Source organism: Oncorhynchus masou, chromosome 20 (genome assembly GCF_036934945.1).
Source record: "Oncorhynchus masou masou isolate Uvic2021 chromosome 20, UVic_Omas_1.1, whole genome shotgun sequence".
In the NCBI taxonomy this organism is placed as follows: Eukaryota; Metazoa; Chordata; class Actinopteri; order Salmoniformes; family Salmonidae; genus Oncorhynchus; species Oncorhynchus masou.
The window spans coordinates 14,507,259-14,579,347 of record NC_088231.1 but is presented as its reverse complement, the minus strand read 5'-3'; the positions used below and the strand labels follow the sequence as shown (position 1 = coordinate 14,579,347).

Genomic DNA, 72,089 nt, shown 5'->3' with positions numbered 1-72,089 from the left:
GTTTTTACATAATTTCAAAAGCACGCCTTCCATTTCTCGATAGATTCCTCATAAGCAGCCCTCCTAAAAAGCAGTTAACCAGAGCCATTTATCAGTGATTAAGTTTCTCATAAACATTTACCTAATTGTAATTTAATTACACCCACTCCAACAAATACATTTTTTGTTGGATACATTTCTCCATTTGTTTTTCAATTAGTGTAAGAAAAAAGCCAAAATACATATTTGCATAAGTACAAGAGGCATTCATTATTAATTGTAATCAAACCATAGCCTTGCATTGCACTCTTGACCACCTGTTGGGCCCCACGCTAAATATTTCACAGCTTTCTGGGTTTTTTTCCTTTTTCCTCCCTGTTATTCTACGCCTCACTTTGATGTTTTTGTTCCACATTCTTCCCCTTTTCCATCCTCTGTGGAATAGCCTCTGAATAATCCTACAGTTTCTGCCTTTCATGCTCTGAAATTTAGCATTTTAACAGTTGTCTGGAGATCCTTTTTTCCTTCTGTGTGAAATATCAGATTTAATAAAAGTGGAAGGCAGAGAGAAGCAGTAAGTCTGTGCTAACCACACAGCAGCGAGGTCTCTGGGAGACTGATTAGCATCCCACAGTCGGTCGGCGCTAGGCACTGCTTCTCAATAATTAGAGGATGTGCTGGTTTGCAGCCGTGACTGCAACGGTCTTGATGCCGTTTCCCAGGACAGACGGCAATTATTACAGACTATACACTTCTTTATACGTTCTCTTAGCCCTCTCAAAACCCTCCAGTCACTCAAGATCTTTTCATTTTCAAAGGTCCGTTAATTTCCTGCAATCGTGTCACACAGGAGAGTGGCCAAGGCAGCTAAGATATGGCCCGTCGTGGGCCTGCATGCCAGTTCAGAGGGTGGCTACTCACTGTGGGGGTGTGTGGCACAATCAGACAGCCACTGAAGAGGACAGTGACCAATCAACCAAAAAGTTATCCCTAAATGGCCACACCTCAGACTCCACTGCAGTTACACAGGGTGTCCCCCAGGCCTCTGTGTTGGGCCCCTTACTCTTAATCATCTAAATCCCCCACGTATTATTACGTTTCAAATTCTGAAACAGATAAATGATTGGTAATTCAACTATGCAATCATGAGAGAAAAGGAAACAGTCCATATTTGTCCATATTTTCTCTGAAATCAATTGACAGACATATGATTCAACACATACTATAGTTGAATGCGGAAAAAGACTCAACTGCCGGGTCCCAATTGACCATAAAATCGAATCCACAGGATTTAAGTTCAATGTAAGAAGGATTGTTAGGTCACACATTTAAATGTGTATCTACTGCCACCTTGCAGTGAAAGGCTAAGTTGGGATAGATCCTTGTGTTACGGATGTCACATTGCTTGCTTAGCGAGTACCACTTCCCTCCAATTCGGCTCATATCTGGCAGGAACTTGGGGACCTCTGCTTTGCGAACAAAGGTGACGCCCTCCATGACAACATTTCAACCGTTTGAACCCCCCAAAAGGTACCAATTGGATGCCGTCCACGACATTTCAGGCTGGCTTCGGAGTGAGCTTTACAGTGCATTGTTTACTCTGTTACTCTTGCATCCTACAACCTTGGAAAGCCAAGGAACTGAGATGTAAAAGATGGGTACTCACTTTCTCACTGTTCAGTAAGGGTTCGATAACGTAGAGCGGTATGTAGGGCTGTAGGCTAATAGCTACTAAGAGAGATGAGCAGCATAACCAGAACTACATCCAGCAGCATTCACACCTACAAAGTGGAGTGTCAAGCTTAGGTTTCATAATGCGTGTACATTAGATATGGCTAAGTGTTTTTCGCTTAACTCTGAATGTGCCAAACATCATTCTATGGCTTGGTCTCAAATTAACCCTGTCGTTTCCATGATCATGACTGTGTTTGATACAAAATGACATCATATTTAATCAACATTAAGGCAATTAAGGCAGTAATAATTAATTACAGCTTCTTATTACCCAAAGGCATTGATCACGTGGAATCTTTTTTTTTTTTACTCATTACTCGTGCTCCTCAGGCATTCATTTAGTCACGATTATCGTACACAAATTAGGATGATTCCGATGCTAAGCTAATCATTACGACGGACCACTCAAGACTTATAGATGTTTCCTTACTGGACCTGAGTCCATTAGGTCTTCTTCATGGTGCACAGAATTGATATTTCATATCAAGGTCCCTCTTTTTCCTAGCAGGTATAAATAGAAGCCTATATCGATCTCTCTCTAGATGATAGCTTTGATTCTTATTAGTGAGTGTTCTTTCACCTTCAGGCCTGGGAATCAGCTGTGAAATGTCACGGTGACAGTTTCAATTTGCCTCAGGAGCTCACCGTGGCAACTGTGGCAATAGCCAGGCCCCAAGGTCAGCTGGTGAGGTGGTCTGTGACTTCTCTGTGTCGACCAGGTCCTGTCTGACGCCTCTAATGGGGCATCACAGGTAAACGAGGTGGCTGTGTCAGTGCCAGACAGCTACGGTACTGCCTGTCCTATTCTCAGGTAATTTCAAATAAAAATATACACGGCACAATCACACCGGCAGACAGTCAGACAAAGAAAGAGCACTGTTAGTTGTAGAGACCTTTTGTTATCTTAACACGGCTATACCTGAATAGTATTCTCACATCTTAGAAACAAAATATGATCACAGAATATTCACATTGAGATATAACTTAATCTTTTGCAGTTAGAGATGGTTTTAGTCTAGAAAGCCATATAAGAGATTACACATATATAACCTGCGGTAATCTGCACCAGGGCTTCATGTAGGCCTACATTCTATTGTATTTGTTTAACCAGCCTACGCTCCTCGTCAATAGACAGGTTTCCACTGTCCCAGGTTTATTCAACAAAAACAATGTCGCAAATTATGCGACATGTGGAATGACAACGGCAGATACAGGAGAAATTATCTAAAGATCGACAACATTTTTATCTGTTCGACAGGGGTGGATTTTTCTTTTATCAAAATGTCTTTATTGTAACAGCTGATGGTGGAAACTGTGTTTTTCAAATAAATGATGATTGCCGAATACTTTTGAAGGTATGCAGGGCACGTGATGCAATCATGGAACTATAAGCTCCACTCCACATTTAATAGAAAATGCCTACTGCTTGCAACCATCGTTTTTCTTTTCTTTGCAGGAGAAGGATTGTCCTGACTTTCAAGAATGCCTGAATTCCTTCACCTTGCTTCTCTGATTGGCTGGCAAGTTTCATCATCCAATTATTACAGATCTACAGGAGTGTAAGTTTCCCCATGGCACAGACTGTGGCGATACGTTGACACATGATAATTATTCGAATATGGCAAATATTAGTAAATTACTGCGTTCTATCCTTGCTGGCTTTGGGCAACCTGAGACATGAAACAGATAAGTGGGAGGGCATACAGGCTGTCGCCAATTTATTAATGTGCAATTTGCCTAAATGGTTCATGGACAAACTTCAACCACTACATTATTTTTTTTTGGGGGGGGTTGATGTCATTACGTCCAGCTGTTTTCATCGACACAAGATTGTTCAATGGAAACTCTCCCTCGCAGACAATTGTTGAATCTATGTCCTATTCTAACTTTCTAAATGTCGACAGAAAATCAATGGACAAGTTAATGCCACATAGCTACTGTCTCCTCAGCCAAGCTACATCATACTGGAGACCATTATTAATCATTACAATCATCAATGATGTAGTTAATATTCACTTAATCCTCCATGAACGCCCCACTGAGGTGTCATTGATTGAACAAAATGGCCGCCACCGACTGACTCTGATCAGTCACGGCTTCCAGTCGAAACTCTCCCTCCCTCTCAGCCAATTAGAGTTAGAGACTATGGAGAATTAGTAGAGAATCTGTCAGTCTATCAGATACCCCAAAGCCCCCAAGGGCGAAAAGGAAAAATAAATGTGAATATGTCTCTCATTCCAAATAAGACGCATAGATAAGAAGTCTCTGTGTGCGTCCCAAATGGCGCCCTATCCCCCATATATTATAGGGCTCTGGTCAAAAGGTGTTCACTAAAAAGGGAATAGGCTGCCATTTAGGAGCCAGACTCTGACTGCGATTAGTTTGGCCCTGTAGCTGATGTTGATCAATCTCAGGGCCGAGGACGGTTTGGAGGTGAGGTCCGTAACGGATGGCTGAATTCCCCTCTGTGTTGGTGGATGATCAGGAAGCGTATCAGTGGACTAATGAGGCACACGGCTGTGATGATGGGATGCTCGATAGGGCCTTGGCCCCTCTGTACCTGTTCCATGACACCACAGACCCACTGAGACCTGGCTGATAGTAATATGAACTGGGCAGTGCAACTCCAAAGGTGGAAGATAGAGGAATGGCTGGAATATCTACAGTATGGTAATAATTGTGGTGAAGTGTTGTTTAGTATGGGCAGCATGTTGGAAGCCATCTTGTTACTTTTTTGTACTCTGGCTATGTTTGTGTGTTTGTTTCCCCTCTTCCATAGAGGGCCTATAGTACTATATACTGTACTGTAGTACATATGACCATAAGGCTTAGCTATATATATAATAACTCTATAAATAAAATAAGTTATTCTGCCAATGTTTTAATTCTTCCACATCTCTTTTTTTGTTCAAATCACTTTAAATAATTTTTTTGTTCAAACGGTACTGAAAAATAATGTTTTTTTGGCCGAAGCTTCTTATCCACACTGTGTTAAAAAACAACATCTTAGAGCAGGGGTCACAGCACTATTACAACCTCTGAATGTTAATTACACCAGTACACCCGATTAACAACACAGACATGGTGTTGAGAAGCCATATGTCTTGTGGCTGTCAAACCCGTTGGCCCTGGTGTCAGGTCAGGTGCCTTTATGCCCCATTTTCTCCTTTTGTCATATTCCCAGAACCCCCCCCCCCCCCTAAAAAAAGATCTGAACCTTTTCTTTTCGCCCGGATTTACATCTTTCCCTCATTTCCCTGCTTTCTTATCAAGAGAATTGTAATGAAGGGCAGAGCAGGGGAATCTGCAGGGATGGAAGGAAACTTGGGAGTCAGGAGGAAATGCACTTCATTCATTGATGGAAGGACATTTCCATAAAAGTACAATCAGGTTTGAATTTTAAAAGTGAAATTTTAAGTAGCCTAAGAGATAGCGGTTTGGTTTGCAGTGTGATCAAGCCCAAGACATCTCATTCGGAGAATAATTATTTTTGCTCCCTTAATTTCAACCGTATTTCTTTCTCATCTCTGAGCTTACAGGTAGTGGCAAAGCCCAGTGGTATTGTTTTCCCCAAGTACTTCAGCAGCCAGGCAGCGCAGTCTTTCTTCTGTGCTAGATTAGAAACACGGCAAAAAGAATGGCAAATGCAGATATGTGGTCTGTGGAGTCAGTCATTATAGGAATTGTAGGATTTTCGGAACGGGGCCCCGAAAACCAGCAAAATAAATGAATAAATGATGTACTTTAGCAAAACAAAATAAAACACTGCATGTAAATAAATATGTATATTTCAGAATTGAAGAGTGTAAAGGATTATTTTTATGCATATTTACTGTTGAGTCATTGCATATTAAATGCAGACCTAAGCAATATAGGGCATACTGTAGGATATTCCTATTGATGATATGACACATGGAGCAAGAGAGATGGACAGTAATTAAGTTTGAATGTGAGGCGTGCCGCAGCAGACGAAGACTTCAAACTAAGAAATTCTATGATACATTCTACTATAAAAACAGAGCTTCTTCATTGATATTTTCAGAAGCAGATTTTTTTCCTATGAATATGGTAGATTAAAATAGGCAGTTGAACCACATTCTCTAAAATGACCAACATATGCAGATAGAATGACCAAGCAAATCAAACACAGCAAATTGCTAAGAACAATATCAGTTATATTATTCTCATTTTCTTTTGCTTTAGGTGCTAAAAACAACAGTTACACCCAAGGAATTTAAGGATTTTAGTTACTGTGTCAACCGAGCAAGTAGACTGCCATTTTTATGAGCCCAGGTCCAAAATCTGTGCCATGCGATATTTGAAAATAAAACCTTCCACTAGCTGGTGAGCTAGTTGGGCACATTGTCTACTAGTCTGTATTGAAATGTAGCTAGTTTAGCTTAATTTGGCTTGCTTAATTTCCATCCCTGGTTACACCTCTTCCAGTAGAACACCACGGCAAACTTCTGGAAAGTTACCTTAGTGTTAGTACAACACATATACATTTTCTGTATCAAATGTGATCTGTCAGACCTGTGCATTTTGCCTGGAAGCTATTAATCTAACATGACCCCTTTTCTGTGAGAGAAGGTGCCTGACCAATTATTTTCAGGCAGATGCAGGGATGCAGAATGACTCCAAGCATCAGTTTTTTTCTTCTTCAGATGATGCCTAAGGTAAGGGGAGAATGGCCAGAGGCTACGGCAGGCCCCCAGGGACAAACAGAGCTCATAAACTGTGAAACTGACATCTCTCATCTATTGCCTTTGCTAACTAGGCCTTTAAAAACCTTGATAGGGCTCTACGTGCCAAGCTCATCCGTATGTTTTCCGAACATTATGAATTTGAAGTAATTTCAACGTATTGACCCGTGTATAAAGATGCACATAATCATCACGTATCAAGGATGAGTAAAAGTGATTTAGCTTGATATATCTACACCTCTACTTACTTTCATATATCTTTCACCACTTCGTACAACTAGGAAGTGTTAAAAAATACATACAACTTCTATACAACTTTCCCCAATCAATACACCACTACCCTTGAGGGATGTTTTCTCATATCAAGATACGTTTCCTTCGCAAGCGTAGGTAGTTTTCTACTACATTCATCGAAGCTGGCTCAGTGTGCATGTGTGTATGTGCATGGTTGTGCGTGTGTGTCAGAGTGGATGTGGGCTGCCACTGAGGGGTCACACTAAGTTTGTTTTTGGAATGCCAGTGGGTGGCGGCAAACACACACAGACACGCACAATGGTTGCCACGGTAGCGGTTCCCCTGGCGACGGGTCCTCGGAATCAGACAAGCCTTGCAGGGTGCCTCCAGGAATGTTCCTTCAGTCACAGGTTGGCTCGTCAGTCCTGTCACTGTGTGTGTGTGTGTGTGTGTGTGTGTGTGTGTGTGTGTGTGTGTGTGTGTGTGTGTGTGTGTGTGCGTGTGCGTGTGCGTGTGCGTGTGTGTGTGTGTGTGTGTGTGTGTGTGTGTGTGGTGTGTGTGTGTGTGTGTGTCACCTCTTGTCACCTCCACAACAGCCGTACTCCACAATGAAGCCACGACGGACAATCTGACAATACAGGTCTGGTCTACTCCATATGCATTTTATGTGGGAGGTGCAGAGTGGTATTATAAATATAACACTCATTTCTGTGGTGGCTTTGTATATTCCCTCTGCCTTTTAGGGAGAACATGCTAATAGGCTCCAAAAGGGCCCAAACGATCACTTGATATGCATAGATAGCATAAAGACCCGGCTTGGAAATGGTACCAAACTGCAACCCTATTTGTCTGTCGGAGCTCTTGTTGTCCGTATTGATAAAACGCCTCTTGACACAAATGCATTTCGTTGTACAGCTGCCTTTCTATGGAGTAGATATCTTTGGGGTTGAGACTTGACCTACAGTACAACAGGTTACACCTGACTGAATGCTGCGGCTACACTCATTGTTTCACTTGGTGAGTGCAGTGTTCAGTCTGGATAACCAGACTACACAGGTGTGCTCTCTTAATTTGATCACTCTGTTGGCACAGAGAATTTTCCTGCACCGCAGGAGGAAATTAAAACTTGTAGTGTATTCAAACTTGATTTGCCCCAATGAAAAATGTACCAACCCAACAAAAATATCCATTAATTATAATCCACATAATAATTCACATTTCCTGTTGCAGCAGGATAATGTAATTTTCCTGCTGTGAGAAACTGGTCAAATTTAGATCCTACATCTGTAGAACAGTGTTGTTGGTATAGGAAGTGGCTCACATTGAGACCGGCTCAAGCCTGAGAAAAGCCCTGGTCCTACCTGTGAGGTATTGCAATGAACTGTAACACAACAATAGTCATTGAGGTAAATAGCATACATTCATGATCCTCAAACCACTGGCATGAAATCAATCCATCCGAGTCAAATAATGAAAAACAAAACAGAATAATTGGCTTGCGGTCGATAGCCGTTTGAATATAAGCCTTGCTTTAGCCGTATCAAGAGGCGTCCAAATGAGTTTATTGGGCCGTCTACAGAGATCAATGTCTACAGGGTCACAGTTTTATCTGGAACTTGTGCTGTCATTAAAAGAGCTTCAATAATTCATAGCACCCAGAGGTATACAGCACAGCCAACTGTTCCAACCAAGTATGAAAACACAAAAGCAGGAAAACACCCATTTCCCCGGATGGATCAACGTTCTAATAAACAGGAACAAAAACACACTCGTTTCTCTTACTTTGGATAACGAACTATCGTCAGAGAGCGAAATGGGCCAACATACCATAGGTTTCCTTGCTTATCAGGTTTTCCTATTGCTGTTTCAGATGTGGCTTGTGTTCTGTTCCTACCCTCGGAGGTATTAAACGTGTTCATTGTAATCTGAGCAGAGATAGACTACCGATCCTTTCAATTGGCCTCCAGTACACAGGAGAGGCCAACCGTGACTCTGTCTAACTAATCAATAGACCAACAGCCGAACGCCCTGAGGTTGTTATATAGAGGCATTATTATCATTATTAGAACAGATTAAACAGCACCACTCTGGGACAACAACACATGCAACATGTTAGAATTTCAGAAATATTGTGACAATTACTTTGGTTTTGCTATGAAAAAGGGGTTAGATCCTTCCGCACACAAAAAAAAACTATTATAATGTGTATTGAAGACAAGGGAAATTATACATTATACAACATTCATCCTTCAATATGTGATCAAACAAATTCTGCATTTTTAATTAAGAACGTTCTGGAGGAAAAATGACAATGACAGCAAACGCTGTGATGAGAGGAGAAAGTTGATCAATGAGCCATTCTACTACTTCTATTGGCCTGTATAGAAAGAGTATAATCATGTACTGAGACAGGAGTGGAAAGATAGCTGTTTCGAAAGGATCCACATTACAAGGAGAGAGATCATGATATGACTTATAAATAAAGAAATAGGTTATGATTGAACGTAAGGATTTAATTATACAGCAACAGCGAGGTTTATTGATAAAAGAGTGAATTATTTAATAAGAAGGGTAATTTTTACCAAGACAGCGCCAGTGACAAGTGTACCCGATATGGAAAAAGAGAAGGGCTCACATTCGATATTTATTATCACTCCGACGACGTTAACGTTCACTATATGAGAATACTGGATGAAAACATGTAGAGACCATACGCTAACCGGGGTAGAGACAGACACATTCATCACTTTATAGTTAAAATAGCACACTATCCGTCAGAATATTTGACTTGCAATGACACTCTCCTGTTATTGGAGGCAAATTAGACAGCTGTAGCCTTAGACGCTGAGTTTCAAGTTGTGGAAATGTTCAGTGTATTTTGCTAAATTAGATATTTTACAATGGCAGTGGGATCTAGGCCTATAAATAAGTTCTACCCAATGCATAGCGTAGTAAGCTAGCCAACAGAGCTAATTGTGGTAATACAGTGCCCTCCGTAATTACTGGGACAGTGATACATTTTTGGTTGTTTTGGCTCTGTACTCCAGCACTTTGGATTTGGAATGATACAATGACTATGAGGTTAAAGTGCAGACTGTCAGCTTTAATTTGAGGGTATTTTCCAGGGGCGCTACTTTGGTTTTAGAAGTGGGGGGGACATCGTATATATATTATTTGACCGCTAGGAGGCGTCCTCATGGTCCACACTGTTGCCTCGTTTTGTACCATATTCCAATGATAAAACCGGGGGGGACAAAAATGCAATTTCAGAATGTGGGGGCCCCTGGTTTGCTCCCCTGCTTTGCGCCCCTGGTATTTCAACCATGTCAGGTGAACCATTTAGAAATTACAGCACTTTTTGTCCAAAGTACCCCCATTTTAGGGGACCAAAAGTACTGGGACAAATTCACATATATGTGTATAAAAGTAGTTAAAGGTTAAGTGTTTGGTCCCAAATTCCTAGCACGCAATGATTACATCAAACTTGTGACTACAAACCAGTTGAATGCAATTTGCTGTTTTATAGTTGTGTTTCAGATTATTTTGTGCCCAAAATAAATGAATGGTAAATTATGTATTGTGTAATTTTGGAGTAACTTTTACTGTAAATAAGAATTTACTATGTTTCGAAACACTTCGACATTAATGTGGATGCGACCATGATTACAGATAGTCCTGAATCAAATCATGATTACAATAACAGGGGAGGTTAGCAATTCTTTTTTTGGGGGGGGGGGGGGGTGATATTTGTGCGTCTGTAACTTTCTCACTCATCATTATTCACAATTAATTCAGGCCTATCTGTAATCCTGGTAGCATCCACATGAATGTAGAAGTGTAGTCATTGTATCATTTCAAATCCAAAGTGCTGGAGTACAGAGGCAAAATAAGAAAAAATGCTTCACTGTCCCAATAATTACAAAGAGAACTGTATAACCACATAACATATACATTTAGCAGACACTCTTATCCAGAGAAACTTACAGGAGCAGTAAGGGTTAAGTATTTTTCATCTAGTCGGCTCAGGGATTCAAAACAGTGAACTTTTGGTTCCTGGCCCGACCCTCTTCACCGCTAGGCTACCTGCAGTCCTATTTAACTCATGTAGCTCTGTTGGCTAGCGTACTACGCTATGCATTGCGAAGAACCTGTGAAGTGGCCTAGATCACACCGCCATTGTACAATATTCAATGTCGAAAAATACACTTAAGCATCTCCGCAACTTGAAACTCAGCGTCTAAGGCTACAGCTGTCTCATTTGCCTCCAATAACAGGAGAGTGTCATTGCAAGTCAAATATTTGGACGGATAGTGTGCTATGTTAACTAATTAGCTAGCTTGTTCTTCAGTCTCACTGGCACTAGAACCCATTAGTACCCTAATGTGTGTGTACAGTACAGTGATTACAATCTTTTGGGGGAAAGAGAGGAGGAGAGGATAGAGAGAGAGGGGATGGAGAGAGAGAGAGAGAGAGAGAGAGAGAGAGAGAGAGAGAGGATGGAGAGAGAGAGAGAGAGAGGATGGATAGAGAGAGAGAGAGAGAGAGAGAGAGAGAGAGAGAGAGAGAGATAGAGGATTACACTGGAGACACTTCAACAGATCCCTGGAGAGATGGCTACGGTTTATACCGGGACTAAAACACTGTGTATAACGCACTGTAATTAGGCCCATGTAAACAGGGTGATATGTGGGAATCTGTTTGTCTCCTGAGATAGCAACGTAATTAAGATTGGGGATCATCGTGAGACATTGAGAGATCCACTTTGATAAGTAGCAGATTGTGCTTTTAGATGGCAATTCAAACTGCTGATACTGCATATCACCATCAATTACTGTGGACTCAATCTCTACACCAAACTGAAACAATCTAATGGCCTTTGTATTTTAATCATTGGCCTGAACACTACAGGACGCAACCACAGGCAAACACAGCATTGGCGCTATCTTCCCTAGTTCTTTGACTTCAGTAAATTCTGCATTCCATTCCGATGTGTCTGCCCCGTCCATTCGGATCAACCGTACACCAACAAAACAATAACCCGACCAGTAACCAGCGCTACAAAGCTGGCTCTGTGTTTGAGCTTCACAGAGGCACGGGCAACTACATCAAATATTTAGCTCTCCACCTTCCCCACATATAAAAAGTGTGTTGGGAAGAGTGGGGTAGTGTGGAGCGGCAGAACAAGTACACAAGTAGATGCCACTTCCTGTGTTGCTAATTATCCCTGCTGGCTTTGTGGGCCCAGCTGCTACTTTTCATCCAGCTGTTTTGATTGGTTTACTTGACCAAATAAATAAGTGAAGTTTATAAAAGAGTAATGGCCGCCCTTCCTCCTGACCTTTCCTTCATGCTTGTGCTAGAGCAGAGGTTTGGTGGACCATCCTTTAGTTCTGCCTGATCCCTTGGAGAAATAGTTTGTGTGTGTGTTTTTTATCATTCCGGGTTCTCCAGCTATATCGCTCTCTCCATGCATACTTGCATGAAGGGAGTTACTCTTTGTCTGTAACGATGGTAGAGCGCTTTGGAAATAGCAATGAAGAACTTTCACCTGCTCTGTTACAGAGTTAAAGAGGACGCATCCTTCAACAAGATTTCAGTAGAAGCTCAGCCCTTTTCTTTTCTTTGGCTTGTGGTGTGAAACAGGTGCCGCAGACTGTATCGGAAACCATCCTCTACATTTCCTCCTCTACCTCTGCAGGTAAGAGCATTGGGCCAGTAACCGAAAGGTCGCTGGTCCGAATCCCTTAGTCGACCAGGTAAAACATCTGCCGATGTGCCCTTTGAGCAATGTACTTAACCCTAATTACTCCTGTAAGTCGCTCTGGATAAGAGTGTCTGCTAGATGAGTGAACTGTACCGCTCCTCTACTGATGGTCAGGTCAGTATCTCTACTTTCCTCCACTCAGAAGGCCTCAGGTGGTAGCGTCAACGCTGTGTGGTTCTTCCATCCGTCTAAAATCCTGGAGGAAGCTTGGAGCTGCCACACTGTTAGGGAGTAAGGGGCTGCCTAACCCTCCAGACTCCCCCCTAGAAGAAGTCTAGCTGTCACACACACACACACACACACACACACACTTCCAGGCTCCCTTTATTGTCCCTGTCAGTTGTGAGGAGCCGGCGGTTAGCCCCAGCTCACCGTCACCCTCTGTCAGTAGCCTGACCGCTAAAGCTAACGCGCCGCGTCAATCTCTCCCTCTCCTCCTTCCCTCTTTCTGTTCTGGACTCCGTTCCAACGCTAATTAGCTCACAAGAGACTTCTCCTTGTGGAAGAGGGGAGGAGGGGAATAGGAGAGAGGGATAGAGGGAGGTGGGGGTAGGGGTAGGGGTAGGGGTGTTGGGGGTTATGCTGGTTGGTTCAGTAGACTAGTGGTAGTTGTGGTACTGGTACTGTAGAAGACCTGGACTGCTGATGATGAAAAGTTAGAGGGGTTTGGGATTTATTAGAAGGGGGCAGCCTGGCTCTGTTTCTAACAAGATGGGGGTTTAATATTGGATCATCAGATTGGGCAATGTTGGATATGAGAGAGGGTCGATTTGATCAACTCTCCGTCTCTCTCTTTCTCTCTCTCTCTCTCTCTCTCTCCCTCCCTCCCTCTCGCTCGCTCGCTCTCTTTCTCTCTCCCTCCCACCCTTTCTCTCACTCTCTCCCGCCCGCCCGCCCGCCCACCCGCCCTCTCTCTCTCTCTCTCTCATGATAGGAGGCCTTGACCAACTAATTTCTTCTCGTCAATCCCTCCATCTCTCTGTCCATCCCTCCCTCTCTCCAACATGACCAGGTGATCAGAGGGTCTTCCAGGAGATTAACCAGAGCTCTTCGTCCAGGTCTGAGCCCTCGCATGAAAGATTCACCCTGTCGGTCTTCTGGTGTGTAAATATTGTGCTAGCGGAATATGAAAGTAGTGCAACTATAAGGTACAAAAACATAGGGAGAAAAAGATCAAGAGCGGGTCTTACATCAAGAGGGACCCCGAGGATGTCTTTGTTGTCAACTTCAGAAGAGGAAGAGAGGAGCCGAGGAGGAAACAGACAGAAGGGAAAGATGCCAGAGTCAAGCTCAAAGGATTGGGTCTGGGCAAGGTGATCGGTATTCCTCGGCAGTCTGCCTTCTGGCTCAGATCAGTGGGAATAAGCTGGCAGCCAAGCCAGAGGGCATAGTAGCACAAACACACCTTCAGCACTGCACTGCTAGAGGCTCGCCTCTGCCTCGCAATCTGGTGGGGCGGGGGAAGGGGAGGAGAGAGAGCGCAGGAGACAATAAATACTGCTGTAATTACCTTACCTACCGCCGCCACATTGACATCCAGTGTGTGTGTGTGTGTGTGTGTGTGTGTGTGTGTGTGTGTGTGTGTGTGTGTGTGTGTGTGTGTGTGTGTGTGTGTGTGTGTGTGTGTGTGTGTGAGAGAGAGAGAGAGAGAGAGAGAGAGAGAGAGAGAGAGAGAGAGTGCATGCGTGTGTGTGTGGGTGGGTGGGGTATGTCTGTGTCTCGAAGTGAGAGGCATACTGCACTGGCACTACACACTCAATCCACTCATTGTACCAGAAAGAGTACAGTTTTTTTTAAATGGGACTGAGCCTTGGGCTTGGTTCATGGGGGTGAAAGGGCAGAATGCAGTGGTCAGACTGAATCCTCCTCAGGCCAGCATACGTCAGGTCCACTTACATCAGCCTGAACTCCAAATCACATGGACTGACTGACCCACAGATAGATCCACTATCCTAAAACCCACCATAGATCCACCATCCTAAAATCCACCATAGATCCACCATCCTAAAATCCACCATAGAGCCCCTATCCTAAAATCCAACATAGATCAATCTCTCTAAAATCCACCATAGATCCCCTATCCTAAAATCCACCATAGATCCACCATCCTAAAATCCACCATAGAGCCCCTATCCTAAAATCCACCATAGATCCACCATCCTAAAATCCCCTATCCTAAAATCCCATAGATCCTAAAATCCAACATAGATCTCTCTAAAATCCACCATAGATCCCCTATCCTAAAATCCACCATAGATCCACCATCCTAAAATCCACCATAGAGCCCCTATCCTAAAATCCAACATAGATCAATCTCTCTAAAATCCACCATAGAGCCCCTATCCTAAAATCCACCATAGAGCCCCTATCCTAAAATCCACCATAGAGCCCCTACTCTAAAATCCACCATAGAACCCCTATCCTAAAATCCAACATAGATCAATCTCTCTAAAATCCACCACAGAGCCCCTATCCTAAAATCCACCATATAGCCCCTATCCTAAAATCCACCATATAGCCCCTATCCTAAAATCCACCATATAGCCCCTATCCTAAAATCCCCATATAGCCCCTATCCTAAAATCCACCATATAGCCCCTATCCTAAAATCCCCCATATAGCCCCTATCCTAAAATCCACCATATAGCCCCTATCCTAAAATCCCCCATATAGCCACTATCCTAAAATCCACCATATAGCCCCTGTCCTAAAATCCACCATAGAGCCTCTATCCTAAAATCCACCATATAGCCCCTATCCTAAAATCCACCATATAGCCCCTATCCTAAAATCCACCATAGAGCCCCTATCCTAAAATCCATAGAGCCCCTGTCACTAAAATCCACTCTATATAGCCCATATAGCCCCTGTCCTAAAATCCACCATATAGCCTCTATCCTAAAATCCACCATATAGCCCCTATCCTAAAATCCACCATAGAGCCTCTATCCTAAAATCCACCATAGATCCTACAGTATATTTAGTGCTACTGCATCCACCTTGATACCAGAACAGCGGTTTGATTTACTCCCACTTTGTATGAAACACCAGTTTGGCCCTGTAGCTTGTCGAGTCGCTGTGCAGACCAAAGACATAAGCAGGTATCTGATTAGTGGGCGGTTGTGACAAGCACCAGATGCCCTGGTATAGGCCAGCTGTCTCCACGGTAACAGCCCTACACTTGGCAGATGGCCATTTGCATGTATGATATTTACACTGGACCTCTGGCGCACCTGTGGTCACTATCACACTCTATCAGAATATCTGGTACTGCAATAGGTGGGGAGGAACACCCACACACTGGTGCCTGTTTCCCACTATAGGGCCTTACCAAACCTAACCACGCCATCAACGTGTAGGAAAGCACTTGTGAAAAGGCCAAACGAGCCAGCACATTTTGGGTCAGCCCAGGGTAGCCTAGTGGTTAGAGTGTTGGACTAGTAACCGGAAGGTTGCGAGTTCAAACCCCCAAGCTGACAAGGTACAAATCTGTCGTTCTGCCCCTGAACAGGCAGTTAACCCATTGTTCCCAGGCCATCATTGAAAATAAGAATGTGTTCTTAACTGACTTGCCTGGTTAAATAAAGGTAAAATAAAAAAAAAAAAAGCTCTGTAATGTGAATCAGACTCATGCATTGTATAATTGAGCTAATGATTTAGTCAGCAGAAGAGAGTCAGAATGGGCTTTTATAGTAGAAAGAGATACAATATGTAAATAATTACACTGTTCCTAATTGATTCCTGCAAATCATTCAGTTAGACATAGAGTCGATAATGGTGTTATCTTATGCTGCTAAGTTAATAGTTTTCCGCAATCCTCATACCTCATGTTTTGAGGAAAGGCAAGGAGTCTAGAATGGATTTTTATCAATTCCCCAAACTTGAAACGTTAACTTGTTTTCCTAGGTAGAAATCATAAGAATACACAGCTAGTTTCTTAGCCTCTTCTTCCTGCAATCACCTCATCTAAAATCATATATTCCTGCCGCAATGACCATGGGTTTATGTTAGGGCCGATACGTTGATTACATAAATTAAAGCTGCATTTGGCTACATATTTGATGCATTTAATTCGATTCCTGATCTGTTTTAATGATAAATAATCTTATTATTATCCATATCATAGATAATGTAGTTGGGTAATTGATCAATACGAGGAAAGCTTGGCATCCTGGTTTCTCCCAATGAGCTCCACAGAGATCCAACTCCGGCAGGAGCCTCGAAGATTTTCAAGGCTGTACAGTCGAAGTTCACCGCAAAATCAAATAAAAATCATTCAATCTTGTCTAATTTGGCCCAAATTGGCATTCTGTTTGTGGTCTCAGAACTCATGAACATAACATAATGACGTTCCTCTCTCTCAGAGTGAGGCGGAAAATCACACAGTAAAAACTAGCTGTTGAATCAGTTTCTTAATGTGTGTTTCACCCCCAGTGTACTGCATCCTCCTTCCTCCTTCCTGGGCTCAAGGTTAACATATTCACATTGGTCTGGAAAGTGAATCAAATAAATCAATCGCTGCAAACAATTAGCGATTCATCAATACTCTCGGACCAATAGCTATGTTGGTAATTATCACTGTTGGGACGAGGGAGATGGCCTTTACCTTGTTGATCACAACATGTTTCCTGCCGCAGGGCTGGAGAAGACAAATCAAAACACATCAAGATAATGAAATATATTTCCAATCCATTATTATAGAGGACAGGAATAGTACATGTTACATTTGACTCATTTAGCAGACACTCTTATCCAGAACGACTTTTACAGGAGCAATGAAGGCCTTGCTCAAGGGCACATCAAAAGATTTTTTCACCTAGTCGGTTCGGGGATTCAAACCAGCAACCTTTCATGTAAGTTGAATGAGTCTAAATAGGTACAGTATAATACTTCGTCAGTTTTAGATTTGCTGTTTCCGTTTGGATCATTTGACTTTGACAAGAGTAAAAGCCGGTACTCCTCAAGATGTAAGTATGCTAATAAGTGCTTGGTTGTGGGTTTGAGTGTGATGACTGCGAGAGCATCTATTCACATTGACATGTGTGGTAGTCACAAAACACTTCTTCTTTAAACCCACAATTTCCTCATTTTAATTGGATTTGGACAGAACGAAAACACTTATTAATCAATCAAATAAACTCCTCTGGGAGGCTGAAAGTAACTGAGGAAAATATTGAGATCCTATTTTTCATATATCATGAGAAAGTTTTCAAGGAAAGTTTGATTATTTTTCATTTGATAGATATTCTTAAGAATTTTTTAAAACTCAAATACACTACAAGTTTGCATTTCCTACTTTACAGTAAAATTCTCAGCAACAAAATAGTGACCAAATTAAGATCCTACATCTGTAGCCGTGTTAGAGGTCTATACAACAGCTTGTAATCGGCAGAAGGATTTGGGAAGATTGACTATAAAACCCCAACCTTATTTCCCTCACACCCTTTTACATGAAAAACAAATATTTTAAAAATCATTCTAAAGTTTGTAATTCCCTCTTTGAAATTTCCAACTTGATTTGCCCTAACAAAAAATGTATTAAACTCCTACAAAAATGACCATGAATTATAATTCACATAATAGTTTCCTGCAACATTTCCTGTTGCTGACAGATTATTTTCCTGCTGCAGCTAACTGGCACAAATTAAAATCCTACATCTGTAATTGAAAAGTAATAGGCGTCATAAGAACAGAAATAGCCATGTTCTCAAATCCCTGAACACTTAAACCATTCACTTATTCTGGGCAGTGGTGGGAAAAGTACCAATTGTCATACTTGAGTAAAAGTAAATATACCTTAAAGGAAAATGACTCAAGTAAAAGTGAAAGTCACCCAGTAAAATACTACTTGAGTAAAATAAAAAATGATTTGTCTTTAAATATACTTAAGTATAAAAAGTAAATGCAATCGTTAAAATATACTTAAATATCAAAAGTAAAAGAAAAGGTATAAATCATTTAAAATTCCTTAAATTAAGCAACCCAGACGGCATGATTTTCTTGTTTTTTTATTTAGAGATAGCCAAGGGCACAGTTCAACAGTTAGACATAATTACAAACTAAGCATTTGTGTTTAGTGAGTCCGCCAGATCAGAGGCAGTAGGATGAGGAATGGCTGAAGAATTGCAACATTTGCCTAGAACTAACGCTGCAGACAGCAATACTGGGTGATTTGAAAAGCCATAGTCAATCAACCAATAATATAATAATTATTTTAGCAAAAATGTTTATTTTTAATTTACAATCTGTAGAAGCTATGAGAATAGAAAGGTTCAAGTCGTTTGTGAAGCATCACAGCACAGTTGAAAAGTATATGGCAAATAGATATCAAAATGGATGATGTTGAGAGATAGATGGGAGAGGTTGAATGGAGCTGAAGGGACTAATAGCAAGATAAAACATGTAAAACATACAGGGTCTGTAAAATGTATATAGGTTCAGAACTGTTGTGAAATAGCACAGTTACAAATAGAAATCAAACTGGATTTCAATCAGAAATAGAGGAAGGACTAAGAACAAACAAAATATAACCATTGTAAAATAGACTGTGTATGTAAATGTGTATAAGATGTATAAATTGAAGGTAAAGCCAAGGTGTTTATTAGTTTACTCCAATTGGGGGATCGGTGGTAGGGTTTGCAGGGAATAATAATACAGGTATATTCTTTTAAAAAGTATGTATGTATATATGTGTATATGTATGCATGTGTGTATGGATATATATATATTTACCCAAAAATATATGGGGGATTGGAAATGATGCAGACAATTACATTGATGGAACCAATATTCTTTCCGCAATATTTACCTGGTCCACCCCTTTCAAAAAGGGGGGAAAAAGAGAAAAAAAGTGGATGACAGTAACGTTGACGCTATTGACGTTATTTTCTTTAGGAATGTAGTGGAGAAAAAGTACAAGTTGTCAAAAATATAAAAAGTACAGTACAGATACCCACAAATACTACTGAAGTAGTATTTTTACTTACAGTAAGTACTTTACACCACTGATTCTGGGCCCTAATTTGCTTCAGCACTGACTGCCACTGAGCAGTTAAATGCACCACTGAAGGGTCCAAAAGAATGAAATGAAATGTATATTTTATCCACTCAGATGCAACACCTGTCATCCATTTTGCAACACACTTCGTATCATTCTGGTAGTTTCCCATCGGGCGAAGAATGGTGGTAATGTCAGAGGAAGAAGAGAAAGTGAGACATTTCATAGGCTCTTTTTTCTCTAGTTCATATACAGTCAATGGGCTAAGTAGACCAGACTCAGCTGCTATAGTATTCGTGCCTATGAGAGAGCAATTTTTCTCAATTTTTCTCTAATGGCTAACTACCAGGAAATTTGAAAAGACATGCTGAGTGGACAGGGAGCTTATATTCATCAGCTCGCCTTGACTGATAGCCCTTTGAAACGCCTATGTCAGGAAACTTGGATGCAGTGAGCAGTGTTTCAGTAAAATAATCTCAAGTTAATTTGGTGATACACAAAGCAACTCAAACAACATAGAAATTGCATCAAAAATGTATTTTTTTTATAGATCTCCAGATTGACATGTCTCTCATGATGCGGTTCACAGCAGCATCAACTGAGGCAGAGTTCTGAATGACCCTCCCCCCTTTTGTTCCGTGCTGGCTGAAGACCTAGCTCACCAGTAACTAGCTAACTGTCTGAGCTTCTGCTGTCACGGATTCCCCTGTACTGCTCCTGGTACTGCTGCTCATTCCGTGCAACAGCTCCGGAGGTCTACGTCACCTAGGCGTCACTGAACTTTCATTACGCACACCTGATTCCCATTCCCCCTGATTAGTAATTGTATATATGTGGCCCCTGTTCACCATTGTCTGGTTGGTTATTGTTACCATGTCCATTGGTCCTGTGATGTTTCGGCTTTCGTGCTGCGTGTTTTGTGCAATTGTTATTACGGGTCTCGTCCCGTGTATTGTTATTACGGGTCTCGTCCCGTGTATTGTTATTATGGGTCTCGTCCCGTGTATTGTTATTACGGGTCTCGTCCCGTGCATTGTTATTACGGGTCTCGTCCCGTGTATTGTTATTACGGGTCTCGTCCCGTGTATTGTTATTACGGGTCTCGTCCAGTGTATTGTTATTACGGGTCTCGCCCAGTGTATTGTTATTATGGGTCTCCCGTGTATTGTTATTAGGGTCTCGTCCCGTGTATTGTTATTATGGGTCTCGTCCCGTGTATTGTTATTACGGGTCTCGTCCCGTGTATTGTTATTACGGGTCTCGTCCCGTGTATTGTTATTACGGGTCTCGTCCCGTGTATTGTTATTACGGGTCTCGTCCAGTGTATTGTTATTACGGGTCTCGTCCAGTGTATTGTTATTACGGGTCTCGTCCAGTGTATTGTTATTACGGGTCTCGTCCAGTGTATTGTTATTACGGGTCTCGTCCAGTGTATTGTTATTCGTCCGGGTATGGGTCGTCCCAGTGTATTGTTATTACGGGTCTCGTCCCAGTGTATTGTTATTACGGGTCTCGTCCAGTGTATTGTTATTACGGGTCTCGCCCCGTGTATTGTTATTACGGGTCTCGTCCCGTGTATTGTTATTACGGGTCTCGCCCCGTGTATTGTTATTACGGGTCTCGTCCGTGTATTGTTATTATGGGTCTCGTCCCGTGTATTGTTATTACGGGTCTCGTCCCGTGTATTGTTATTACGGGTCTCGTCCCATGTATTGTTATTACGGGTCTCGCCCAGTGTATTGTTATTACGGGTCTCGTCCAGTGTATTGTTATTACGGGTCTCGCCCGTGTATTGTTATTACGGGTCTCGTCCAGTGTATTGTTATTACGGGTCTCGCCCAGTGTATTGTTATTACGGGTCTCGTCCAGTGTATTGTTATTACGGGTCCGTGTATTGTTATTAAGGGTAAGTCCCGTGTATTGGATAAGGGTCTGCCAAATGACTTAAATGTAAATGTAAATGTAAATTACGGGTCTCGTCCCGTGTTTTGTTATTACGGGTCTCGTCCAGTGTATTGTTATTACGGGTCTCTTCCCGTGTATTGTTATTACGGGTCTCTTCCCGTGTATTGTTATTACGGGTCTCGTCCAGTGCATTGTTATTACGGGTTCGCCCAGTGTATTGTTATTACGGGTCTCTTCCCGTGTATTGTTATTACGGGTCGCCCAGTGTATTGTTATTACGGGTCGCCCGTGTATTGTTATTATGGGTCTCGTCCAGTGTATTGTTATTACGGGTCTCGCCCAGTGTATTGTTATTACGGGTCTCGTCCAGTGTATTGTTATTACGGGTTTCGTCCAGTGTATTGTTATTACGGGTCTCGTCCCGTGTATTGTTATTACGGGTCTCGTCCCGTGTGTTGTTATTACGGGTCTCGTCCCGTGTATTGTTATTACGGGTCTCGTCCAGTGTATTGTTATTACGGGTCTCGTCCCGTGTATTGTTATTACGGGTCTCGTCCGTGTATTGTTATTACGGGTCTCGTCCAGTGTATTGTTATTACGGGTCTCGTCCAGTGTATTGTTATTACGGGTCTCGTCCCGTGTATTGTTATTACGGGTCTCGTCCCGTGTATTGTTATTACGGGTCTCGTCCAGTGTATTGTTATTACGGGTCTCGTCCCGTGTATTGTTATTACGGGTCTCGTCCCGTGTATTGTTATTACGGGTCTCGTCCCGTGTATTGTTATTACGGGTCTCGTCCCGTGTATTAATTAGAGGTTTAACCTCGCTCTTTGTTTGGGTTACATCCCTGTGTTTTTGTATACATGTTTTATTTGGGCTTCGTCCCCGTGCCGTTCATGGCATTTTGTGTAATTTGGGTGGAGTATTAAAACCCCCTATTACGTATTCCTGCACCTGTCTCCAATCATTTATACAACGTGACACACGCCATCCCCTTTCCTGCAGTCAAATGACCAACTTTCCATCTAGTGGCCTCAGGGGTGGGATGTTATTAATATTTTTGATAATTAATCAACTTTTTTTTTTTAAACACGCTGAAAATCCGGTGTTTCTATGTTAAACGGTTTTATTATATTTCAGTCTTCTGTGATGGATATAAAGTGTAATATTGGGATGAAAACTCCAAATGTAATACATTTACATTTGGCTGTTGTCTATGTGTGCAGAGGGTCCCTGGTTCGAACCCAGGATGGGGCGAGGAGAGGGACGGAAGCAATACTGTTACATTGATGCTGTTGACCCAGATCACTGGTTGCTGCGGAAAAGGAGGAGGGCAAAAGGGGGGTGAGTGTAACTGATGCAAAATGGCTAGCTTGTTAGCAGTGGTGCGCGCTAATAGCGTTTCAATTGGTGACATCACTCGCTCTGAGACCTTGAAGTAGTTGTTCCCCTTACTCTGCAAGGGCCTTGGCTTTTGTGGCGTGATGGGTCTTGGGTGTCAGTCGTCGATGTGTACAGAGGGTCCCTGGTTCAAGGCGAGGAGAGGGACGGAAGCTATACTGTTACATATGTAAACTAATGACTTCAACTGTAAATGGCAAAGGCTATTCTAATATACGATATGAATGATAATCAGAGTAATAGATAAAAAGTCCTTAGTAAAAGATACAGTTTGATCATTGCTGGCCATTATTCCTAACAGATGGATGTGCTCCACCCACAGGATATAGGAAAACCAGCTCCTCACATCCCTTACCTTCTGCTCTCTTCTCACCTTCGAGTTTTCCTCTCTCATATTAATTACCATTCATTCATTCCGTTGTGCCTTGTCTCTGTGACAGTGAACAAATGGGAGGGAGGGTCCATGGCTGTCACCATAAAGAAGTCCTGAAGTGGCCCTCAATTATTAAAGCGTCAATATGTAGTGGCCCTCTCTCTCTCTCTCTGTGTGTGTGTGCGTGTGTGTTTTGAAGCCTGGACCAGCAGTGTCTTGAAGACCAGCTGCTCCCTCTCTGTCTCCCCAGAGGGACATCATGCTACCATTCATTTTCAATTTAAGGCCAGGCATTACTGTTTGTGTTCTGGCCCAAGCTGGCTTGCTATGCTTGGTTGGTTCATACACAGAACCTCGCTCCTCTCCAGAACGTCCCAGACACACAGAGCCACCTAAGCCAGAACACAATTTGAGTCCTCGTTCGACGGGCCTGATTCAGTCCACCTTTCCTCCCAGAACCACTCACTCACTCACTCACTCACTCACTCACTCACTCACTCACTCACTCACTCACTCACTCACTCACTGGCAGGCAGAGAGACATCCCCATCTAAGGAGCCAGAGGGCCCTGGAGGCCCCATCAATAATGCAGCCCTGGACACGCTGATTTGAGGAGACAACTGGTATTTAGTAGGCTGCTCGCTAACCCCAAAAAGCGCTTCTTCCTTCGCACCAGTTAGCCTTGTTTTCTGTCAGCGATCAACGCTGATTTAGATGTACAACCAACCGGTAGAGTGATTCAGGAAATCAGATCACCCCGGTACAATAGAATAGCCGCTGCAGTAGAGCGTCAGCGCACACGGACACTCACAACACACGGCCACACACACACACACACACACATACAAGGGCGCCCAGGTGAGGGCTCCAGGATCGACGCATGCTGGTCATGAAACACGGCCCCCATTGATTTTTGAAAGCTTCACTTTTTCTCTTTGCCGTTTTCTTTGATTATTAATTCACGGAGTCAAAAGAGAACTGCCCAATGCTCTTAAATCATGACTGGTCACTGGCTTTATCATGGGTTGGCGAAATGCTATATCATTCATGTACAGCACACTCCATAACTGTTGCCTATCTTCGCAAACACTGCATACATGCACTGTAGAGGAAGATCCGTTTTAAACTGAATGTCATCAATGATTAACATCATTTCCTCATTGGTTTGAGTGTAATGTTCCGATTCTATAAGTCCAGTATGATGATGAAACTGACTTGTAAGTAAGGCAGATTCTGCTACTGGGCGATGGACAGACTGATGTGTGCTATAGGTCCAATAACAGTGTTCTCTGGCCTCTCAATGTGCTTCGGGCTGCCAAGGAGTTATCTTAGTGACAGTGTATCTACATACTCTACCCTCCTGCGTTCACGGTAATATAGTCACATGTACAATATGTATATCTTGCTAAAATCATCAGTGAAATTAAGTTACTAAGAGTATGTGGCTAATCAGCATTCAGTCGTCAAGTTCCTGGGTTTTTTCCTATCTATCCTTATGGCCCCTTTCATTCCTAATGAAGTGTCCAGCTCTTCCATTCCAAAATAATTCACTAGAGGGAGCTGACGCTAAAGCTCTCGTCTAAACAAAATGTCTTCCTTCCCCTACTTGGACGATGCACACTGAGTGAAAATATAAACGCAACATGCGACAATTTCAAAGATTTACAGTTACAGTTCATATAAGGAAATCAGTCAATTGAAATGAACGAATTAAGCCCTAGTCAATGGATTTCACATGACTGGGAATACAGATATGCATCTATTGGTAACAGATAGCTTTTAAAAAAAAGGTAGGGGCGTGGATCAGAAAACCAGTCAGTATCTGGTGTGACCGCCGTTTGCCTCATGCAGCGCGACACATCTCCTTCGCATCGAGTTGATCAGTCTGTTGATTGTGGCCTGTGGAATGTTGTCCCATGAAAAATGTACTTTCTATGCCTGGGCTATGTGGTTGTCCCTCCTAGCTATCTTAAGATGAATGCACTAACTGTAAATCTCTCTGCATAAGAGCATCTGCTAAATGACTCAAATATAAAACGTCATGACCCCATACATCTGCCCGGTACAGTTGAAACCGGGATTCATCCATGAAGAGCACACTTCTCCAGCGTACCAGTGTCCATTGAAGGTGAGCATTTGCCCACTGAAGTCGGTTACGATGCCAAACTGCAGTCAGGTCAAGACCCCAGTGAGGACAACAAGCACGCAGATGATCTTCCCTGAGATGGTTTCTGACAGTTTGTGCAGAAAATCTTCAATTGTACAAACCCACAGTTTCATCAGTTGTCCAGGTGGCTGGGGTCAGATGATCCCGCAGCTGAAGAAGCTGGATGTGGAGGTCCTTGGCTGGTGTGGTTACATGTGGTCTGCGGTTGTGAGGCCAGTTGGATGTACGGCTAAATTTTCGAAAAACAACGTTAGAGGCGGCATTTGGTAGACAAATGAACTTTCAATTCTATGGCAACAGCTCTCATGGACATTCTTGTAGTCAGCATGCCAATTGCACGCTTCCTCAAAACTTGAGACATCGGGGGCAGTGTGTTGTGTGACAAAACTGCACATTTTAGAGTGGCCTTTTATTGTCCCCAGTGCAAGGTGCACCTGTGCAATGTTCATGCTGTTTAATCAATTTCCAATCTGTCAGATGGATGGATTATATTGGCAAATGTAAAATAAATGCTCACTAACAGCAATGTAAACAAATTTGAGCAAAACAATTTAGAGAAATACGTTTTTTGTGAGTATGGAACATTTCTGGGATCTTTTAATTCAGCTCATGAAACATGGGACCAAAACTTTACATGTTGCATTTATATTTTCGTTCAGTTTATTGTATAGTAGGCCTATGTATTATTTTCAATTTCTCAAATTGTTGTTCATGTAGTGAGTTCGCAACTCTTTGAAAAGTTCTATTTTGGATGAAGAACATATTTTCAAATGACGAGTGAACGAACATACACGTTTTCCTCCCAAAGACCAGTTCAATAAAAATAATTATTCAAAACATCATCATGTCCATCTGTTTTGATCAGTTGACAATGTCATGTATGTTTGTCCCATGTTTTGATGCTGTTGATGAGTTAGGAACCAATAAATGAATCATACAACCTATTAGTGGTATCCTCTCGATGGGACGCCGCCATTCATCTACAGACGTTCACACAAATCCATTTTTCAGTTAAGCATAATTAGCTGTGTTTATTAATATTTACAATTAAGTCTTTCAAACATCTTATCTAACGCCAGCTAAAGACCGGATGAATTCTTGACGATGCTCCCCTCACAAGATCTAAGAAGATCACCCTTTCTCCTCTTTCCCACTCTATGCTTCCCTCCACTTGTTTGATATATATATATATATATATATATATATATATATATATATATATATATATACACATGCCCCCCCTCCCCCCTCCCACCCATCCACCAAATAATAACGCCTTATACAAAATACATGATCCATCTGGTCAAACTGGGTGAACTTAAATATACCTGTCACGTGGAACAACTTGGAAGTTTTTCCCCACTACAACCCCTCTCTCTCTACTGGGGTCTGAGGGAGGCGAATCCACACGGGTTTTAATTAAAGAAGAAGAGGAACCCAGGTTCCAGGACGTACAGTGTTTCTTCTAAATGAGGGGAGCTTGTGCTCGCCGGCAGGCGAGAGCAAAGAGCCGAGACCTTGCTGCAGTGGGACCCGGCTTCTTGTGGCTTTCATCACTTCCACTTCGTATATGCCTCCTCAGAAGTTTCCGGAGAGAGGCATCTGTCTCTCTGACTTGAGTGTTGAATTGGAAAGATGGCAAGTGGGGGTGGAGAGGTAGGTTTGGAGAGGGGGAGGGATAGAGAGAAGGGTTAGGAGAAAGAGAGAAGAAAAGTGGGGGAGAGAGAGGGGAACGTGAGTGATACTCTCCAATTGCTCTGACTGCACAAAAGGGTGACTAAAAATGTAATGGGTTGATTTTGCTATCTTAGTTAATACAGGATATTGGTCGATACACCACTGGAAATGCTTGATGATTGCGACAGCGTCCAGAAAGTACAATTAGAAGCAGAAACATCATATGAACCATTCCGTGGCATGTTTTTAAAAATGTACTTATTTGGACCTCTTTGTTTTCTTTCTTGGATCCAGATTGTTCATTGTTTGTGTGTTTGTAAATATGTTTTTAATAATTGAGCTTATTGAGGTTCTGTTTCCAATATTTTCCTTTCTAGTCTAATAGCGTCATAAAACCATCATCATAAAATATATATGATTATCATCATAACAAATGCAATAATAAAAGACAGATAAACATTTCAATTAACTATCCATATATTATATATATATATTAATATTTAGAAAAAGGGTACGTGCAATGCGTATGTAAAGCAACATATTATAAAAAACATATATCACCAGTTTGACCCAAACAAACAGAGATGTTAAAAGAAACAGAGATGTTAAAATGACTCTTTAGGTCAGGACATTCTCTAGCAGTCATCTTCCCATCTTTCCCTGCCTACTGTTTCCTTCTTTTAACAAGCAGAAATCTGTAACTTTGGTTGATTTCTCCAGATACATATGAAAGTACATTTTTCAAAACCAAGCAACCATGACATCTAGTGGAGATTTGCCCATCATACAGCATCTACAGCCTGAGAATGTGTTGGATGTATGGAAGTGGTGAATGACCATAAGGACCGAAAACATACAAACTGAGATCTAACATCAATATGTTATGTACAATTTCATCTTAAAATGTCAAAACTGTTGAAACAATACAAATGCAATCTCTAGGCTGCCCCAAAAAACTACAATTTTCTTTTGAATCATTGTTTAAAATAATGTGATATAACCAAGCCTTGGAGTATGTCGTAGTAACATTGTATGTGTTTCCTTATCATTTTCAGACTAATAACAGTCCAAGAATTCATTGTGCCCCAAAATGCACTCAGAACGTTGCACATCTAGGCCAGGAGCCAGAGACTAAAGAAACATCTGAGCCTTACAAAAGGTTAAGCTTTTCACATGCTAGTCTCCAGCCACTCTGTCAAGACATCCTTGTAAATCTGAAGAGGAATTTAAGAGGTAGCAACACTCACCGATGGACAATAAAGTAGCTTACTGACAATCCGTACCACAGCAAGACTATAAGGTTCAAGTTTGTGAGAGAGGTAAAGAGAAAGGAAACCACAGAAGGTAGGAATTTATACTACTTTAAAAATGTTCCATGTCTAAAATGTTTTTGACCATTTCCTCAGTGCTTATTCCATTGTAATAGATATGCCAGTAAGGACAACTCATGTTCCCATGTTGCTTTTGTAAACACTGATGTCAACACAAAGACAACTGTGCTGGAATTGTAGTATTCCCTGAAGTGTTCTTATTCTGTACTCTCCATTATGAGGTCATCACATATAGCTGTTCATATTTGATGAAGCTGGAAGAGATGGATAACAACTTAAAATGTGTTCCAACTCAAATCTCAGCTCACCAGTCTTTCATAATAATACATGAATAAATTACAGACAAGTGAAACACATAAAGGAGTGATTCATTGCCATCTTCACAATGGCCGAATTGACAGCCTGTTATATTGAGTAATTACTATATATTGCTATGTTAGCATTTTCCATGTGTTTTGGATGAGACATACAAGCCCGGTGGCCAATGGCTTATGCTAGCCCTCATGGAGTGGGGACCTCATGGCTTACGTACGTACCCCTCTGAGGGGGTCGGGAAGGGAGTCGAGGGGCGAGGGCTTCCACCATCTCGAGATAATGGATTCCAGGTGGTGTCTCCTCCTTCCACCCTTCCCTCACTCCTTTTTAGAGAGGTATGTGCGTGTTGTAATTATACTGTTTGATTATTTGACGGATTTAGGGTTTTAGGATGATGTTTTCATAAGCCTAGAGTTCTGGATTTGTTGAAAACTCCTATACACTGGAATTCGATACACTGGAACCTCCTACTAAGCAAGGTAAACAAGCAACATAAAGCTGAAACTCAATCATCAAGGACAGCAGTTAACACATCCTCTGAATATTTGCATGAATCCACACAAATATGGTTACTCGAAATCCAATGATTTGATTAAGGATTCATAAAAGAACATCAGAGAAAGGTCCAATACTATCTTTATAACTCAGTTCAAACCTTAAATGCTCCCTCAGATCTATATTTATATTCCCTTGCTCCCCATTAAAGCCCTGTTTACTTCCTTGTGCTATTTGATGGTTAGATGTTGTTTCTACGACGGGGAACTCTTCCTTGCCAAGTTCACCCTCCCTGGGAACAGTTTCAACCGTAGTCATCAAGCGTTTTATTCTGTTACCAATTAAGTGTTACCATCTGTAGAACGGTAAGGGCACTTTTGAAGCCGGTCCAGGTCAGATGTTCGTGATCATACACTATTAAATGAAAAAGAAAACAAAAGGCATCAAGGCATTAAGATAAAAAACGATAAGAGTTGAAATTAGTTGTGAAAAACCAAACTAATAATAAACTGCCTTTTCGAGCTATATCAGTTTTGGTTTGTTAACAAGCCCTGGAAAGAAAATCACTCCTAACACTTGGAATCCAAGTAAAACATTTCTGTGACAAAATTACATAAACTACCATCATACTGTTTAAAAAGGATGAATGTGTTCTTAATGTTTGGAAAAGGTCAATTATTGCCACTTCATTCTGTCCATCCAGGACAGCCATTTTTATTATCTTACAGAAAAGCATCATCCAAAACAATTATTCGCATCATTCCATATTTTCACTTCTGTGTTCTAGCCAATAGTCTCAAAGACAGAGTCGCTCACTGCACTTTCCAAAATGTAATTTATATCTGGATGTCAGCATGTTTTGGTTGTAACTTCATTAACGATGATTAATCGCTGAACAATGTTCCAGTTGTTTGTGTTGGATGATACTCAACAATGACGCCAGAACGCTGCTCTTATCCAAATCAGCGCTTTCACTTGAGTCACTTTAGTCAGCCGTACTGCTGTCTAACAGTCTTCTAGGTCATCATCTGTCTTGGTTTGTGACCTCTTTGTATATCATAATTTGGCTGTAAAATGGGCAACTCTTTTTTTAACAACAGCCCCCTGTTGTTTGTTTGCAATTACAAGGGTCACGCCGTGTTTCCTGTTAGAAAGGTTTGGCTTGATGAAAGGAGTAATGGACGTCAAATGAAATTGAGGGAATACATCAAATACTTCGTAAAAGTGCCCTTTCAGATGTTCATAATGCATTTGTATGAACTTCATGAGGGTTTAGGATAATGGAAATGGGGGCTATAGGAGCAGTTATCAGGTGGAGTAGTGAAACAATATAGATTACACACCCATCAAAGACCCATTATTTATGAGTTTATGTCCAAATCTCGTAAACAGAGATGTTAGAGGTTAGCACACAGATAATGCTAAACCACACAGTTTACACACTAACGGCCTCGGTGTAAATTATTCATATAGCTGCCGTAGTTTGTTATCTTGGCTTTAAAGTGGGGATTGACCCTGACTGAGCCCTATATCTCTCTGTACATACCTTTACTATGACCTCTGTGTTGTCTGGCCAGTGTGTGTGTGTGTGTGTGTGTGTGTGTGTGTGTGTGTGTGTGTGTGTGTGTGTGTGTGTGTGTGTGTGTGTGTGTGTGTGTGTGTGTGTGTGTGTGTGTGTGTGTGTGATTGTATTACTATCCTTTAAAAAAAATATCCTACTATCCTTATGGGAACTGGAAATCCCCCAAAGCCCCAACAAGGATAGTAACATAAGGAAAATTGTAATTCGTGGAGACCTTACCTGTAACGAATCTCTTAGGGGAGGGTCTCCCATAGGGGAGGGTCTGGGTGGGCATCTGTCCGCGGTGGTGGCTCTGGCGCGTGACGTGGACCCCACTCCACCTTAGTCTTGGCCCACTTAGGTGGCGCCTTTGGAGTGGCGACCCTCGCTGCCGACCTCGGACTGGGGACCCTTGCAGTGGGTCCCGAATAGACAGGCGGCTCTGGTAGCGCCGGAGTGAAGGGGGACTCTGGCAGCTCCTGACTGACGGGCGGCTCAGCGCCGGAGTGAAGGGGGACTCTGGCAGCTCCTGACTGACGGGCGGCTCTGGTAGCTCCTGACTGACGGGCGGCTCTGGTAGCGCCGGAGTGAAGGGGGACTCTGGCAGCTCCTGACTGACGGGCGGCTCTGGCAGCTCCTGACTGACGGGCGGCTCTGGCAGCTCCTGACTGACTGGCTCTGAAAGCGCTGGACAGGAGGGAGGCTCTGGAAGCGCTGGACAGGAGGGAGGCTCTGGAAGCGCTGGACAGGAGGGAGGCTCCTGGGGGGCTGCCACCGGAGGCCTGGTGCATGGAGGAGGCACCGGATGGACCGGACGGTGGAGGCGCACTGGAGGTCTCGAGCACCGAGCCTGCACAACCTGTCCTGGCTGGATACTCCCCGTAGCCCGGCGGGGTGGAACAGACCGCACTGGGCTGTGCTGGAGAACTGGGGACACCATGCGTAGGGCTGGTGCCATATAACCCGGACCGAGGAGACGCACTGGAGACCAGATGCGCTGAGCTGGCTTTACTACTCCTGGCTCGATGCTCACTCTAACCCGGCCGATACGAGGAACTGCGATGTAGCGCACCGGGCTATGCCTGCGTACTGGGGACACCGTGCGCCTCAAGGCATAACACGGTGCCTGCCCGGTCAACCTCTCGCCACGGTAAGCACAGGGAGTTGGCTCAGGTCTCCTACCTGACTTAGCCACACTCCCCGTGTGCTCCCCCCAATACATTTTTGGGGTTGCCTCTAGTCCCTGTTGCGCTGCCGTGCCTCCAGCTCTTCCCTGGGGTAGCAATATTCCCCAGCCTGTGCCCAGGGTCCCTTACCATCCAGAACCCTCTGCTCCTGGTTACCACGCTGCTTGGTCAGGTTGTGGTTGGTGGTTCTGTAACGAATCTCTTCTTTGTCTGAGGAAGAGTAGTCAAGATCGGACCAATATGCAGCGTGGTAAGTGTCCATGTTAATTTATTAGAACTGAACACACAAAACAAAATAACAAAGTGAATGAAAGAAACGAAACAGTCCTGTCAGGTGAAACAACACACTAAACAGAAAATAACCACCCACAAACAAAAAATGGGAAAACAGGCTACCTAAGTATGGTTCTCAATCAGAGACAACGATTGACAGCTGCCTCTGATTGGGAACCATACCAGGACAAACACATAGGAATATAAACACAAGAACAAAACATAGAATGCCCACCCCAACTCACGCCCTGACCAACCTAAAATAGAGACATACAAAAGGAACTAAGGTCAGGACGTGACATTACCAAGGTCCCCATGAGGACAAAGGCTATTTTAGGCTCAAAGGTTAGGTTTAGGGTTAGGGTTACAGTTAGGTTTAAGGTTAGAATTTAGGGTTAGGAGTTAAGGTTAGGCTTTGAGTTAGGGTTAGGGATAATAGGAATTTTAATTGAAATACATTTTAGGCTTAAGGGTTAGGGCTAGGGTTAAGGTCAGGAGTTAGGATTAGGTTTAGGGTTAAGTTTATGATTTGTTTACGGGACACGAGTTTTCCAAACAGTAAAATGACACTGAGTGCACAAAACCTTAAGAACTCTTTTCATGACAGACTGATCAGGTGAATCCAGGTGAAAGCTATGATCCCTTATTGATGTCACTTGTTAAATCCACTTCAATCAGTGTAGATGAAGGGGAAGAGACGGGTTAAAGAAGAATTTTTAAGCCTTGAGACAATTGAGACATGGATTGTAAATGTGTGCCATTCAGAGGATTAAAATGCAAAGACAAAAGAGTGCCTTAAACAGGATAAAAAAACGTGTTATGGCTTAGCAACCTCTACCATATCGTGGATTCAGAGCTATCTATCTAATAAAAGGGTTTTAATATAAGGGTTTTCCTTAATGGAAGCTTCTCTAATGTCAAATATGACAAGTGTGTTGTAGTGCAGGGCAGCTCTCTAGGCCCTCTACTCTTTTCTATTTTTACCAATGACCTGCCACTGGCATTAAACAAAGCATGTGTGTCCATGTATGCTGATGATTCAACCATATACACATCAGCAAACACTGCTAATGAAGTCACTGAAACCCTTAACAAAGAGTTGCAGTCTGTTTTGGAATGGGTGGCCAATAATAAACTGGTCCCGAACATCTCTAAAACTAAGAGCATTGTATTTGGTACAAATGATTCCCTGAATTCTAGACCTCAGCTGAATCTGGTAATGAATGGTGTGGCTGTTGAACAAGTTGAGGAGACTAAATTACTTGGCGTTACCTTAGAAGATTGTAAACTATCATGATCAAAACATATAGATTCAATGGTTGTAAAGATGGGGAGAGGTCTGTGCGTAATAAAGAGATGCTCTGCTTTTTTGACACCACAAGCCAAAAAGTAGGTCCTGCAAGATCTAGTTTTGTCTTAACTTGATTATTGTCCAGTCATGCAGCTGGCCGAGAACAGAGAAGCACGTTCTGCTCTTCATTGCAATCAAAGGGCTGATATAGAGTGCATTCGGAAAGTATTCAGACCCCTTGACTTCTTCCACATATTGTTACGTTACACCTTATTCTAAAATTGCTTAAATAAATAAAAATCATCATCAATCTGCACACAATAGCCCATAAAGACAAAGCAAAAACAGGTTGTATATCAATTTTTGCCAATGTATTAAATATAAATAACAGAAATACCTTATTTACATAAATATTCAGAACCTTTGCTATGAGACTTGAAAATTGCTCGGGTGCATCCTGTTACCATTGATCATCCTTGAGATGTTTCTACAACTTGATTAGAGACAACCTGTGGTCAAATTAAATTGATTGGACATGATTTGGAAAGGCACACACCTGTTTACATAAGGTCCCACAGTTGGCAGTGAAGGTCATAGAAAAAAAACAAGCCATGAGGTAGAAGGAATTGTCCATCGAGCTCCGAGACAGGATTGTGCCGTGGCACAGATCTCGGGAAGAGTACCAAACATTTCTGCACCATTGAAGGTCCCAAGAACACAGTGGCCTCCATCATTCTTAAATGGAAGAAGTTTGGAACCACCAAGACTCTTCCTAGAGCTGGCCACCTGGCCAAACTGAGCAATAGGGGAGAAGGGCCTTGGTCAGGGAGGTGACCAAGAACACGATGGTCACTCTGACAGAGCTCCAGAGTTCCTCTGTGGAGATGGGAAAAACTTCCAGAAGGACAACCGTCTCTGCAGCACTCCGCCAATCAGGCCTTTATGGTAGAGTGGCCAGATGGAAGCCAGACCTCAGTAAAAGGCACATGACAGCCTGCTTGGAGTTTGCCAAAAGGCATCTAAAGGACTCTCAGACTATGAGAAACAAGATTTTTTTGGTCTGATGACACCAAGATTGAACTCTTTGGCTTGAATGCCAAGTGTCACGTCTGGAGGAAACCTGGCACCATCCCTACGGTGAGCATGGTGGTGGCAGCATCATGCTGTGGGGATGTTTTTCAGCGACAGGGACTGGGAGACTAGTCAGGATCGAGGGAAAGATTAATGGAGCAAAGTATGGAGAGATCCTTGACAAAAACCTGCTCAAGAGTGCTCAGGACCTCAAACTGGGGCAAAGGTTCACCTTCTAACCACACAACGACCCTTAGCACAGAGCCTAAGCAATGCAGGAGTGGCTTCAGGACAAGTCTCTGAATGTCCTTGAGTGGCCCAGCCAGAGTCCGGACTTGAACCTGATCGAACATCTCTGGAGATGCCTGAAAATAGCTGTGCAGCGACGCTTCCCATCCAACCTGACAGAGCTTTAGAGAATCCGCAGAGAAGAATGAGAGAAACTCCCCAAATACAGGTGTACCAAACTTGTGGCGTCATACCCAAGAAGACTTGAGGCTGTAATTGCTGGCGAATGTGTTTCAACAAAGTACTGAGTAAAGTGGAACTCCACTCCATCTCATATTTTTCAAATAAACAGCAAGCCTGGTTTCAGAAAACAGATAAAGCAACACCTCACAGCACAACGCCTTTCCCTTATTTGACCTAGACAGTTTGTGTGTGTGATTTGGTATTGATATGTAGGCTACGTGTGCCTCTTTTCATTTATTTTTTATTGATGTAGTTCTGTCCTTGGGCTGTTCTTGTCTATTAATGTTCTGTATTATGTCATGTTTCATGTTTTGTGAGGACTCCAGGAAGAGTAGCTGCTGCTTTCGCAACAGCTAATGGGGATCCAAACAAAATACCAAATGCCAAATGGTAGGATCACCGGTTTGTGTCAAGAACGTCAACGCTGCTGTGGTTTTCACACTCTACAGTTTCACATGTGCATCAAGAATGGTCCACCACAATATTAGGAAGGTGTTCTTAATGTTTTGTACAATCGGTGTATGTTAAGTTCCCATAAGCTCCTACTTGGGTAATACTTTTGGTTTCTGAACCAGAATATTGCTCAACATTGGAATAAGACAAGATAAAATGCATGAGGGTTAAATATGTGATGTCATAGCTAAAGGATTACATTTGAAACATATCCCATTCAGCCGACAAAGGCTCTTACTCATAAGATGAAGGGTGAGCCTGTTGGTTGATCTCAGACACATTGTCATCGACTCTTCACATGCACAGGAACTGAAGCCACATTTGCCTCTGAGCTATGGGGACTCAGAGCTGAAGGAACACCGGCCTTGTGAAGAGAGGAGCTTTTATCCAGATCAAAACCAGCTCTGATCTCATCTGGACCATTCTGTTCCTGAAAAACAACACAGTGTCCTGTAAACACACACCAGTGGGATGGGAAGACGTCCAAACGAGACACACACACACACACAAAGGCATGGACACACACAAAAGCACACACTCTCTCTTTGTCCAAGTCCATTCCTCCTGCAATTCCCGTCTTTCCCTCCCCTGGTGCAGCACACCCCTTCAGTACTGTAATTAGGAGACAGATGAAAGCAATACCGTCTTGTGTGTCAATGTAGCTGGTTACATCGAGCCAATCAACCCAGGCCATGGGGCCAGGTAAGCAAAATATGGGTACATCAGCTGTGAACATCCACCCCCTCTCCTCTGGCCCTCTAGCCCCATAAAGGTGACTGCCCGTAACCCCTGGTGACACGTGATGTTGTCTTTGTGTAATTAAATCATCCTGGCTCTCGGGTCCATCCCATGAGAAACCTAGCTTGTTCAATCCCCACAGGTCAGGGTCTGCTGTTTTTCTTGGATGTGTTTCATGGGACCGCATGTTCTCACTGGGACCTCGGAAAAATCGGCCCCTTGGAAAAACAAAGCAGAGAAATTGGGATTTGGGCCTCGGTCGGACATTGGGTACACAGTAATTTAGGTCCTGTGTCTCGCCCCAGAGGCCCGAGTAGCCAAGGCTATGCATGGAAAGGTTCCTCCGGGCTCCTCCATAGGTGGTCTCCCATTTCAAAGAGGCTGGAGGTCTAGAGGCTTGTTTCCTGAATAACAGGCCCTTTATTTAGTATTTAAGGACACACTGACTGGCTGAAGTTCCTATGCTTTGCATCAGACCTGTAACAGGATTTGGTCTGAGAGGTCTTTGTGATGACAGAACGTCTTGTTGTTGTCTACTCCTCATTGTACCATTGTTATGGGGACGGAGGAATACAGTCGTACCGGGCGCACTACTCCAAAGAGAACGTGACAAGACGCCTCTGAAGAGACCCTCTCCGTCAATGAATTGGGTCGACAAAGAAAGGGGGCCGTCTGAAACACCGTAAGGGGTGTGGAGAATAAGCGCAAAATAGAGACGAGAGACAAGTCCTCTTGTACTCTTCCATTTTAAAAGACTGAGGTGCAGGCGACTCTTCCTTACCTAAACACTACAGGCCACCTCCTACTCTGGCTACCATGGTGATCATGCACCTTGGAAGTAGATGGAACATATTATCAGAGTATCAAGTTGCAGTAAGTGGCCCTTCTCTGTCTGGTCCTAAAACAACACTTTGTCATTATCATCGTTTCAGACTATGTTACAGTGCAGCTTGACAACGTAGGGCTTCTTAGGAAATGTCATCCGCCAGGAGAAGTACATTTCTCAGAGAGCTCCCTTCTGTATTGAATTCCCTGAGCTAATATTGAGTTCCGAGGTTCCCAGCAGAACCACATTTCTCGGGGTGAAAGATGACCGTGGAGCCCCTTTCAACAACACACAGGAAGTAGAATAGGCCTGATCGTTCCACAGTAAAACGTCACTCTAAAATCAGATCACATTTTATTTGTCTCATGCTTCGTCAACAACAGGTGTGGACTAACAGTGAAGTGTTTACTTACGGGCCCTTCCCAACAATGTAGAGAGAAAGAAAATAGAGAAATAATAGATGTGCAGGGGTAGGAGGTAATTGAGGTAGACATGTACATATAACTGGAATAAAGTGCAAAAAGTGTTAAGGCAGATTCTTAAATAGTTAACCAATAGCTACGCAGACTAACTATTTAGCAGGCTTGTGGCTTGGGGATAGAAGCTGTTCAGGGTCCTGTTGGTTCCAAACTTGGTGCATCGGTACCGCTTGCAATGTGGTAGCAGAGAGAACAGTCTATGACTTGTCAAATCACACACCAGCAGCCGTCCACTCGTCCAGACAGACTGCCCAAGACAAGGGTGGGTCCAAAATAGCACTGTAGTGCATTACTTTTGACCAGAGCCCTATGGTTCCTCATCAAAAGTAGTGCACAATATTGGGAAATAGGTACCAGACTAAATCACACACCAGCAGCCGCCCACACAGACTGCCCAAGACAAGGCAATTGCATAATTCTGTCATAGAGCCATTTCTCATTGGTTGTTCAGATCAGTGCCCTCTGAAACGCTCTATATAAATACAAGGTATATGCATCCAGTTGACCTCTATGTCTAGCTGTTGATCACTTTATGTAGAACGTTATACTGCCTCGCAGACAGATCAACAGTTTCATGTTGAATCAAAACTACCATAGGGACCAGTAGATGTCTACAGAACAGCATATTTTCCTCTTACATGCATATTTGTCGATATTTAGGGTGGTTTTGCGGTTTGTTGACATGTCTGTTCAGTTCAGCCACTGGTAAAGCCAGGAGACTTGTACTGGACTGGACAGTGTCCAACCTAAACACTATCCTCTATGCAGCAGTGGGCTGGTATGTAGGCTACTCTGATGCTAATCTGAGTGTAGGCACGTAACTCTTAACACATGGTGGAGTTGACACTAGCATTGAAAAAAACTTGAATAATTATAAGCACGCTGTACAGAAGGCTACGTTGTTATAAAGGTGTTGTTTGGCATCAATCAGATTGTTACATAGGGATTTGTGACATCACCCATCACTGGAAGCAAAAAGGTAGATGAGCAAATTGAACCGCACGTACCAAGGTTTTTTTTCTACACCGTTGTATTAACTGTTAGAAGAAATGCGTGGACAAGATTTGACAAACAAGAGCCTTAGGCACTAACAACAACCTGGTGTCATGGTGGTTGAGGACTATCCCCCAGGTTATTAGCACTTTTAATGACTCCCCATTTGACCATGGAGCCAGCAAGGGGCTGGATCATTAGCAAGGCTACTGGGGCTATGCTTCCAGGTGGAGGTATGGCTGTGGGGTGATCCTCTATACTGGTGCATGTAATCTACTCTCCTCAGAGCGTCGCTAACAGCAGGACATCCCCTCTCTCTTGCTGTTCCATGGATGATGACCTCAGTGAACCCGCACAGCATGTTGGGTGGTAATGAAGGACACTACATTTTCCGTAGCAGCTGAGGAGCGTTGGTAGCAAAAAAAAAGAGCAGTACATATTGTGCTGTTCTATCGCACATGCAGTGATGTCTGCTGGGAGAAAAAACATGATGTTTGTTGTTTGCAGTAACTTCTTTGTTGTTGTAATATCCCAAATGGACACGGCTGTTCCACCATTAAAGATTCCAGCTTTAAACCACGGGTTCATATTCAACATCTACGGGTTCATATGACATATAGTTTTTAATTTTATTTCATGACGTTGATTTGACAGGGACCGTGCACAATTAAAACATACATCTCCCAGACAATGTTATGCATTGTATCGAATAACTCTGTTATATGAAAGCTTGGAGTTAGTCAATAGATTTGTTGATATTGTTAACTCATTATGAATATAATGTAATTATGTTTAATATTTCTATGTAATAGAAGAGGCTGCCCAGGTTATATAAATACATCACTTAACCGATGTTACCTGAATCCTGGCTGGAGATGCTTATCTCAAACTGGTGCACAAATCTCCCACCAAAATCATTGATTCACATTAAAAAGTGTGTTATCCAGAAATATTTCACAGTCACAATCATATTTTTTCTTCCCTTTACACAATAGCATGTTCTCAGCAACTCCCTTGTGCTTTAATACTAAACCTTAGAAGCCACCTACCAATCCACCTTAAAACATAAGAGTTCTTTTCTGTTATGCATCTCATGATGTATTTATTTTCAGATGACCCCAGTGGGGAATGTTATAATGTGAGGAACAGTGGTTCAATGGCTAAATAGACACGTTTTATAACATGCATATTTTGATTTCCAGCAACATATACATTTTAATCTCTCATCTAAACTGTGTTGCATATCTTCACAAGTTCCCGCACAGTTTTCCTCTTCATCTAGCATGTCGTGCTTAGAAAGCTGACACAACTGCTGGGGCTAGTATGCTCTGTGGTTAAAGAAGCAATCCTGGATTCAACAAAAACAACACAGCTATGGATGCAAAGACTGACCCAAAGACTGACCCAAGGACTGACCATCCATCCAAAAATGGATGACTTCCGCTGTAAAGGGAGTGTCATTTAGGCTTCTTTAGACTCTAGTATATTCTGTATATTTCACTTTCCCAAGCCACAGTTCGTTCACTAGTTCCCTAGGGGACCATTCACTCAGTCACGTAGCCCTGTAGAAAGAGTTGGTGTGAATCTCAAATGGAACCCTATTCCCTATATAGTGTACTAGGTTTTGAACATGGCCCTTTTTCCTTAGTCACGTAGACTGTAGAAGTAGTGTACAACATATGGAATAGGGTGCCATTTGGGATGCTGAAACCTTAGTCGATCCATCACAACTTCACTAAAGTAAGCCTCTATCTTCTTTTCACAATGTCATGTGATCAAAACACGTTTCGATAGCTAAAACATAATATTTGTCCTCGCTTGCATAGCAGATGTGCTCTGTTCCGTCAGGACATGTCAGTGTAAACAACCACAGGAAACGATGAGGACTCCCTCAACACATGGTTCTGTGAGGAAGACAGTTTCTGTGCTCTCTCTCTCTCTTTCTCTGCCTTTCTCTGCCTTTCTCTCCCTAGCTCTGTCTCTCGGTCTCCGTCTCAGTCTCTCTCACTCTCTTTCTATCTCTCGCTCTCTGTATGTCTGGAGTTTGTTCAATGTGAACGAACCATCGTCAGATGACCTAAACCATCCGCCAGGAGACATCTGGTTGTCTGAGCCATTACTGCCTGAACCTGACTGTATATTATTGCGTCATGACACTGTGTGGATATACATAAACGCTATTTACACAATTAAAAAGCTCAATCGTCAAGCCTGCTCTTGCTATATCCCATTGTAAACTAGGAGAGGAGCATCGCCTCCATGATCGTGTGTGTGTGTGATGGATCGCCTCCAGGGTTGAACAGGTTGAATGTCAGATGTACATATCTTTGTGAGATTTACACGAGCATGAGTCATGACATGATGCGGCATGCTACAAAATGGCAACTAACCCCGTTATCACAGCCCAGAACTCCCCCATATGTAATTGTGGTCACAAAGCCGTTTAAGTTCATGTGAACTAGGTTTCCTCGTACCAGTTTGAGCTTGATATGTGAGTACAGTGGTGAGACTGCAGCTCTGTTTTGTTCTCATAAATCCAGGAAATGGTAGTCTGATGATCTTATAATATCTGTTCTTCATCTCTTTGCTTTTGCTTTTGTCTTGCTGAATGGCACTGTCCTTAACTTCCTCTCAGGATGTGGGGAAAACTAAGGTTTTTCTTTGTGTTTAAATGGGCCTGTTTCCCCAGTTCTCTCTCTTCCCCCACATGACATGCTGTGTTTTCCTCCACGGTGTCCCACAAATTCCCATAAACAACAAAAACTGGCCTCAACATTTCAACATTCTTCAAATCTTGAATTGTCTTGAAATACTAGCGTAGGACAGGTCAAGTTCAATGCACTTCTCCATCAATCTGAAACAACCTGGCGACCCCAACAGACCTAATGTCAGGCTTCTGGAAGGAAACACCCAACAATAAGAACACAATGATTAAAACAGCAGCACGAAATCTATGGTCAACAACCCACATCTGCATGACTGTGGTACTGTGTAGCAGACCTGGGTTCAAATACTATTTTGAATCTTTCAAATAGTTTCAGCATTTGTTTTAGCCTGCCTGGAGTGCCAGGTGAGCAGGGTGTGCATGCACTTTTGGGGCTTTTCAATAGGTTCCATTGCAACAGGTAAGCTCAATCAGGTTTAGCTAAAGTATTTGAAAGATTTCAAATAATATTTGAACCAGGTCAGCTGTGTAGCTCTGCCCGTTGTAGCCTTGGCTGTGCACGCCATGCCCATTTCCTACCCTTTGATCCCTTAACACAGGAAACCACTGGATATAACAGGGTTTAGTCTGCATTACTCCCTCCAACCCAGAGACCGATGGACTCCGATGATAAGACTGGGTATTGGCACAGTCTATACGGCAGATTACTCATATCCTAAAGGCAACCACCAAACTGTTGAGAAGATACTGGCATCCGACCAGCAAATGGGCAGTACTGTTCTGTCACAACACTTAACTGTAACTCCCCAATCCCTCACAAAGTTAAACAATGGAGAATGCAATTCTTTGTGGGTTAGAATAGATTAATCTGCCAGGGTTTATACAATGGGTGGGTCTAATCCTGGATGCTGATTGGTTAAAACCGCATTCCAGCCGGTGTCTATTCCACAAGTTACCACCGGCTAAAGCGATGATTTCTTTTGGACTAGAAATTGGTTTAAAAGAATCCTCAGATTTGTATAAACCTTGCTGTCTATCTAATATTGTTTCAATATTGAAATTTGATCTCCGGCTGTCCCATAGTAATGAACGTGTAGGAGTCGGGTGTCGGAACGAGACAGGCAGGCAGCTATTCTTAGCCAGTCGAAACCATGAATTAGCATCATTTTTATGGAATAATAAACTAAATAAAAAAATAAATGTCCCTTTTTCAGGACCCTGTCTTTCAAAGATAATTAGTAAAATTCCAAATAACTACACATATCTTCACTGTAAAGGGTTTAAACACTGTTTCCCATGCCGTAAGGCTCCCAACCCTAAGGCTCTCCAGAGGGTAGTGAGGTCTGCACAACGTATCACCGGGGGCAAACTACCTGCCCTCTAGGACACCTACACCACCCGAAGTCACAGGAAGGCCAAAATAATCATCAAGGACAACAACCACCCGAGCCACTGCCTGTTCACCCCTCTATCATCCAGAAGGCGAGGTCAGTACAGGTGCATCAAAGCGGGGACCGAGAGACTGAAAAACAGCTTCTATCTCAAGGCCATCACAACAATACTAAACAGCCATCACTAACATTGAGTGGATGCTATCAACATACTGACTCGTTTCTAGCCACTTTAATAATGAAAAGTTGATATAATAAATGTATCACTAGCCACTTTAAACAATGCTACTTTATATAACATTTACACATCCTACATTAATCATCTCAAATGTATATACTGTACTCTAAACCATCTACTGCATCTTGCCTATGCCATTCGGCCATCGCTCATCCATATATTTACATGTACATATTCTTATTCATTCCTTTACACGTGTGTGTATAAGGTAGTTGTTGTGAAATTGTTAGGTTAGATTACTTGTTAGATATTACTGCATGGTCGGAACTAGAAGCACAAGCATTTCGCTACACTGACATTAACATCTGCTAACCATGTGTATGTGACAAATAAAATTTGATTTGTTCAATGAACCCTAAACAATTAATGAATATGCACCTGTGGAACGGTCGTTAAGACACTAACAGCTTATGGACGGTAGTGTAACGGCGCTCTTCGTTTGTCGAAAGAGAGTCGGACCGAAATGCAGCGTGGTGGTTACTCATGTCTTTAATGAAACAAATGACGATACATGAAATAACTTATAAATACAAAAACAACAAACGGAACGTGAAAAACCTATACAGCCTGTCTGGTGAATACTAACACAGAGACAGAAACAATCACCCACAAACACACAGTGAAACCCAGGCTACCTAAATAGGGTTCCCAATCAGAGACAACGATAATCACCTGACTCTGATTGAGAACCGCCTCAGGCAGCCATGGACTAATCTATACACCCCACACAACCCCAAGACGAAACACACCACAAATAAACCCATGTCACACCCTGGCCTGACTCAACAAATGAAGATAACATAATAAATATAGACCAGGGCGTGACAGGTAGGCAATTAAGGTCACAGTTATGAAAACTTAGGACACTAAAGAGGCCTTTCTACTGACTTTGAAAAACACCAAAAGAAAGATGCCCAGGGTCCCTGCTCATCTGCATGAACATGCTTTAGGCATGCTGCAAGGAGGCATGAGGACTGCAGATGTGGCCAGGGCAATAAATTGCAATGTCCGTCCTATGAGACGCCTAAGACAGCGCTACAGGGAGACAGGACGGACAGCTGATCGTCCTCGCAGTGACAGACCACATGTCACAACACCTGCACAGGATCGGTACATCTGAACATCACACCTGCGGGACAGGTTCAGGATGGCAACAACAACTGCCCGAGTTACACCAGGAACGTACAATCCCGCCATCAGTGCTCAGACTGTCCGCAATAGGCTGAGAGAGGCTGGACTGAGGGCTTGTAGGCCTGTTGTAAGGCAGGCCCTCACCAGACATTACCAGCAACAACGTCACCTATGGGCACAAACCCACCATCGCTGGACCAGACAGGATTGGCAAAAAGTGCTCTTCACTGACAAGTCGTGCTTTGTCTCACCAGGGGTGATGGTCGGACTTGCATTTATCGTCAAAGGAATGAGCGTTACACCGAGGACTGAGCTTGTTGTCATTGCAGGCAATCTCACCGTTGTGCGTTACAGGGAAAACATCCTCCTCCCTCATGTGGTACCCTTCCTGCAGGCTCATCCACCCTGGGGCGGCAGGGTAGCCTAGTGGTTAGAGCGTTGGACTAGTAACCGGAAGGTTGCAAGTTCAAATCCCTGAGCTGACAAGGTACAAATCTGCCTTGCCTAGTTAAATAAAGGTAAAATTAAAAATTAAAATCCTGACATGACCCTCCAGCATGACAATGTCACCAGCCATACTGCTCGTTCTGTGCATGATTTCCTGCAAGACAGGAATGTCAGTGTTCTACCATGGGCAGCGAAGAGCCCGGATCTCAATCCCATTGAGCACGTCTGGGACCTGTTGGATCGAAGGGTGCAGGCTAGGACCATTCCCCCCATAAATGTCCGGGAACCTGCACATGCCTTGGTGGAAGAGTGGGGTGACATCTCACAGCAAGAACTGGCAAATCTGGTGCAGTCCATGAGGAGGAGATGCACTGCAGTACTTAATGCAGCTGGTGGCCACACCAGATACTGACTGTTACTTTTGATTTTGACCCTTTGTTCAGGGACACATTATAAAATATCTGTTAGTCACATGTCTGTGGAACTTATTCAGTTTATGTCTCAGTTGTTTAATCTTATTATGTTCATACAAATATTTACACATGTTAAGTTTGCTGAAAATAAACGCAGTTGACAGTGAGAGGACGTTTCTTTTTTTTGTTGAGTTTACAAAGAAATGTCAATAGAAAACAGGTAAAACTATATTAAATACAGCTAGTTTGCAGTCTTTCCAGCTTCAGTATGAAGTGACTGTGTTAGCTGTGTTGTTGGATAGCTCCTCTGAACAACAGAGTCCTGATGAGAGAACACATTTTCTATGCCAGGTGAAATTGTGCATTATTAGCTCATTGTTATGGATGTATGCAAATAAAGGTCACTAGAACACAGCTTAAACAAATGCAAATTCAGCTACTTTGTTGTTATTCTGGCTGCACTGTTTGATGTGACTGAAAGTTAGCCGTAGTTGGCTAGCTGGCAAGCAAGGAATAAGAACGTTGCCAGCCAGTGTGGCAATAGAACATTTTGAATGAACGACTGGGTCACGTCCATAGACACAGAACCAAGCCGTACTGATAGAACGATCGACCAGCCGGCTTGGGTAGGAACCCTAGATTTGTCACGACTTCCGCCGAAGTCGGCTCCTCTGCTTGTTCGTCCGGCGATCGACGTCACCGGCTTTCTAGCCATCGCCACTCCATTATTCATATGTCCATTTGTCTTGTCTTGTTTTCATACACACCTGGTTTTCATTTCCCCAATCAATCTACTTGTATGTAACCCTCAGTTTCCCATCATGTTTTGTGTGTAATTGTTTTCATGCTAGAGTATGCTTTACTTTGTTGTTCCGTTTTTTTGAGCGTGTTTGTTTTGTTGTGCTCCCGGTTTGGAACTAGAATAAAGTGCGCTTTATTTAATCATACTCTGCTTCATCTTCATACACAGCCTGATTTTTAAAATGAAAATACAATATGTCAATCATTATTTAAATATTTTGGTAACCCATTGTAAAAAAAAAGTGATGATCCCCTTTGAAGCCGGTGTTTGGAGGATGTACTCTTCTTTGTCTCAGGCCTGAAAACACCCTGACAATATATCCTCCAAACACCGGCTTCTCTGGCATTATCACTTAAATAGACACATAAGTGCATCTTTATGACCACACAAAATTAGGGTCATACATTTTATCATTTTAATTCAGTTTCATATTGTGGGATAATACCAAAACAGTCATTTAGCTAGAGAGCTTGTCAGGAAAATGTTATATTTTGGATTAATGAACTACTTTCAACTGCCATCAACTGCCATTCCTGCTAAAACTTTAAAGCACAGCTGTGTGAGTACCCTGGGTTGCGTGTTGATGTTGTGGCGGTCAGAGTACTGAAGTCTTAAGTGTACAGGCAGTGTTAAGGCAGGTGGGCCCTTAAGCATGCTGTGACCCTCAGGCCTACTCAGGACCACAATTATGAAGGTCAAAAGTCAGTTTAATGCCGGGGGCTAATCGGCCTTAGATATGCATATCCCCTTGAACCACGGCAATCAGTGCTGATCAGCCAGATGTTACGGTATTGGGACAACTGCAAGTGTGTGAGAAAGTAATGAGAATGTACTGGAATATACGATAAATAAATATTTTCCGTGAAGCCAATTTGAATTACAGAAAATTCATAGGCTTTTTTTCAGTTAAATACCCCAATAAAATGTTCTAACATTATTTTAGTTTACTTTGATTTATCTATAAAGTATAGGAAGTGGCATTCCATCCTGGCATCGTGTATAAAATGTCAAATGTGTTGCACTAACCATCTACATGTAAATGATTACATAACTCTGTCTTAATTCACACTTACCTCAGAGCTTTTCTTAATAACATGCTCTAATTCACATTTATGTGGCACTTAAAATGATCTAGTCATCACAGTCCCCATATAATGTTTAAGTGTTACCTCAGAGTACACCTCAGAAAAGTCACAGCTAGTCCACATCACATCCACACACGTCTAGCTGTAACACACACCGTGATCTCTCTCTCAGCCTCTAATCACTGCCAGATAATGTGTGTCCTCTCCCCTCTGACCTCTCACCTCTTGCCTCCCCCTCTCTCTCTCACACTGGCTGTGGCGATTCTGGGAAGGATAACACCCTGGAGGTTACTACCCCACTACCCCAGCACGCTGGAGGATCCAACCCCAGGAAGAGGTCACATGTTGGGGCAGCGGAGGCAGGGGGGGCTGGAGGGGATTCCCTGTGGTCCATTAATCACAGAGCAGGATAAACATAGCTGGAGCAGGAAAGGGTGATAGATCGTAGATAGAGATTCTGTAGGAGACAAGAGGCATGCCGAAATCATACTAGTGCCATAGCACGCCCTCCGTTTCACAACGTGACGTCTCTGTCTCTCTGACAGGTGAATCAAAATGGAGGTGAATGATTATCATAATATAGCTAAATGTAACATTGTTACATTTTGGTGGTCTGGCCTGTATTCAAATGTGTTGGTAATTTCTTGTCTGTTTAGATTAGGATTGGATCATTCCTGGAATTTTCAATAAATTCCCTGGTTTTCCAGTAATCCTGTTTGGATTATGATGTATCCTGTTTTTTCTGGTAAACTTACATGATTTATTCTTGCTATTTTGAACATCTTTATTATCTTCAAAATAATCTTAGTAGACTAAGTTCTAGTCATTCAAATAAAGCAGCCCAACAGTTACTGTGTTCATAAAGCAAGACGTGGAAGTGAGCTGAACCATGGTGTTATCTGGAGCAGGATGACAGGCTTGTTATGCAGCTTCTCCAGTTAATGAATCAGGTCAAGTAGAGTTTCTCTCAGTGTGAAATATAGTCAAGCATTCTTTTGCCTTATAAGTAGACAGTTCAGTACTTTTGGTCCTACATTACATTCTTTTATGGAGCGTTTCAGTACAGAGGAAACGTTGACCCTTCCGGTAACTTTTCAGTGTAGACAAGGGGACTGGAATTGCATCAAATAGCTTGTGGAGCATCTACCATGGAGTAATGTCCACTCTTTAATGATTTTAGTACTGTAGCATTTTTTGAGTCAAGATACTTCATGAGACAAAATAATGATCAATAAGTGCTAGGCCTACCTACGTTTCTTGTTATTTATGTATGTGATAGATGTTTGTTGAACTTTGAACTTTCCCCAATACAGAAACCAGTTGGGATGCACGTATTATGTGTAGACATAGTATTTTGTCGGTACAGACATGTGTTTCCACCTTTGCAGCTTGGGAATGTGTGTTTAGGTGTGTTTAGATCGCACAAACAATCGACTGGATGCGCAGCCATTGAACTTCCTTCGGAAGACAGGAAGTGCTTTAGAATTACAATGTTTTAACTGTATTGGGTTCACACCACTGGTGTCCTCCAAGACATAAATATTTATTTTGGCCTTACCCAATCGCTTCTGTCTTAGTTCATGTTTCAGTCAAAAAGCATGTGGGCCTGGCATGAAGCAACACCAAACTGTCACAAATGACAGAGGCTACATCAATTCCCATCCCAAAGTTCAGCTGACCTGATACATAATTGTGTTTATTTGTAGCCAAGAATTTCCTTACAACAATACGCCGTGCTGCCATGCATTCATAAAATAATAATACAATTCTTGTTTTGGATGAGCGAGGAGAGACTTAGCTACATTTGGCCTCTGCGTTTTCAGCTTTCAGCTTTCAGCTGCTGCCTCACTCCAATAGCCTGACTAGGGTTTGTAGCCGAGCCAAGGGAACCAACCGCAAGACCCAAAGCTTATGTTTTACCTGAACACCCATACAACAAAGAGGAACATTAATCAGCTCATATAAATGTCAAGGGGCTCAAATAAAATGCAAAAGTTGCAGATAAAGTCCTCTCTAAAGGGGTTCATTACACGCTCCAATGAATGAGCATTAATGGCCCATGTGCTACACATCAAAGCGGAACTCAACACTGTTTGCAATCTGGACGATTAAAAACAAGGGGAATGAAATGTTCTGGATCGATAAACAAAGCAGAAGGACTGGCTCAGATGAAATACCAGCTTGCGGGATGACCTTTTAGGCTAGGAAGGATACAGTTTATGTCAGAATTGACCAGAATGGACTTTTTGTAGCAGGTTAGGAGAACTGACGCAGCAGGTTAGAAGGATTAACAAAGCAGGTTAATATAATTAGGTTAAGGTTAGGAAAGGGTTAGCAAAAATGCTAAAAGTTTTTTGCTTTTGACTTCAGTTTCATATAAACTGTATCCCATCTAGCCATTAGTTTAGAGAGGGACAGGTGGGCCCCATTGACTGATTACCATCATTAGCTACTAGCATGGTGTCGTTGCTGTGGTAGCCACAGAAGAACAAGGGGGCGTTTTGTATCGGCTTCTCTGGGGCACCTGTACTTGGCTAGATAAGCCACACAACCACCAACCAACCATTCTCATATGATCAGTACAGAGTTTATCTGCTGTTTCCTATAGCCATATTATTACATATCATTATACATCCATATCTAGCAGGCCTTTAGCCTTTCGTCGACTACACAGGCCTCTGACAGACAGATTCTCTGAGTTCGCTCCACAACGGCTGCTTTGTTTACCAGGCAGATGGATGCAATTGAAGGGAAAAATACATTCAAAGACTTCCCCCTACCATCAATTGATAGCAGATCTTTATTCAACCTCTCAAACAACAAACCCAACGTGTGATGTTCCTTTTACCTGTGAAATCTATTTTCTCCTCTATCTTCATCCAACCATCTGTCTGTTTCTCTTGGAGTTGCCATACTTGTGATCTCCCTGCGTTGGCCGGTGCCGTGGTTAGCGGGTGCGACTCAGCTCTGTCTATAACTAGCACGACATGCCCCAATCGTCCCCAGATGTTTCCAGAAGACCCAAACCTGCCCTGGGGTGAAGGTTTCTGACCCCACGGAGCGGTTCCTGGATCTTGGATCGCAGCCCCAAATCCTTTTTTTTCCCCCATTGATGTCATATGGGGTTGGATTTCTGAATGGAGGCTTTCTCTGAAACCTTCTCTGTTGTGTTGGTTCAATGTATCTGTGTTTGTATCGCCAGTAACATTGAGCAAGGAATGAGGGCTTTCTCTCGGGATAGTCAGCGACTAGCGGTGTTGTGTTGATTCAACACAGGGATGGACAACTTTGATGGGGGTGGGGGTTACAAAAAATCTGAAGTCATCATGAGTGGCCGAAGTTTGCCGCAGATCTGCGTGCACATTGTGATCAAAATATTTTAGTGGTCCCCCTCTTGACAGTAGAGAGACAGGTTGTTGTTTTTTTCTTCATGCAATTCTACACATTTGGCCAGGGGCTGTAGAGAAAATGTTGCCGTTGTAAAGCAAATATGCTGTAATTCTGCACATGTTGCAATGGGGCGGAGAGAAGATTTAGCAATTGTAAACTAATTTCATGCAATTCTACAAATTTTGCCATCGGGCAGAGAGAAATATTTGCCGTTTTTTACATGATATCTGAGCGAGACTGACTTACAAAATCAATGGGGGACCCCCGGCCAGTAATTTGTGTAGATAGCTAGCCACTAAATAAACCATTTTAAAAATAGCAATACAAAATCATTGAGCTGACATGGGCTAAATGAGTGACTGTCAGTGACTGACATAAGAGAAAACGGCACAACCAAATTTCGAAATTGCACCTTGTGTATTCTACTATTCTAACTCTCAACAGTAAGTTGAGACCCTGACTGAGTCCCCCCCCCCCCCCTGGAAGACACACACACACACACACACACACACACACACACACATATATATTTTGGGGGTGATTGCTAAGAATAAGCAACGGAGAAAGATGGTATTGTGTTAGACTGCTGGAGATAGCAAGGGAGGTGCTGGACTCTAAAGCAGGGAAATGGTGCTGGACAGCAAGAAGATATGGCAGGAGAAGATATACTTTCTACTTTGAGAAGACAGTCCGTCAGTGAGCACCTTGTCATGATAAGTCATGGTAAGATCCATTGGCATTGGCTGGAGGTGGTTGGTGAAGGCTGATGCCTGGGGAGAGGATTCATCATGGGGTTGATGCATCACTGGCTTGTCTGTCTGTAGGGGCCCTCTCATTTCCTCTACACACAGTCTTCAAAAGAGACCATGCAGCAGCACATACATTTAGATTTGAGTTATTTATCAGACGCTCTTCTCCAGAGAAATTTACAGTTAGTGCATTCATCTTAAGATACAGTTGAAGTTGGAAGTTTACATACACTTAGGTTGGAGTCATTAAAACTTGTTTTTCAATCACTCCACAAATGTCTTGTTAACAAACTATAGTTTTGGCAAGTCGGTTAGGACATTTACTTTGTGCATGACACAAGTCATTGTTCCAACAATTTTACATAGACAGATGATTCCACTTATAATTCACTGTATCACAATTCCAGTGGGTCAGAAGTTCTCATACACTCAGTTGACAGTGCATTTAAACAGCTTGGAAAATTCCATGATGATGTCATGGCTTTAGAAGCTTCTGATAGGCTAATTGATTTTAGTCAATTGGAGGTGTACCTGTGGATGTATTTCAAGGCTTACATTCAAACTCAGTGCCTCTTTGCTTGACATCATGGGAAAATCAAAAGAAATCAGCCAAGACCTCCATAAGTCCAAAATATTGTAGACCTCCACAAGTCTGGTTCATCCTTGGGAGCAATTTCCAACGCCTGAAGGTACCACGCTCATCTGTACAAACAATAGCATACAAGTATAAACACCATGGGACCACGCAGCCGTCATACCGCTCAGGAAGGAGACTCATTCTGTCTCCTAGAGATGAACGTACCTTGGTGCGAAAAGTGCAAATCAATCCCAGAACAACAGCAAAGGACCTTATATGCTGGAGGAAACTGGTACTAAAGTATCTATATCCACAGTAAAACAAGTCCTATATCGACCTAACCTGAAAGGTCGCTCAGAAAGGAAGAAGCCACGGCTCCAAAACCGCCATAAAAAATCCAAACTACGGTTTGCAACTGCACAAGGGAACAACAGATCGTACTTTTTGGAGTAATGTCCTCTGGTCTGATTAAACAAAAATGGAACTGTTTGGCCATAATGACCATCGTTATGTTTGGAGGGAAAAGGTGGAGGCTTTCAAGCCGAAGAGCACCATCCCAACCGTGAAGCACGGGGTGGCAGCATCATGTTGTGGGAGGGACTGGTGCACTTCACAAAATAGATGGCACCATGAGGAAGAGAAAATGATATGAGATATATTGAAGCAACATCTCAAGACATCAGTCAGGAAGTTAAAGCTTGATTGCAAATGGGTCTTCCAAATGGACAATGACCCAAGCATACTTCCAAAGTTGTGGCAAAATGGCTTAAGGACAACAAAGTCAAGGTATTGGAGTGGCCATCACAAAGCCCTGACCTCAATCCTATAGAAAACTGAAAAAGCGTGTGCAAGCAAGGAGACCTATAAACCTGACTCAGTTACACCAGCTCTGTCAGGAGGAATGGGCCAGAATACATCCAACTTATTGTGGGAAGCTTGTGGAAGGCTTCCCATAACATTTTACCCAAGTTAAACAATTTAAAGCCAATGCTACCAATACTAATTGAGTGTATGTAAGCTTCCGACCCACTGGGAATGTGATGAAAGAAATAAAAGCTGAAATAAATCATTCTTTCTACTATTATTCTGACATTTCACATTCTTAAAATAAAGTGGTGATCCTAACTGACCTAAGACAGGGTATTTTTACTAGGATTAAATGTCAGGAATTGTGAAAAACGGAGTTTAAATATATTTGGCTAAGGTGTATGTAAACTTCTGACTGCAATTGTAGCTACAGTGTGTGGGACAATCACTTACAGTGTCACAGACATAGTAAATACGTTTTCCTCAGCAGAGTCAGAGCTATAAGTGTATGTGTGTGTGTGTGGGGGGGGGTCAAGTGCAAGTGTTGGTTCAGGATTCATATTTATTTTACTGAGTAGAAGGCAACGCAAATGTTTTGAGTTTGTCGAAGAGGAGATGCCTTTTCCTGGGAATTTCTCCATAATCAAATTTTGACTAATTTCAAATACTTGTATACTTGTGTATTGTTTCGCTTCCTGAGTTAGTAATTATTTCCCTCTGAAACAGACATCAGGCAGATGTGCTGTGGTGATGACGTCCTTGATGTCTTCAGCCTTGAGTACATCTTCAAGGGCTGTCCAAAAGGAGGAAAGAACGGACATACCCATTCAACGTCATTCTCTACGGGTCTAGACTCTAGCTCTTATCGCCAAGCATGTGGGGCCAGATTAGAGCAGGTCTCCAGGAATGCGTTTGGGGCTCTAATTGCCATGTCCAAGACAACACTATCAGTCCCCTGTCTCCGTCTGCTCTCAGAACACACTACTGTATGTACAGCCAGAAAGAATTCTGAGCATAGCTTAATATTGTCTGTTCACTTCTCTCCATGCATTGATTGAAATGTGCTCATAACATTGTAACTGCTGTAGGTAGTTGGGAGACACTTTCAGGCTTTTTCACTTGTCCAGTTTCTGTTTCCAAAAAAAATATGAAGTGAGCATAACATGGAGCTACTCTCCAACTATGTATCTTATTAACTCATGTAGCACATTAAAAGTGAAAGGACTGGGATCACTGAGAGAAGCATATAGCACTATAGCACTGGAAAAACTGGAAGCCGGACTGGTTGTCATAGCTGACATGGTTTATAGTCAGCATATTTCGGGGTGGGGGGGTGGAACTGTTCTAGGGATGTGCTGTCCTCTTTCCGGGAACTAAAATGAATAATCTATTTTTTTTTCTAGTTGTGAGACAGCGAGGAGCCACCCTTCTCATGGCATTTGACCCTGCTCTGTCCCTAAAAACACAGTGAAAACACAAAACTTCCTGTTCAAGACAAAATTTAAAGTCTCATCTTAGTCCGAGTACGTATTTCAGCCAAAATTAGCGACGTCAGATTCAGAGGAAATGAGTATTTTGGGATCCTCTGCAAAAGTCTGACATGTATTTCACAACAGTACGTGTTTCTTCACAGGCTTGATGAGTCATTTCCCATCATTCCTTATTGACTCAACCTCAGCCATTCTGATCTAATCTGATCCAATCTTGATTGGATAACAGTCCGATGGCATATCGTTATGAAATAAATTGAACTCATATGCTAACATGAGTTACACTATCACAACTGTGATTACACTTCCATCATTGAGTTATCCTGCATTCCCTTTTCCAAGTCGATCTGTTTTCACAGTAATCCCTCTCTCCAATTAACCAACAAATTCAGTCAAAGTAGAAAAAGTCACTACAGTTTGTCACTGATTGTCACAATAAAATTGGCCTCAAACTTCTTTCCCACTTCTCTCTCTCTTTTCCCTTTTTGTCATTTGGAGCAAGTGCCCCAGATAAGAAATTGCTTACATCCCACTCAGTGTGGGACTGGTTGGGTTGCTTCCCACAGGGTATGTACCAATGTGCAGAGAGCACACTTCGACAGATGCCATCAGAGAACAAGCATATGAATTACCAGGCAGCCTGCCATCCAGCGAGTTCACACAGAATGCCATTAATACCTGATGAACAGTCAGACAACAACACAACAACATCATGAAAGCCGTGGCAACTGGGACCCAGGTAAAGGTTCCATCATTTATATATTAATGGTTTTATTAACAAAGACTTCCAACTAGCAGCTAGCGAAACCCCTCAAAAGTTACAATGATGGAGGCATCGAAGCTTGATGCCAGGCTGCAGCAACCAGGGGACCCGTCAGCGAATCACGTCCCGATGAATAAAAGATAACGCCACTGTTGACCAATAACTAATTCAGAAGCCATGAGATATTTATGGATACAATTAAAGAAAACACAATCCTTTTAAATTTAAATTGCGGTAGATATTAGCATTATCTAATTAAGTCCCAATTTATATTAAATAGGCAAAGTACCTTCACAAGTGTACTATAATTGGATGGGATCAGTGAATCTGTTATTGGAGCTTAATTAAAAAAGCATAAAGGAAAGGCTTTGTTAAGTCTTTATATGTTCATTACTAAAATAGGGCACACGATGTTATGATCTACGTGATATTTTTCATTATTATTATACAATTAATAGTCAACCAATGATTAAATGCATAAAATATCTGAAACAATTAACACTAAGGGATGTATTTACACTATATAAAAAGTGTATATTTTCTCTCATATTCCATCTCTTCCTGGTACAGGGCACGCAAAACATTATTACTTGATTATCATAAATATTTCCACTTTTACAAGGTAACATTTTCCACAGGAGGCTCTGATAACGTCAGACACAGTGTTTTCATTAAAATGACGATGTGATGCAAAGTGTTGTTCAACGAGATGATTGCTACAGCCTGACCTTAATGGAAAAAAGCCTACCCTTAGGCCAGGAGAATGTACCAGCGAAGGGCACGGGGGAGGGAAGGGAATATTGGAGTGCTGCTAATACAGAAAACACTACTTTGCCCTCTCGGAGGATGTTCAATCAGCTTTTAGGAATGGCCCTTGACTTCGACAAGGCCTGGGAGCCCACAAGTAATCAAGCGGTGTGTGTGTGCGTGTGTGTGTGTGTGTGTGTACATGACCTGTTTGCACATTATCTTATCTTCCTCGTGATATGGAACTCCATTGTCCAGGTTCTTTATTTAGCTAAACAGTTGCTGTGTCAGCTCGTTGTGAGAGAGAAGGGCCGACCTTGGCCTGCTTGGATAGCGTCTCTTCCTGCTTTTAGACAATGTATTGATAACGGGCCCATTTGCTAAGTGTATAGTTATGGAATGAGTAATGGACACCGATGGAGAGGATCTCACATTCCTCATCAGTATTGACATGCCTCACTCTTCTTTGTTACCTAGCAACTCACAGCATCTATCTGTCTGGAAATTATGCACTTTGTGCCGTACATGTCTATAGGACAATATATCAAATATATGAAAAAATTAATGTTTCAAATAAAGTTTGGTTCCGCTCTCTTTACTACCCTTTCCATCTCAGGTTCAAATCAAGACGACCGGGACATGCACATTTAGTTCCGACTGCCCTCCTCACATTTCCATTTCCATTTTCATCTCGGTTTCCTTTAATGGGAAGAAACAGTTGAGCCGTGTACAGGGCTAGAATCTGATCTGGGATCTGATGAAAGGAGAGAGAGGAGCATACTGACTGGGGACTGTGTGGTTCCCAGATACCCGGTGCGTGAGTGTGGGAGTGTGTGTGTGTTTGTGTATATCGGAGTGCGTTGTGCCCCTGAGATTATTTTCAGCAGGCAGTGCAGAGATAAGAGAGATGAGAGAAGGACTGAGAGAAGGAGAGAGAGAGAAAGGAGTGAGAAAGAGAGGAGAGAGAAAGAGAGAGAGAGAGCGAGAGAGAGAGAGAGAGAGAGAGAGAGAGGAGAGAGGAGAGAGAGAAAGATAGAGAGACAGAGAGGAGAAAGATAGAGAGCGACAGAAAGAGAGAGCGCAAAGATAGCGAGAGAGAAAGAGTGAGAGAGTGGCTGCTGTTGCTGTTTCCTATGGTGGGCCTGTAACCGAGGGGAGGTGGAGAGTTACACTCCCTCTCAGTCAAAGTGCTCCCTCCACTCCAGCTGCGCTCTGAGACACACACAGACAAACACACACACACACACACACTCCCAACTCTCCACAGGAAAACCCAGAGCCTAATGCGCAGCACCTCACAGGCAACACACTGCCACGTACGTTGGGCAAACCAAACCAAGTGGGACACTAACTCCGACTCTGCGACTTTGATAGTTGGTTAATTACTCATGTGATGTGATTCAGATGTCTAGGGGCTTCAGCAGAAAGTTCGCCTGACGGTTCCAACAGGGGAGGCAGGAGCAGACATTTTAGGAGAGCAGAGCGGTAGGTGAAAACCAAACCTATTTATTATTTATCAATATATCAGTTTACCTGCCGTCACACAGGGTCCCAGTAGTGTGGTGCCTGATGCTAAACGGTGATGCTACATGAAGTGCTGGATGCTAAATAGGTTTTTGTGTACTAACTAGGTGACATCTGGGACTTTGAACAGGATGAAACACTCTTCATGGCTGGAGAGGCACTGTGTTCTGTTGTGATGAAAAAGTATTCAAACGTAGATCTCAGTTTTCTTTACCAACTTGGTCTGAACTCAGTGAGTCTAGATTGTACATTCATAGAAAGGGTTTTTAACTACTCTGTAAAGTTTTACCTGAAATACACTATTATATTACTTTGAATATAACCTGGTAATTATATAAATGTAAGTATTTGATTTACATATTGATAGTAGGGTTAATTTCTAACTGGTTAAAAAAATATATATATATATTTTGAGAGAATTTAGGATTTTTTCATGTAACATCTTCACTCAACTCTCAAACAATAGGGGTGGCAGGGTAGCCTAGTGGTTAGAGTGTAATCGGAAGGTTGCAAGTTCAATCCCCTGAGCTAATCTGTCGTTCTGGCCCTGAACAGGCAGTTAACCCACAGTTCCTAGGCCGTCATTGAAAATAAGAATTTGTTCTTAACTGACTTGCCTAGTTAAATAAAGGTTAAAAAAATAAATACAAAAAGCTGCATTGTGTAATATAACACAGACTAGACATGGGCCTGATTGGATTATTTCATGTTAAAATGACTCATTGTTTTCTAACCGCTAGTCTTAGTCTTTAAATTAAAACCAGAAGGGAGAATGCAGGGCAGAGGAAACCACACTGAAGAAGCCACGCAAGGGGCGCATTGTCAAAACAATATAAAGCCCTGCCTGGCTCTCTCTCTCTGTGTGTGTGTGTGTGTGTGTGTGTGTGTGTGTGTGTGTGTGTGTGTGTGTGTGTGTGTGTGTGTGTGTGTGTGTGTGTGTGTGTGTGTGTGTGTGAGTGTGAGTGTGAGTGTGTGTGTGTGTGTGTGTGTGTGTGTGTGTGCGTGCGTGCGTGCGTGCGTGCGTGCGTGTGTGTGTGTGTGTTTGTGAGCCTGCGTGAGTGTGTGCGTGCCTGTGCGTGTGCGTGTGCGTGTGTGTGTGTGTGTGTGTGTGTGTGTGTGTGTGTGTGTGTGTGTGTGTGTGTGTGTGTGTGTGTGTGTGTGTGTGTGTGTGTGTGTGTGTGTGTGTGTGTGTGTGTGTGTGTGTGTGTGTGTGTGTGTGTGTGAGCCTGCGTGTGTGTGTGTAATATGGGCTTGTAGCCCACACACAAAGCCGTTGCTGATTATTACTTCCAGAAATGACAGAGAAGAGAGGAGACGCTTCATATTGTTTGACTGTAACCAGTCGTGGCATCTTCCCATCTGTGCCCCCTCGGCAAAACCTGTTTGAAGTCTGAAGGAGGTTGTTTTACTTCCCCTAGCAGTTGGAGAGGATGGGAGAGGACCCACTGTGATGTGTAACTTTTGACTGACACATTCTGGTTTTGGCTCCATTTCTGAGGAGATGTTCCTGGATTGACATTTCAGTTGTGGCGGGGGAAATTAGAGGATTCGGACAAAAGTATACAGTTGTTGAACAGTCGATTCAATTGAGGAAGTTTTGTTTTGTTGCGTTGCTTGCAAAGTTTGCTGGCTGAAATAACCCATATGCTTTTTTTCCCTGTCTCCCTTCATCTCTGTCTTTCTGTCTCTCTCACTCTCTCTCTATCTTGCTCTCCCTCCCTCTCTATCTCTCTCCCCTCCCTTGTCTCTCTCGCTCACCAGCTCTCACCACCAACAGTACATGGGGAACCCCTACACTATCTGTCCATCTCCTGAGACAAAGCGTGGAATGTGTTCTATAATGGGCGCCCCAATCGTACATGTGTTGGTGCTAATGGCCGTCATGGCCGCCCTGCCTGGCCCTGGAATGTGTCAGATAAACAGCACCACAGACGAGGGGGAGAAGGACTCCCTACCCCCAGACCAGGGCCTGGTCCTCCTCAACACCCACATCACCCTCCAACCCCTGGGCTTCCACAGCACCAGCAGCCCCTTCCTGGAGCATGGGAGACCCATCTCCACCAGGGGCCACCAGGGGCCGCAATGGCACAGGGTCGGAGCTGGATCTGGGGCCACAAACATCACCAGGATAAGGGCCCCTCCATCATGCACCATCGCCACTTCCATTCAAAGCTATTTCAAATACATCAACACAGTGATTTCTATCATAGTGTTTGTGGTGGGCATAGTGTGCAATTCCACCCTGTTGAGAATTATCTACCAGAATAAGTGCATGAGGAACGGGCCCAATGCCCTCATCGCCAGCCTGGCGCTGGGAGACCTCATCTACATCACCATAGATATACCCATCAACGTCTACAAGGTAAGAGACGCATATCCATCCTGTACACTGGACATCACAGTGAATTTTACATGGATATATTGAAGCATAATTGCATCTCAGAGAGATTGAGAGAGCGAGAGATTATTTCACTTGCTTTGGCAATGTAAACACATGTTTCCCATACCAATAAAGCCCCTTGAATTGAATTGAGAAAGCGAGAGAGAGAGCGGGTGAGAGAGAGAGCGAGAGAGAGTGCACAAGAGAGAGAGAGAGAGAGAGAGAGAGCATGCGAGAGAGAGAGAGAGTGCGCAAGAGAGAGAGTGCACGAGAGAGAGAGAGAGAGAGAGAGAGAGAGAGAGAGAGAGAGAGAGAGAGAGTGCGCAAGAGAGTGCACAAGAGAGAGAAGAGAGAGAGGGAGAGCATGCGAGAGAGAGAGAGAGAGTGCAAGAGAGAGAGAGAGCATGCGAGAGAGAGAGAGAGAGAGAGAGAGAGAGAGAGAGAGAGAGAGAGGAGAGGAGAGAGAGAGAGCATGCGAGAGAGAGAGAGAGAGAAAGAGAGAGAGAGAGCATGCGAGAGAGAGAGAGCGAGAGAGAGAGCAGGTGAGAGAGAGAGCGAGAGAGAGTGCGCAAGAGAGAGAGAGAGAGAGCATGCGAGAGAGAGAGAGAGTGCGCAAGAGAGTGCACAAGAGAGAGAGAGAGCATCCGAGAGAGAGAGAGAGAGAGAGAGAGAGAGAGAGAGTGCAAGAGAGAGAGAGAGCATGCGAGAGAGAGAGAGAGAGAGAGAGAGAGAGAGAGAGAGAGAGAGAGAGGGAGGCAGAGAAAAGAAAGGGGAGAACAAATAGATAAAGTATTCATTAGAAGGCTCCCCAGAGATCATGTTGCTCTCCAAAGTTGATTTCAGTCAGTAGTAGTACTACTTTATCTTCATTGGGTGGCTCTTTGTGATGAAGGAAGCAGGGAGAGGCCCAGACTTAAATAAACAATGGAATCAGACCAATCAGACTGCGGTCACACATTTCAGTGGCCCTGCTCTGACCCGTGGTTTGTGACAGGACCAGCTCTCCTCTCCAGCCCTCTTATCTGCGATCACATTTGAACCTCTCTACACTCAGAATAAATGGGTCTGGTTAAATGATGAATCACGTGTCCAGTGTGAGTCATTTAAACCCATTAGACTGTAGTCCATTTACCCCCCCATGTGGGTTCACTTTAACATGAGCTAGATAGAACTCACAGATGATTTACAACGTTATCTTACCTGCTGTGGTATTATTGCTTGAGAGTAATGAGCATATTTTCCATTGGGTCCACATACATTGGTTGAACAGGTCATGTAGTGCAGTACATTGGGAATGCTCAGTTCATTGTGAAGAGAAGTGGTGAAGCCACCTGTTTAGTATTATCGGTATACAGTTTCATCACACTGTGTCAGCACATATGGAAGTGCCAGGGTCCCGGGACAGATGATTCTCCACATGTACAAAGGGGGGAAAGTCTTTCCTGTATTAGGCGTTTCAGTTACACACATGAAGGATAAATCACAGTGTCCCTTTGTACTGGTGAGGAAAAGTAGTGTCGTAGGTACAACTCTGGTTTCAGGCCAAACACTCCCTGTGAACATGTCTGCACTACAGGGCCATGTGCTTTAGGGAGGCCCAGCTCACTTCCTATGGGGTTTGTTTGACGCAGTTTCCAAATATAATCATATACACACTACATACACTACATACACACATACGGACACAGGCTACAGACACACCCACAGTGACGTAGCCCCCTTTCCCTTCCGACTCCCATGTTCTCCAGACTTTTTGATTAGATGGAACCGCTCCAAGTGAACAATAGTGGGACAAGGATGCACCCGTGAAGTGCTCCCTTTGGCCCGGCCTCTCAACGACTCTGGGTTAATCCCCTCGTTCTCTCTTTGTTCGGCCCATGTCGATTCCTGTTCAACAACTGCTGCCAAGACTACTTCATAATGACAAAGGGTGGTTTTAGCAGTCTGTTCTACAGGGAGAGCTGTGAGTTGTTTTGTTAAGGGAGCTCTTCTTATAAGAGGCTATGGGAAGTGGTGCTTATAGATGCCTGGAAGTCCAATTAAAGAAAGGATGTCCCTTTCAGAGACAGTTCCAGGGTTGGCTTGCTAGGGTTTTATTGTAGGACCTGACTCAATGATGTACTGTATCGGCCTCCCGGGTGGCGCAGTGTGCCGTCAGAGTCCCTGGGTTCGCGCCCAGGCTCTGTTGTAACCGGCCGCGACCGGGAGGTCCGTGGGGCGACGCACAATTGGCCTAACGTCGTCCGGGTTAGGGAGGGCTTGGTCGGTAGGGATGTCCTTGTCTCATCGCGCACCAGCGACTCCTGTGGCGGGCCGTGCGCAGTGCGCGCTAACCAAGGTTGCCAGGTGTACCCTCCGACACATTGGTGTGGCTGGCTTCCGGGTTGGATGCGCGCTGTGTTAAGAAGCAGTACGGCTGGTTGGGTTGTGTATCGGAGGACGCATGACTTTCAACCTTCGTCTCTCCCGAGCCCGTACGGGAGTTGTAGCGATGAGACAAGATAGTAGCTACTACAACAATTGGACACCACAAAATTGGGGAGAAAAAAAAGGGGGTAAAATAAATAATAATAATAATTTAAAAAATGATGTACTGTATCAAGATGATGAGGCGTTGGGCCTGCTGTTGGACTGTACTCAGATTCAGAATGAAGTCAGGACGTACCATGAAAGCCCTCTGATGTGACTGAGACTAGCCTGCCTGTTGGGAAGGGCCTGCTACAGTACCGTGGTTAAAGATTGTCCATAACCTAAGGACAATGGGAATTGAGCTAAGAGGAGATAAACATGTGATCCTCTAACCTCAATCCCTTATAATGTATCCCTTACTAGTTAGTAAAGAAAGAGATATAAGGGCTAGTCCATTATTATTATTGTTGTTATTGTTCTTATTATTTTATTATTTCTCTTCACATCAGGTAATGTTCTTTCACAATTCAATTAATATTTTACATGCTTTTTCTGTCTTCTCAGTTACTATACTGGCTAATAATGACCATTATGGATTTATGATATCTTATGAAAGGGTTTGTAATACAGGGAAGTGCCAACTGGCTAAATGCCATCTAAGGTGTGTAGTTATTTCCTGACGATGCAAAGCCCGTTGTGAGTTGAAGCGTACATACTGTCTTCTACGATGTGCTGACGCTTTCTCTCTCTCTCTCCTCTCTTTCTCTCTCTCTTTGTCTCTCTCTTTGTCTCTCTCTCTCTCTCTCTCTCTCCCTCCCTCTCTTTCTCTCTCTCTGTCTCTCTCTCTCTCTCTCCTCTCTTTCTCTCTCTCTGTGTCTCTCTCTCTCTCTCTCCCTCCCTCTCTTTCTCTCTCTCTGTCTCTCTCTCTCTCTCTCTCTCTCTCTCTCTCTCTCTCTCTCCCTGCAGCTCCTTGCCACAAGGTTCCCCTTCGATGACAGTTACTTTGGGCTGTGTCTGTGTAAGCTGGTACCATTCATACAGAAGGCCTCTGTGGGCATCACCGTCCTCAACCTCTGTGCCCTAAGCGTCGACAGGTCAGTCCCATGTACCACTGCTGAATTCCAAATCAACCAATGGTGGAAGATTTCAGTTCTGTGAATCTTTATATGCAGGTTACGGTGAACTCCAAATGAAAATCTGTCTAATAATATTTGTTTTCTGTGAAATGTAGTCTACTTTACAATATGTATGTATCAAAGAAAAAACTCATCTTTAAAAAATGTTGACCCTCAACCTTTGTCAGTAACTCACCAACACCGTGATAAATCACATTGCCGTGGTTTGAATTCAAACCAAAAGTGTTTGTTGAACAGTAAAGCCCACTCTATGTATGGGAGTGGCTGAGACAAATTGTCCAGGAAAGATGAATGACTTCCCTAATTTGATTTAAAGGACACCACAGGTTGGGAGTTAAACTAACTGCTTAGTGGGGGTAGTACGGTAAAGGCAGTTTATTCCGGAAGTTTGTAACGTCAGTAATAATGGAGCTCTCCCATTACCAACATAGTTACTCTCCCTCCTAGTTTTCTATTGGCTGTTTCTGTTAAGGACGAGGCCAGCCGGGGCCATATCCACAAGACCTCTCAGAGTAGGAGTACTGATCTAGAATCGGCCCATATAATCTTTTTCACCATGATCCATAAGTAAAATCTGATGCTAGATCAGCACTCCTACTCTGAGACGCTTTGTGGTCTTAGATGTTTCTCTCCCTGAGGAGGGGTAGCTTTGTGGTCTTAGATGTTTCTCTCCCTGAGGAGGGGTAGCTTTGTGGTCTTAGATGTTTCTCTCCCTGAGGAGGGGTAGCTTTGTGGTCTTAGATGTTTCTCTCCCTGAGGAGGGGTAGCTTTGTGGTCTTAGATGTTTCTCTCCCTGAGGAGGGGTAGCTTTGTGGTCTTAGATGTTTCTCTCCCTGAGGAGGGGTAGCTTTGTGGTCTTAGATGTTTCTCTCCCTGAGGAGGGGTAGCTTTGTGGTCTTAGATGTTTCTCTCCCTGAGGAGGGGTAGCTTTGTGGTCTTAGATGTTTCTCTCCCTGAGGAGGGGTAGCTTTGCCATCAAGGAGCAGAAGTAGTTTTATTCTCAAATCTAAACATGTTTATTCTCACATTTCTAACTCGGATTGTTTTGTGCCTGTTGCTACACGACTAGACTTGTATTCCCGTCTCACTCCCTTCAGTTCTTGTAACACTTAACACAGTCGGTCCTGTTTATCAGCAGAGTGAAAGTGAGGGGCTGACGTCTGACTTCATTGGTCTGTGAGTTAGCAGACATGAGAGATAAGAGCATAAGGAGGCCTGTTCTGGGTCTAAAGGGATGGAAGCCAGTTTAACATACCAGCTATGCTGAATGACTCCCATCAGAGAGAGAGAGAGAGAGAGAGAGAGAGAGAGAGAGAGAGAGAGAGAGAGAGAGAGAGAGAGACGCTACATGTAGAGTCGAGTTCAATAGCAGATGGTCTCCATTTGTTCTCAGAAAACGTGCAGCATATCTCGCCTGGTTTGCACGCGTTGTGTCTCGTCCTCTCTGTTTGAGAGAGCGAGAGAATGTGGATGCATTACCATCTGGGTAAAATATAAATGACACCATGTTGTTTGACAAGGGTATTCAAGTGCGTCATGAAAAATATATTGTTCAAGCCATAAAATCTTGATGCGCCGTTTTACTAAAACATTTAGACAAGCGGTGCCTATTAATGAAACAAACAAGCAAACATGATTTGGAACACAGGAAACAAGCGTCAACAAACAGACCACAGCTCCTGCCAACGATTGTTTGGAGGCTTCACAATTTAATGAATATTAGATTCTGAGGATAAACAATTGATTATTATCTGTTGTTCATTAAATCTTAACTTGGATCATTTTTCTCACTATGTGGTACAGTGTGTGTCTGGTCTACTGCCATGCAGTCAGTTCATAGAGCTTATACTACAATGTTAAGCTGAGTTGACCCAACATAATGGGTGCTGCAATAAGATGAACAAGTATTCCAGTAGTTTTCTCACCATATCTCTGTGGTTCTCACAATCACATTCCCATGCAGGGTTAAATGTTTGAAGTAAGTCTATTATTCAAGTACTGGAAGTGTCTCTAAAATAGGTTCACTTTTCACAGTCACTTGAACCTCCTAGCGGGCAAAGCTGGTTGAAAGGACTTCATTACAACCATTAAAAGCTGGTTGAAATGACTTCATTACAACCATTTAAAGCTGGTTGAAAGGACTTCATTACAACCATTAAAAGCTGGTTGAAATGACTTCATTACAACCATTAAAAGCTGGTTGAAATGACTTCATTACAACCATTTAAAGCTGGTTGAAATGACTTCATTACAACCATTTAAAGCTGTTTGAAATGACTTCATTACAACCATTAAAAGCTGGTTGAATGAAATGACTTCATTACAACCATTAAAAGCTGGTTGAAATGACTTCATTACATCTAGTTTCGCCGCTGGGCTGTTTATTAGTTCCAACTCAGCAGTTGTTGCTGAAAGGTCCACAGCCCTGGTTCTGCTCTAACCCATACCTTACCCCTCCCTTTCATTCTTTGTGTCCCTCTATGCCCCAGGTACCGTGCAGTGGCGTCATGGAGCAGGGTCCAGGGAGTAGGGATTCCTCTTCGGACAGCCATGGAGATCGTGTCCATCTGGGTGCTGTCCATGGTCCTGGCTGTCCCAGAGGCCATCGGCTTCGACATGGTTGAATTCAACTACAGGAACGAGACCATACGGACATGCATGCTCAACCCCAAAACCGAGTTCATGATGGTACGACCCATTTTCTTGTTGACGCTTCTGCACTTCAAATAATGTTATTACCTGTATACAAACAAATCTGGCCCACAAAGTGTCTCAGACTAAGAGTGCTGATCGAGGATCAAGTCGGACCTCTTATTCATTATGATTTAAATGACAAAGGTGATTCAAGTAGGGTTACAGTACCGTACATGTGTGTTAAGTTAGTAAATCTGAGAGTCCATGATTTCATGTGGTGGTGTATCCTTGCACTGACCTATCAAAAACAATTCCATCTGTCCAAATACTTGGCATGAAAAGTAATTGTTATAAATACAGTGGTAGATTTATCGTACTGACATTCATTTCTCTGACATTCTTGGTGGAACCACCCAAAAGAGCTAGAAATATGGTGAAAGGAAGCATACAGAGGCCAGACCTGGGTTCAAATATAATTCCAAATACTTTAGCTGACTGAGCTTGTTTGGCTTAATGGACGAATAGAATCATCCCAAAACATCTGGCACTCTAGGTAGGCTAGAGCAAACACAAAGGTTTTGAAAGATTTCAAATAGTACTTGAACCCAAATAGCATTTGAACTCTGACAGAGGTCTCCATACGATTTTCTTCCCTCAGAGAGAACATCTCTGAGGTGATCACTTTCTTTGTCCACAAGCCTGGAGAACATAATTGATCGCAGACCACAACAGCAATTACAGCTCAACTGATGTATGGTTCCTTCAAGCTGAGCCATGTGTGTGTCGAGTTCACATCATGCTAAACACACAAGATACTACATCCCATATCATGACCATGCTGAGGTTTAGGTCATTTTATTTGACTCCAGATTCAATAGAACACGTAGGACAGACAGTATCTCACCCTCCCGAAGTGAGTAATTTAGTAATGTCGTATAAAGGTTATAGATGAACATTTATTCTGTGGCCAAAAAAATTCCTCAAATGGCATCTACTCCTCCTTAAAACTTGTACGATAATATCCCCCTCTTATATGTGGATTTAGTAGATTAGAATATGTCACTGCCATCACATAGACATATTGGTAAAGTCAACTTGCTTTGTTACCAAACCTAGCAGGTGAAACTGGTTGAAATGACCTCATTACGACATCAATACAACCAGTTTTCCACGTTTGCCTGCTGGACAGTCTTCTGGAGTATTGGCATGTTAAGAATTGTGGTTCTCCTGCATAGAACCTGTGTAATAACGTTCTCCTGTTGTGGTTCTCCTGCAGTACTATAAGGACATCAAGGACTGGTGGTTGTTTGGGTTCTACTTCTGCGTTCCTCTGATGTGTACGGCCGTGTTCTACACTCTGATGACCTGTGAGATGCTCAATCACAGGAAGGGCAGCCTCCGCATCGTCCTCAGTGAACACCTCAAACAGGTACACACACACACAAGGTACTTGAGGCCAGACTGCCTCATGTTTAGCGTCTCTTAAGGAGAAAGCCCATGCCCTCTCTCAGGCCTCTCAAGCTGACGTTGCATAACCCTCCCCGACTGCCTTCTACATTCATAGTACTACTACTTAGTATCAGATCTCTCTTCTCTTCGGTTGTGACGCACTGTAACCAGAGCCTCTAGCGTTTTGGAGGCTCTAAGCCAGGTTGGGCTGCGTATAGGCAGAGGCACCTCTACTGTAACAGTACACTACTGCAGATTGACTCATGTGTAGTCTCTTTAAAGGTTTGTCCTTTTCCTCTCTCCGGCCTATCCGGTTTACATGACATAACCCTACATCTCCCTAACAACCTAGCGTCTCCCTAACCTAACATTTTGTCTGTTTACATCCCCAGAGACGTTACCATACAGTACTCAGGATGACTCAGCAGTTTTTTAATACGTTTTCCACTCTCAGTATCTTGTCTTCATCGCCCTTCATCGTCATCGTCCAACCTTTTCCTAATCTGTTGTTTGTTGTTATCCCCAGAGACGGGAAGTGGCCAAAGCAGTGTTCTGCCTGGTCCTGATCTTCGCTCTGTGCTGGTTCCCCCTGCACCTCAGCAGGATCCTCAAGAAGATGGTCTACAACTCGGGAGACGTTGGACGCTGTGACCTGCTCAAGTGAGTGCAGCCATGTTTGTTTGCTGTTGTCATCTCATTATTAGAAACGACTGACTCAGTACGGTGTGCTGGAAATGGAAAGGTGGAAATACGTGGGGAATCACTCGACTGGATCTAGAACCACAACAGACTAAACACAGACAGACATTATTTGAGTTGATACAATTTAATGATTTGAAATGTTTGAAAGGAGATGAAACTCAAATGGAAGTTCGGCCAAAAAACATGGGTGTCGTTTCTTTCAGCTTCCTGTTGGTCTTGGATTACCTGAGTATCAACCTAGCCACAGTAAACTCCTGTATAAACCCCATCATCCTCTACTTTGTCAGCAAGAAGTTCAAAAACTGCTTCAAGGTACAGTAGATCCCTAAACATACACACACACCCAACTCTCTTTTCCTCTCTTGCTGTATATCTCTCTCTATCCTTTTCACTCTCTCTCTTGCTTTCTTTTTCTTTCGCTCTCTCTTTCCCCCCATATAATCAGTATCTCCACTACCCCCCCTTAGCCCTCCCCAAACCCTTTGTCTTGTCTTGCCAGTAAAACAAACAGAGAACCTCTCCCTCTCCCCACGACCGAGGGGCTGTGGCTCTGCGCTGGTGATGACATTAGTTAAAGAAGATGTCAAGCAAAGCAGTGATTTATGAACTCATTTACTGGATGACTGTAAACATCTGTTAGAGACCTGAGCTGAAGATAAGCCAAGCCCTAGCTCCAGCTGTCCTCAGAGAGCGAGAGAGCGAGAGCGACTGAGACTAACCCCATAACAGAAATTCCTAGACCCTGATCGGGCCTCTTCCTCTCTCTGCAGAACTGGAGCTAAGAGTTTGGGAAGGATTGAAAGTGTTCTACTTCTCACGCTGTGAGCAGATGTAGCTTTATGTTGTATATTGTTCAAAGAAGTATTCCCAGCCCTCATTACACAAGCCCTCATCATTGTAAGCTGTAGAAAAGTGTCTACTTGGACCTCGTCTATCGTAGCAGCAATAGAATAAATGTTATCAACACAGAATGACCACAGCAGTATGAATAGTGCTTCTAATCTTGTAAACTTGTACCCTTGTTCAAGTGTCTAACCGTGTCCCCTTGTCCCCTTCCAGTCCTGCCTGTGTTGCTGGTGCCACTCGGATGCCACAGTGACCAGCACGGGACAAAACGGGAACGGGACCAGTATCCAGTGCAAGAGCCCAGAGCCCGTCAACCTTCACACGGACCGCAGCCTACGCAAGGACAGCGACTGACCACCACAGGAGGTGACGCCCCCTATGGACGAGGAGGTCTCACTACAACTACAGCCAGTCTGCACTAAACACAACAGACTCTTAACTTAATAGGACCCCCATGCTAAACCGCTATAGTGTGACAAACAGAGAGAGAGTCATACGTTTCAAACACCACCACAAGTTTCTTATACAGAACACTGCTGGGCAGCTCTGGAGTCTGACGTAGGACCACAGGGAAAATGAGTGGAGTTTATATATAGACACAAACATACAATGGGCATGATGGACACTGCAGTATTTCCAGTGTCTCTCTGGACTATACCATTCCCTTTGCCAGGGGGTGACGAGGAGGGAGCGATGCTTTATAGTACCGTGAGAGAGGAGGAAGAGGGATGGAGGGAGGGGTAGCTAACAGGATGCAGCTGAACCCAGGCTATAAATGACCGGCCAGTCAGTAGCGGAGCGAGTAGCCTGTTTTTCTGTTCACAAAACGGTCAGCACTGCTGGGACGAACCAGGAAGCAGCGGAAACCCCGGGAAGGAAGGCCAGAGCGCTCCCTGTCAGAGGGGACGAGAGGAGAAGAAGAGAATGGTCCCCCATGAGTGCTAATGAACTGCTACTCAGTGATGGTGGAGAGAAGGGGAGCTCGCACTATTGAGTTGACTGTCCTTTTTTAGTTTCGCTATAGCATCTTCCATCATAGGAACTATACGCTGGTCGTTGTATACACAGTAGTACACTTTCATAGAGTAAGCGAATGTCCCGTGTTCTGTATGGTGAATTTGTTTTAATATGGATGAAAGTGATTTTGCCATGTACACGTGTGTGTTCCAGTACAGTTTTATATTCTGTTTTATAAAACGTACCAGGAAGTGTTAATTCACTGTGTTTAGGTGTCATGTGCTGGGAAGAAGGAAAAGGTGATTTTAACGAGAAGGTGCCTTGTGTCACCTTGAATTCCCCCGTATAGCCTTATACAGCATACAGACTCTGTACAACAACCATTGGAATATAACGTAGGGTGTAGAGTTACTCCAGTGTAGAGTAACCACCAGAGTGCATCCCAAATGGACCCCTATTCCCTACATAGTCCTATGCGCCCTGGTCAAAAGTAGTGCACTATAGGAGGGAAGGGGGTGCCATTTGGGAAGCAGACCCAGTCTCTTGACTTGTTATCCAAAGACTAATGGTTTTCTGACCCCTACTGAAGTCCCAAGCTAGTTTAAAGAACAAGTCCAGGTGCAGCAAGCACCACAGGACCATAAAGTACAACGTTATGATTATGTCTCAGTTCAAGGCTCGTTGAAAAGGGGGTCTCTATGTTCTCACCCAAAAGACAAAGGGATAAAAGGTTTTCCCTACTTCACTGTGAATTTTACAAGACACAGAAATGTTGGTATTTACAGCTAGGCTGTTTGTGAAACATGCTCGTATATATCACGTTTTTACATCATGGTGTTCTATTTGGCTATGTTCTTTATCATATATACAGAATATAGTTATCATTTGTCCTTTGCCTGAGGCAGGATTTTTTATTCGTTTTTTTTTTTTTTTTTTTTTTTTTTTTTTTTTTTGTGATAAATATACCAGTTGGTGTTTAAATCATATCAGCTTCCTAGGTGACTATACTGCTTTACACATTTGATATGTGAATACATGTTTTGTGAATACAATTAATGTGTTGTGTGTGTGTGTGTGTGTGTGCGTGCGTGCGCACGTGTGTGTGTGCGTGTGTGTGTGTATGCGTGTGCGTGTGTGCGTGTGCGCGTGTGTGTGCGCGCGTGTGTGCGTGTGTGTGTGTGTGTGGGTGTGTGTGCGTGCGTGCGCGCGTGTGTGTGTGTGTGGGTGTGTGTGCGTGCGTGCGTGTGTGTGTGCGTGCGTGCGTGCGTGTGTGTGTGTGTGTGTGTGGGTGTGTGTGCGTGTGCGTGTGTGCGTGTGCATGTGTGTGTGTGTGTGTGTGAGTTTTTGCACTTTTTCCGTTTAACTATTTGTGGCACTATCTGCAGCATATCAGACAGTGTCAAAGATAAAGGCTTTTCAGTTTAACCACTCATGTCAATACATGGTATCTTACCACTATACTGTTCATCCAGAGGCATCATACCCCTCTATAGGAAATTGTACTATTGTTCGACACATTTATTTCTCATGTTTCATACAGAAATGCTGCTGCTTATCCTAATAAAAATCCTTTAAGTCTATACCGTTTGCCTTGCATTACTAAGGAGAGACTAACGTTATATTGATATGCATCACGTAAACACGTCGGCATTTGTAAGAACATTAAACATGGCATTACTAAGGAGTTATACATTTTACATTGATATGCATGACATGTAATTACGTTGGAATTTGTAAGCGTATGACCTCTCGCATTGCTTTACTGAGGAGTTATGAACTTTGTACTGACATGTCACAGAAATACTCTTCTCTTTCTGAGAGGATAAGGGGCCTCTTTTTTTCTTTCTTAGTGTCTGTGGGAAGAAAACACAAGCTGGTCTGGGAGTGATTTGAAGTGCACTGTGACCTGCTTGCTTGTTGCTTGGCAACACTGCCCTCAGGGTTACCATGTCAACTGAGAGGATGTGAACTGAATTGCTTGGAGAGAGGGAATGTAATCAAGCCAGCCCATATGAGTGACCGTTATCAGACCCAAATAGAGGAGCTGTTAAACATAACTTGTCTTGTTAACTTAAAGACGTCCTCCAGCGATTTCAGAATGTTTACCGTTGAAAAGCTATATCCCAAGTATAAATACAGTAAAGTACACAGGTGTAATACATTGAGAAATATAGTGTTTTCTAGACAAAACTGCACATTTCAAGGAGTAGGTCACTCAAGGAGCTGGTCTGATGGGGAGATGTGATGTCATCGGCCTCTCCCTTTCTTGAGGAGCCATAGAGAACAAAAGAGGATACCTGGACCACCTATTGAGATGTACCTTTTGTTAAGTATATCAGGTGAAAAATGAGGTGAAAAGAAGAATGGAGAACGACTTTAATCGAATCTGCAGGATCTCAACTCTATGGTTGAGATCAGTGCAATGGCTTTAGTTACAAGGTCGTGTTGGACATTAAACGTGAACACCATGAAATCTTCTTAGACAACCTAAACATTGTGACCGATATCGTTTGTAATCAAGATTATCATATTAGCATTTTAGTCATTTAGCAAACACTCGTATCCAGAGCGACTTACAGTTGTTGCATTCATCTTAAGAACTCCGTCATGTCTAGGTTGAGCTTGAAGTGGTGGGCCGACATCCACGCTGAGATATCTGCCAGGCACGCCGAGATGCTTGTCACCACCTGGGTGTCAGAATGGGGGAAGAAGAAAAGTAGTTAAGAGTCATGAGCACAGCAATGATAGGAGAGACCATGTGAGGATATGATGGAGCTGAATGACTTAGTGTATAGATAGAAGGGGAGATGGCCTAGAACCGAGCCTTGGGGGACACCAGTAGTGAGTGTGTGGTGCAGACACAGATCCTCTCCAAGTCACCTGGTAGGAGCGGCCTGCCAGATAGGATGTAATCCAAGAGTGTGTAGAGCCTGAGAGGC

The 72,089-nt window shown here is 43.1% G+C and overlaps 1 protein-coding gene across 4 annotated transcripts; it reads left to right on the top strand.

The window, feature by feature from the left end:
• Positions 1–28,150: 28,150 nt before the first annotated feature.
• On the top strand, positions 28,151–70,099 carry LOC135507001 (endothelin receptor type B-like). Of its 4 annotated transcripts, XM_064926462.1 has the most exons (9): positions 56,046–56,429; positions 56,518–56,598; positions 58,399–58,999; positions 62,393–62,520; positions 65,052–65,250; positions 66,473–66,625; positions 67,172–67,305; positions 67,551–67,659; positions 68,407–70,099. In XM_064926462.1, exons 3-9 carry the CDS (start codon positions 58,418–58,420, stop codon positions 68,545–68,547), a joined length of 1,446 nt encoding a protein of 481 aa, XP_064782534.1. In that variant the 5' UTR covers positions 56,046–56,429; positions 56,518–56,598; positions 58,399–58,417; the 3' UTR covers positions 68,548–70,099. The 4 variants fall into 4 exon arrangements, with proteins under 4 accessions (XP_064782535.1, XP_064782534.1, XP_064782533.1 ...); XM_064926463.1 differs by lacking the exons at positions 56,046–56,429; positions 56,518–56,598 and adding an exon at positions 28,151–28,278; XM_064926461.1 differs by having other exon boundaries at positions 56,046–56,598.
• Positions 70,100–72,089: the final 1,990 nt, after the last annotated feature.

Bases quoted from the DNA above. Each gene is read 5' to 3' on its own strand.
- LOC135507001 (XM_064926463.1), top strand. From the start codon at position 58,418: ATGGGGAACCCCTACACTATCTGTCCATCTCCTGAGACAAAGCGTGGA. The intron at 66,626-67,171 runs GTACACACACAC...TGTTATCCCCAG, and splicing joins TCAGTGAACACCTCAAACAG to AGACGGGAAGTGGCCAAAGC. The intron at 67,306-67,550 runs GTGAGTGCAGCC...CGTTTCTTTCAG, and splicing joins GGACGCTGTGACCTGCTCAA to CTTCCTGTTGGTCTTGGATT.